Genomic DNA, 67,638 nt, shown 5'->3' on the forward strand with positions numbered 1-67,638 from the left:
GCTGTTTTTCAGAGGGGGCCCAGAAGCAAGGACAGTTTGGGCACTGGGGGAGCAGAGTTAGTGGCATAGGCCTATAGCTCGTCCCTTTGGGAAGAAGGCTCACAGACTGCAGCTCTTCGAAGAGAGGGCTCGGGGTACTGCCTAGCCCGGCTGCATTCCCGCTCCGCAGCTCTCTCTGCAGTTCTTGGCTGCCAAGCGGCCTGGGGCCGTACCCTGAACTCCTGCCAGACTAAACCTTACATAAGCATTTGGGAAGTTTGGGTTGGCCAGAACCAGAGGGGGGCTGCTGGGAACCAGGGCTGGGAATGCTACCCACAACCTGAAACTGGAGCTCTCGCCTTCAGCAGACTCACACACTGAGTCTGCGGCAGGCGCTGTGCTCTGGCAGGAGGGGGACTGGGGGCTCTGTGCTGGGGGCTAAGCCAGAATCTGGGGGCTGCACATTCAGCTCGGACACAGCTTGGAATCATGGACCGGCACACAAAGCTCAGTGGAAAACATGTGGCGGCATCCACACCCTGCCAGCGCAGGCTCTGCGTTCTGCTGGAGGCTGCGGGGACAGTGCTGGCCGGGTGGAGGAAGGGTGCCCCTTGCACTGGGCAGGGCAGCAGGGGTATCCTCCCTGAGAGCTGCGGAGCTCCAGGAAACACAACAGGGGCTTTACTGGCACCATCTAGTCTCAAATTGGAAGCTAAAGTGCAATGGACTCCAGCAGCACCTACCCTGGCACCAGGGAGCCGCCCAGAGCCCTCTGAAACTGCTGAACTTACAGGCTTCCCAAGAGGTGGAGCAGCACAACCACCAGCCCCCGTCCATGCAGCAGCTTTGGCTACCAGGCCGTCCCCTATGCTCCCCCAGGAGCCAGAGCATGAACCACATGAGGAGTGAGCAAAGGCCTGTCCCACCGCTGCACTCATGCATGGTGTGTGTGGGGGGGTGTGGGTGTCGGCTCCAAAACCAGGGGCTGCAAGCAGAGGGGGGCAGCCTTTGGCAGGGCCCAGCGCCACTTTGTGGCATGTGACTGGCACGGCTGTTCCCGTGTTGCCCTGGCCCAGGAGCGCAATGCTGGATGTCTCAGAGAGCCTGGGGGGCTGGAGGGTGCAGGCACCAGCAGCTTGAGAAACACCAGGCAACTGGAGGGCTCAATAAACCACAAAAGCCGTTGGACTAAACACCCTGCAAAGCACAAGGCTCGAGACAGACGGTCTGTGCAGAAGAGACACGTGGCACCGCTGCTCCAGCCACACCGCAGGACAAGGGGCGACACTGGCACTGCCCCAGGGTCACAGCTCTCCATGCACTGTCCTGGGGACTGCTGAGAGGGTGCAGACAAACATTCGCAGGGGGCCAGCCTGCTTCAGGCAGTGCTCTGGCAGACAGTGCCTCCTCCTCCTCACCCCACCCCTCCCCAAGAAACCACCCAGCCGAGCTGGGGGAGGTTCGTGGGGACACATGGTGGCAGCAGAAATTCCCTTGTATTTCTCCAGTTGCTTTTAAAACAACCCTGCTGCATGATGCCAGGCTCTGCAGACAGCTGGAGGGAGCCAGGCACAGCCTCCTCCGGAAAGGTGCTGTTGCTGCAGCCCCCACGTCCTGCAATGATCCGCTGGAACTTTCCAACGTGTTGGCCGCAGATCCATGTCCTGGTGAGCCCAGGCCTGTTGGTGCAGCGTGGGTCCTGCGCCAACCGCTGGCAGCCAGACAGCAGCAGGAAGCAAACTCTGCTCCACGTTCCTTACTTCACATGGGCCCACATGGAAGATGGCTCGCTTCTGCAAAAAGGTGATCTGCCAGGCACAACTCATCCTGCACAGGTTACCCTGCAGCAGGCCGATGCCTCCTCCCATGCAGCTCTGCCTGTCCTGCAGGGACAGGCTCTGATTTGGAGGCTGGCGGCACATGGCAGGTGGTTAAAGCCAGGCCACGTTCACTTCCGGCACACGGGAGAGATGCCTTGCTTTCGGGCATGTGCCAGGCCCATCCACATCCAGAGGTACTTACATGGCTGAGGTACTTACGTGGCCCCCATCGCCGCAGTATCCAGGCAGCCTGCTCTCCGGAATGCCGGGCTGTTTTTGTGGTTAGCGACGAAAGGGGAAATGGAATCTTTGAAGTCACATATTTCAGGCATTCCGCACATGGTGGCTTCGTTGGTCACTAATCTCCTAGAAGGTCCTGGGCCTTTCAAGAATCTCGCGGCACCTCCCCGACTTCCTGAGAGTGGCATTTTCCTCCAACGACCCAGAATCGTCTTCTAAAGCATGCATGCCAGTCATGCAATGAAGTCTTGAAATGGGCTACCAACATCGTCAAATAGAAAGTAGCCAAAGGTTTCACAAGTGCAGGGGAACCAAAGATTCTCCCCACCTGGGGCACCGTTTGCTCTAGGGCCAGCCCTGGGCAGCGCTCTCAGCCCCATGGCACAGATGGGAGCTGACAACAGGGAAGCCACCCGCAGCAGGCTCACAGGAGGGGATGGGAAGCAGGGAGCAGACTGACCCACTGCAGAGGGGGAGCAGGGAGCATTTTGACCCATTGAAAAGGGGGAGCAGGGACTGGCCTGACCTATGGCTCACTGGGGGAGGGGAAGCAGGAAGTGGACTGACTGACCCATTGCACCTATGGCTCACAGGAGGGGTGGGGGAGCAGACAGCTGACTGACCCATTGCAGAGGGGGAGCAGGAAGCAGATTGACCCATTGCAAAGGGGGCACAGGGAGTGGACTGACCCAAAGCTCACTGGGGGCGGGGGAGCAGGGAGTAGACGGATCCATTGAAGAGAGGTAGCAGACTGACCCATTGCAGAGCAGATTGACTTATTGCAAAGAGGGAGATGGGAGTGGCCTGACCTATGGCTCACTGTGGGAGGGAGAGCAGAGAGTGGACTGATCCATTGTGGAGTGGTTGACCCGTGGCTCACAAGGCGGGAGGGGGAAACAAGGAGCAGACTGACCCATTAGGGAGAGGGAGCAGGGAGCGGACTGATCCATTGCAGAGAGGGAGCAGACTGACCCATGGCTCACAGGAGGGGAGGGGGGATCAGGGAGCAGACTGACCCATTAAGGAGGGGGAGTAGGGAGTGGTTCAGGGAGTGTACTGGCCTATTGTTCATGGAGGGGCAGGGGTGCTAGAACAATTTTTATAAGGGGGGAGGGGTTGTGACGATACTGCCCATGGGAGCCAGCTGAGGTCACTTAATTAGGGTAAACTGCACACAGAATGGGGGCAGACAAACCCCAAAAGCTGGTGGATATTCCACTATTTAGATTTACCAAGCCTGCACAAAACAGCCTCTATAGTACCCCACTAGTAACTCAGAAGTCTAAACAACGCAGTTCCCTAAAGCACCCAGCCTGAAGCCTGTATCCAGACACACTTGTCAAACATATGATGATGAATTCTGAAAATCCTATTTCATCATATAAAAGAACAGGTTCTCCCAACCCCAAAGGATCAGGCCCCAGACAGGTCCAATTATAACTTAGATCTGACCCAAAATCCATGCTTACAGCCAATTCTTATTAACTAAACTAAAATTTATTTAAAAAGAAAAGAAAGTGAATGTTGGTTAAAAGATCAATATACATACGGACTTGAATTCAATTCTTGAGGTTCAGATGCATAGCAGAGATGAGCTCGTAGTTGCCAAAAGTCCTTTAGAAATAGTCCATAGTGTTGCCGACACAAAGTGCCCGAGGGGGGCAACAGCGGGGTTTGTTGCCCGGTGTAGTTTGCGTCAATAAACACACCAGAGTGGAGAAGCAAACAAAGTTTATTTGAGATCTCAAAGCGGTGCAAGGAGACTGATATGCCTCAAATCAAGCACACCTACACAAGCGGCTTTTCCCTTTTTATAAGTTTTTTTCTCTTTCTTCTTTCTTCCCCCCCACCCCTTCTCCTTCCTCCCCCTGTAGCAGTTACGTAAGCGCAGGTGCATTAAATAATCTTGGCCGCGGCAGCTCATTAGTAAGTTTTCCTTCTGCAAGTTATCTTGTCCTTCTGCTAAAGGTGCACAGGCCTTATCACTACTGCTTTAGACCGGTTTGAGCTGTGCTGCAACTGATAACTTACTGTTACACATTTAATTTCACAGCTGCTAGCTTTCTAGATCAAGTAGAGTTCAACATGGAGGAGCTTTGGTTCACTGAGGCCTGGATTTATGCCTAGTGACATCAACAATAGGTTATAGTCCAATGTCCATATTCAGGGTGACTCCAGCAGTGACTGGGGATCTCAATCCTCATGGCTTAAGGTTTCCCCCTCTTGAAACCCAAAGCAGATCTGAGATCAAACAGGATGGTGTCCAAGGGTCTTTATACACTTTCCAGCGGCCTCTTGGCCTGAGAGAATAAGCTTAATCTTCTATCTCCCAACCATCCTGGCAATTAGCATAGTGCAATGTATCCATTAAATAGTTCATATACAGTTTATTACAACCTTCAAAGAGACATATAGACAATGATACTATTTCACTCAAGTGTCATCATAAAGGTTAATATGTGGAGGGGTGAAGGAAGGAGGGGCGCCACCACCCTGAATGGCTGGGCTCTTTCTGCTCCCCCCTCCCCTCCTGTGACAGTGATGTTGGCTAGGGGGGCTCAGCCTGCTTTCTGCATGGGCTCTGATTGGCTGCTTGCCCCTCAAGGAGGCAGGGCAGAGGGGGGCATTCCCCAAGCAGGGCAGCCATGTGTTCTGCTCAGCAGCTGGCTCCAGCTGTGACCATGTGATCTGTGTGATCTGCGCCCCCTGGAGCCCAGCTCTGTGAGCCCCGGCTGCACGGTCAGAAAGGGTTCTCTCCCCAATGACCCAGGCTGTTGAGCAGCTGATGGGGCATTACCCACCTCCCCTTGGGCAGGGAGGGAGCCTGGGAACCAGCGACTGGCCAGCAGGCACTAGAAAGCACACCTGGGCTGGGTGGGGCCTGCCCGCAATTGCCTTTGGGAACTGCCCCCCCCCCCCCCCCGGCTCCCTACCACAGCACCCAATGCCCTAGACCGGCTACACACCACAGCGGGGGCACTGCCCCGGCTCAGCCATTCAGCTCCCGGTGGCCCAGTTCCAGGAGAGCAGGTGGCAGGGCAAAGCACACCTGGCTCCCCCTGCCAACACCTGAGAGCGCCCTTCCCCACAGAGCCAAGGAACCACAACCCTGGCCCACCCAGCACTCACCTCGCACAGCGAGGGCCTCCTGGGCACACACACAGGGGGCCACTCAGGGAGATGTCCAGACATGGTGGGTCTCCCTGGGGGAGAAGGGGCTGGTTGGGGCTGGAATAGTCAGGAACTCCACCCCCAGCCAGCTCTCTCTGCTCGATCCTTCGCCCCAAGGGCACCGCTCTCCTCCTTCCCTACTGCCCTCCAGCCGCGGTCGGAAGCTACTGCCCTTGAATGGGTTGCTGCAAAGTGTCTCCCGGAGGAGGGCTGGCAGCTCTAGGCCGCCGATGGGGGGGTCGCAGCCCGGTTCATGCATCTCTCTAAGCCGCCTGTCAGACTCTTCCTCACCTGCCTCTGTGGAGAACAATGCGCAGCGTTCGGCCTCCCAGGCCTGCAGCATGATGGGACAAATCAGACACTTCTCCCCTGATGCTGGAGGAGCAGACCATGGAGAACCCCCACACACACTGTGGAGCCTGGGGAACCCCCCGTCCGCTGGCCCTGCCCCTCCATCCTGGTGCTCCCAGATCCCTCCAGGTGAAACCCATCTAGCAACCAGTATTGCTGCTCTCTCCCTCCTTTCCTTCTCCATTTGATTCGCTGCCTCCAACAGGCCCTGCCGGCCACCCCAGCCTGCGCGGGTGTTGAGCGGGGAGTGGGCTGGGGGCAGCTGTTAGATTTCCTGGCAGGGGCCAGGGAGCAGAGGCAGGGTCCTCCATGCCTGTGGAGAGAATGACTGATTCAGTAGCAGGGCTTCAACTTCTGGGGGTGTTGCAATATGCCCAGCACCCCCATAGGGGGCAGGGTGCCCGGCCACTCCCAGCATAGGGGCCAGAGTTCAGAGTGCCTCGTGCCCCCACAGGAGTCACGGTGCTGTCCCTCCTCTAGAACAATGGGGAATACCCTCCCCTCCATAGAGAGGGATCTGGAATCCCTCTCCCATTGACCACACTGGGGAGGGAATGGGGCCGAATGCTGCTAGGTGCCAGTCAGCGAGAGCAGTGCTGTGGGGTTAGCACCACTGCATGGGGCAGACCCCAGTTCCCTCCTCCTGCAGCACGTCTCAGGGGCTGACATGGGAGGCTGCCTGCGAGAGGCAGAGGTGCTTGTGGGGGCGCTGCCCCCCTGCTGGGACTACCCTGGCGCAACAATGGTGTTGCTGAGACCCCCCAAGTGGGGCACAGCTGCACGGGAGCTGGCCAGCACCCTGGAGAGCAGGAGAGCGCCAAACAGTCTACACCAGCTGGGGTGGCTCTGGGGAGCAGCTGTGCTGTCTGATGAATGTCGGCCCCATGCTCTCTGAGCACCTGGCTGGGCAGAACAGGCCGCTGGCTCTGCAGGGAAGAGAAATGACACATTTCCCAGGGCTCCACGTACTGGCCAGAGAATCCCTCCGTGGGTCCCTGCCAGGGAGCAGGCTGGGCCTGGCTGATATCAGCAGGATATCGAAAAAACGGTCCTTTCCCACCCCATGGGGGACCCCAGTGCCAAGTGCAAGCGGCAGCTAAAGTAATCAACAGCGTCGCCAGGAGTCAGGGCCTCCTCTGTGCAGTACGAGTGGCTCGAGGCAGAGTCCAGAAGGCTCTCTGGGTGCGGCTGGCAGCCCGTTCCCCGGCCTGCCTGGAGCCAAAAGGGGAAGGGGAGGGACGGGAGAGGACGTCCTGGCTCTCTCTGTTTGAATCCTTAAGAAGAAGCCCACGGAGGACCAGGGCCTGGTGCAAGGTCTGGTTGGAGTCACTCCATGCTCTCTGGGGACCATCCTGTCTCCTCCTGGCACAAAGGATGCTCTGAGCTGAAACAAGGGGGCTGGACGATCCAGACGCTGCAGGGGGAAAGGAGGCCACATACTTTCAATAGGTGGCCCTCCGCACACGTTTATCGCCTGGCCAGCTGGAACCAAAAGAACCAGGTGAGTCTGGGGTTATGGCCAACTGCTGTGGGCACTGGGCCTGATCTCGCAAGGGGCCTTGACCTTGGCCCTGTGACTGCCGAGCATGTTGGTGCTGCTCAGCCCTCACTGCACATGTGCATTTGAACAGCCGCGTGGAAGGATTTGCACGGTTCCAGAGAAGCGAGCTCAGTCTGTCTTGTTCCTATGGCTGAGACCCGCTGGTGAACTCGCTGCATAAAGAGGACTTGGCATGTTTCCTTTGGAAGAGCATGCTTACAGCAGCCAGCCCTGAGACTCCCTGGCTGACACACACAGCGCTTCGTTGGGCTGATTTGCAATGTAAGAAGAAAGGGAAATGCAATTGTGACGGAGTGGGAATTTTCCATAATGAGTTGTATGGCAACTGCCTCAGTTCCCCCTATGGGCTGCATTGCCACATAGGGGAAACTGAGGCACAGACAGCATTCATACAAGATATTACAGCAAATCCCCACTCCGTCACAGTGACCTCCCACTGTGGGCGTTCACAGGACATTTGGCCCTGACTGAGACCATGGTGCTAGTGTTATTTTATTTTTTTTCTGAATGTCAAAAATTGTGGATGAAATTTCACTCCAAATATCGGTCAGCGTTGGGAGAGATCAGCCATGCACATTTGTGAATGCTGCTTCCCCACCCCCAATCTAAGAAGCAGGGGGATCTACTCTTGCTTGTCTGGGTAACCATCAAGCCAGAATCAAACCAGCACCCTATGGATTGTCATGGGAACTGAGCTGCCAGCAGAACTATTGAAGACAATAGGTATAGCATTTTGTTCCCCAACCCTGCGGGGATTGGAACTCGTGGCCTCAGAAGCAAGAGCCAGACCTGCCTGCTACCTCAGCTGTGAAACAAGGACAGTGATTTTTCCTGGCTTCAGGGTCATTGTACAGAGCAGTGTGATTGTAAATTGCTGGTCAGGCCCATCAGTGGAAGAGAATTCAGCATCTTTAGAATCCTACCTCTGAGCTTTATCCGTCAAGCAGCAGGTCTGGAAGCGTCCTCCCAATCAGCGCTGTCCCAGAAAGATACTTTTCCAATTTTTGTTGGTAGTCCTCGCTGTGTCAACCTTTCCATCATCCTGGAATTTCGGGGAAAGTCCAAATCCTGGGGAGTGAGAAACTTTGCAAAACCAGCCAGTAAATAAATACATCATCTCATCTTCACTGTCACATGGATTTTCATTCACAAAAGTTCTGTGAAAAAACAACGAGGATCCTTGTGGCACTTTAGAGACTAACAAATTTATTTGGGCATAAGCTTTTGTGGGCTAAAACCCACTTCATCAGATGCATGGAGTGAAAAATACAGTAAGGAGGTATAAATACACAGCACATGAAAAGATGGGAGTTGCCTTACCAAGTGGGGAGGGTCACTGCTAAGGAGACAACCCAATTAAGGTGGAAGTGGCCTATTCTCAACAGTTGACAAGAAATGGTGAATACCAAGGGTGGGAATATCACTTTTGTAATGCTAATGAGGCCAATGCAATCAAAGTGGCCCATTTCAAACAGTTGACAAGAAGGTGTGAGTATCAGCAGAGGGAAACTAGTTCTTGTAGTGACACATCCACTCTCAGTCTTTATTCAGGTCTAATTTGATAGTGTCCAGTTAGCAAATTTATTCCATGTTCTGCAGTTTCTAGCTGGAGTCTGTTTTTGAAGTTTTTTTGTTGAAGAATTGCCACGTTTAAGTCTGTTATTGAGTGTCCAGGGAGATTGAAGTGTTCTCCCACTGGTTTTTGAATGTTATAATTCTTGATATCTGATTTGGGTCCATCTATTCTTTTGGGTAGAGACTGTCCAGTCTGGCCAATGTACATGGCAGAGGGGCATTACTGGCACATAGTAGCATATATCACATTGGTAGATGTGCAGGTGAACAAGCCCGATGGTGTGGCTAATGTGGTTAGGTCCTATGATGGTGTCCGTTGAATAGATATGCAGACAGAGTAGGCAACGGAGTATTCACCCTCCCTTGGTATTCACCCCTTCTTGTCAACTGTTCAGAATAGGCCACTTCCACCTTCATTGAATTGGCTCGTTAGCACTGACCCCCCATTTGGTAAGGCAACTCCCATCTATTCATGTGCTGTGTATTTATACCTGCCTACTCTATTTTCCATTCCATGCATCTTATGAGGTCAGTTTTAGCCCACAAAAGCTTGTGCCCAAATAAACGAGTTAGTCTCTAAGGTGCTACAAGGACTCCTTGTTGTCTTTGCTGATACCGACTAACAGGACTGCCACTCTGAAATGTTCCATGGTTTCACACAGAGCTGAACCGGGAGGCAAGCCCATGAATGATCCTGGGAAAGACACGGGAACAACAGGCCAGCGGCTTTCCACCTGACATGGGTGTATTCAGGTTTAAAAGCTAGCCGCAAGTGGAGATAGGAAACCCCCAACCTCTGCCTCTGAGCAGGTCTGTGGCCATGAAACTGGTCTAAGGCCCAGGAAACCTGCATCCAGTTCCTTCTCTGAATTTAGAGTCTTGGCTCCCATGGTTTTTGGGGAGGAGGGATAGCTCAGTGGTTTAAGCATTGCCCTACTAAACCAAGGGTTGTAAGCTCAATCCTTGAGAGGATTGCTTAGAGATCTGGGGCAAAAATCAGTACTTGGTCCTGCTAGTGAAGGCAGGGGGCTGGACTCATATGACCTTTCAAGGTTCCTTCCAGTTCTGGGAGATTGGTATATCTCTTATTATTTATATGGGGGCTGTTAGGAGTTGCATGGCCTAGTGGATAGAGCACCAGATTGCGCTCTATTCCTGACTCCACTGCTGGGTGACCTTGGGCAGGCCATTTCACCTCCCTGTGCCTCAATTTCCCCATCTGTACAATGGGGATAACAATAGTGTCCTCCTTTGTAAAGCACTTTGAGATCTCCTGACAAGAGGAGCAAGGTGGTGTTATAGCCATTGACAGGTTGGGAAACTGAGGCACAGAGCAGGGACTTGACCTGGCCAGAATCATCCAGCAGGCTGGTGGCAGAGCCAGAAAACCCAGTCAGCCTGTGCTTTGCTCACAGCTGCTCCTGACGGAGATCTGAGTAAACAAGGGGCTCTGATTAAAACCACATTGTTGCAGACAGTAATGTAACTTTTGGCCCCACAATCACTTGAAATATCAGCTTCCACATTTCCTTGGTCATCACTGGTTTGAGCTGGAGGGGGAGCAGGAAGGGGGAGAGTTCAAGCAACAGCCTTCACCTAGGGGTCAGCTGTCATGGGGACTTGGCCCTGAACTTGGCTTCAGACTCAGGTGCATTCTGAGGAACACCAAGGATATGTCTATACTACTATCAAAGATGGTGATGGCAGCTTATGTAGACACACCTGAGCTAGCTTTAATCTAAACCTGAGCACCTCCTGCTGCTGGGTTTGAGGATTGGCAGGTTCCTAGCCCGAGAATGACCATAAGGACGGTCCCGCGAGGCAGGGGAGAAGTGGGAGTTAAGCCAGGTTCAAGAGGTGACAGGTGGGCATCTGATCTGGAGTGTATGTCGAACCAAGGACAATGGAGAGGAGCCAGGTACCCTGGAGGAGTGGCCATGTACCCCAGGGGAGGGGCTATCCTCGGAGATGTGAGAAAGAGGAATGGTTTTTGGAGGGAAGGAAAGTGTTAATAACCAGGTACCAGTTTCTCCGGCTGCTCCATGGGGACGCTGGCCCCGAGGGCACAAGCAGCAATTAGCGAACTGGCTTCCCTCCACACCTGCTTTGCAGTCCCTGTGGGAGCCGTGCCAGGGCCACGCTCCATGCGAGCTCATTGCTCCAGGGACCCTGCTGGCCCCGGTGGGGAGCTGGGGTCAAGTGCAAACATGGTTCTCATCAGGGAATGGAAAATGTTAGGAGTGGAATCAGATCCCTGCAGGGGCGGCGGCAGCCTGGACTCCAGGCCAAGCATACAGCTGGCTCCAGGAGGGTCGCAGGGCAGAGCTAACACAGCTCAGAAAGCAGAGTGGAAGCACTGGTCCTGCGGGGGCCAGGGGCACAGTGCACGGGGTTGCCTCTGCATCCAGTGTGGGGAGCCTGCTGGGTAGGCAGCGCGATTCACCCCTCAGCTCCTCGGGCTGCTGCTGCAGGAGGAAACCCGGCTGACTTGTCCCTTGGGCCCCAACAGGAGAGAGTGCTGGGTGCCAGGCACCGCCTAGCCCCAATGGAACAGAAACTCTACCCAGCACTGGGCCCTGGAGCATGGCAGCAGGCACTTGGCTCTTCAGTCTCCACCACTAGACTCTCCAGTGGACCTCAGACAACCCCTGGGCCTCTGCTCTTAGGGAAGATGAGGCACAGTTTTGGGTGCCCACCTTGAAACTCCTAGGGCCGGAGGATTGCGATGCCGGTGGAGGGCAGGGGGAGCTGCAGCAGCTCAGTGATGTTGGAGAATCTGGCCTGAGGGGCCTTAAGAGGAGGGCACCCAAAACCAGAGGCACGTTTGAGCCCTATCTGCCGGTGCCATGCCCTGGGGTAGCCCAGGGAGTTGCTGGCAGAGCTGAGACCATCCCCAGGGTCCTGTGGGCCTCGCTGATGAGCCCATTGTTCCTCTCCCGGCCTTTGGCCCAGGAGACCGTCGGGCACAGGCAGTGAATGGGCAGGAGGGAGACCCTCACCTGAATGCTCCACTGTGCTGGGCAGCTGAGGGTCTGGGCTGCTGCCTGTGACCCCTGGAGACCTTTGGCTCCTAGCGAGACCCAAGCATCATCAAGGAGGGGCTGGGTTAACAGTCCTGGGGCTCCCCTCACACCAGATACCAAGGGAGACCCAGACTGATCTGGCCCAGACGCTGGGGAATCCTGGTTCTTTTGCTCCAGAATGGCCCCTGGTGCTCCTGAGGGGGGAGCCCAGAGGAGCTGGAGTCTGGCCCTGCAGGGAGACAGCCAGGGACTCAGTGAGGTGTCCCGTTTCCCTGAGCCCCCGGAGCCAGCCACTCCCCCACAACCTGCATGGGAACAGGGGCCGTTCCCTTTCCCCATCCAGCGCCAGACTGAAGCCGATCCCTTCCAGATGGGCAGCTCCCCAGCCCTGCGCCATGGTAGGAGCAGACGGCTCTGAGCACAGGACGGTGGCTCCCATGCCACTGGCAGCTCTTCGCCCCTGCCGCTGAGCACTGCCTCCGCTGCATCTCTCACTCAGGACTCAGGGCTGCTTCTGATCAAGGCTGCTGGCCGTTGTGCCCAGACCACACAAAAGCCGGGGGTGCAGCTGCAGATGAGCCAGGCCTGCCTGATGCATTCCCAGCCTGCCAGAGAAGTGGGTCTCCCCATGGGACTTGCCCTCAGCCCAAAGCTGGGACTCCAGGGGCCATGTGCTGCCCCTGTGGTAGACTGGAAGATCTGGGCTTTTCCTGCATCCCTTGTCTCTCACATCCTGCCTGAGGCTGGGCTCGGGCACTGAGAACAGGGGCCCTCCTTGCCCTCCATCTGCTCAAGGATGATACCATTCCAAGGGCTCATGCCAGAGCCTCGGGGGGCGGGGGTAGGGATGGGCATTTCTCTGGGTCTCAGCCAATGAGGTTGTCCCTGCCCACCTGCAGCTTGCTCCTGCCCACCAGTGCCCATAAGGCTGGCTAGGGGCAGGGAGCCACCCCTACCTCAGGTCAGAGTCCAGTGACTGGGTGTGACTAATGGGACCAGGTCTCAGCTTGGCTTTCACAGGAGAGGATGCCCTTCTGCACCCCGGATCCCTGCATGGCTGACTCTGTACCCTGGATCCCCCACACTGAGCCCTTCCACACCCTGGATCCCCCAGGGGCTGCTCTGCACCCCAAATCTCCATGGGCTGATCCACACCTCAAATCCCCACAAGGGTCACGGCACCCTGGATCGCTCTGCACTTCAGACCCCCTCTCCCAGGCTGCTCCACTCTCTGGATCCACCATGGGTTGCTCTGTGCCCCAGATCCTCCCCCACCCTCCTCACGGGCCACTCCGTAACTCAGATTCCCCCACACGCTGTGCCCCTGACTAGCCTTCCCACAGCTGCTTTGCGCCCCTATGCACCTCTGCCCCTTGGCCAGTCACTCGGTCCCTCCAGCCCCGGTCACCGGCCTCTCCCTGGGGCCTCTCCAACCAGGCCAGTGCAGTGGGCTCTGCAGCTGGTACTTCTCCAGCCAGCCCTCTGAGGCAGCAGCTGGAAGTGCTTGGATCTCAGAAAGCTGCCAGGGCCCAGGCCCAACTTCTCCTGTGACTAAGAGCCGAGGCATGTGCCGCAGCCGCCCAGAGCCTGGGGCTGCATCTGGGTTTGGCAGGCAAGGCCTGGCTGGCAGAGGTGCCTCCTTTCTATGGGTTGGAGGACACTAGGGCCAGGAGCAGCCAGTCACCCCACACCCCTCCCTGGGTCTGGGGGAGTAAATAACCCCTCAAACGTACTGGGCCTGAGGCATAGGGGTGAATCCTCCCTAACCCCGTGCAGTAGGGTGAGGCGTGGGTTGGTGCAATCAGTTCAGTTCACTCGCCCTGCCCCAGGCATGGACCCCGCTGTCACTGAGCCGGATTGCTGTGATGGGAGCAGGACGCCGCCTGCCCCGCATGTGGCCTACCTGGCGCGTCTCCTGGACACCGTCTCCCAGCCTGTTACCCCTGCCCAGCAATGGGACCCTGCAGCCCACTTGCCTTAGGTCCCCAGGGCCAGCACTGGACCCCACCCCCCAAGCTGCCCCAGGGCATAAGCACAGCCTCTCCTGGCATGCCACCCAAAGGTGCAAATGTTTGGGGTTCTCTCGTCAAGGGGCCGCATGGTGCATCACAGAGACACCTTGCACCGGTTTCAGTCACTCACTTTACTTACTCGCACGAGGAATACACAGATCTGTACAAGAACAACAACCCCTACTTGCATGTCCCTGCCTCAGTTTCCTTCCCACTCCAGGGCACACTCTGGGCTGGAGGTCAGGGTCCTCTGGGGCCATCCAGGAGCCTTCTGTGCAGCCCGTAGCTCAGGTCCTGGAAAATGGAGCTTTCTCCCCGAGCTCTCCTTCCACGACGTTAGCCCACCACTCCCATTCCCCCAGACCCACCCAGCCAATGGGCTTTTCAAGCCCACTGTCAACACCTCATGGTGTCTGCTTGGCCTGGCCCACACTTAAAATTGGTTTAATTCAGCTCTGTCGGTCAATGAGAACAGCCCCGTAGCTACACCCTCGGCGTAGCAACAGCTGCATCAGCAGAAGAATGCTTCCATGGACGGAGCTACCATGGTTCCAGGTAGTGGTGTTCCTACAGCGGTGAAAACCTCCTTCCATCACTGCAGGCCGCCTCCACGCTACAGGGTTACATTGGCACAGCCAGGGCGGCAGCGTGGTGCAGATGTACCCTTTGTGCTGCTGCTCGGGGCATTTCCACTCACTCTACCTCCCCAGTCCTTTCCACAGCAGGAGGAAACAGTGTCTCCCCTTGCTCGAAGGTGCTTTATCCTGAGTTCCAAACTCCCTGGTCTCACAGGGCCCTGCCACCCATGACAGATACATGGTGACTTTGGGACCTCCTGCTACAGCAATTTTCACAGCCACCACTTCACAGCATCCACCAGGAGTCATGAGCTGCACAGACACATTCCCCAATCATCAGAGTTGCTGTAGCAGGGTCATCCCCTCCAGAGCCCTGCCTCAGTTTCCCCTCACCTGAGTTTTCCCATCTCTCTCAAAGATTTGCATGGCTGATGGCTCAACCCTTGGTCCCGGTCATTCTCAGAGTTCATACCCCTTCCAGCCGTTGGGCTCTACAAGCAGCTCTCCCCGCCAGCTGGGAGCCCAGGTACAACAGAAACCAAGGAGTCCTCACCCTAGTCCGCAGCTGGGTCCAGAAACCACCTTGGGCATCTTCCCTCTTCCTGCCCTTCTCCAGCAGCAACCCCCTGGGCTTTTCCTGGGGTCTGGCCTCCTGTCTCAGCCCACCACACTAGAGTCCTCTCCTCCCCTGCTAGCTCAGGGTCCCTGCTTAATCCCTGCTGCTTCTGCAGCCATCTGCCACCACCCCTCTGCTTTCTCCCCTGGCCTCTGGGCTAGATAAGGGAGTGGGCTGGGTCACATGATCCACCAGTCACATGACCTGGGGATGTGAGCTAACAGTGCTGCAGGTGGGGCTGGGGCACTGGTGGCAGCGGCGGGAGATACTGCACCCCGTGGACGGCGCTTCCTGCAGTAAGTGACTAGGGAGTAGTAAAACGAAGGGGTGATTAACCCCTGGGAGTGTGTGCCCAGTGAGAAGGACTTTGCAGTAACAGGTTCCCCCGGGGGATTGCAGCGAGCGGTCCCAGGGGCGAAGGAGTCGGCAGCTCGACCCTGGCAGAGAGGTGGTGACCTCACGAAGGGCGGGTGCACTAGGGGTCCCCCTGGAAACCGTGGGGAGTGGAGAGCACCCCGGCCTGTGAGTGGCCAGCAGGAAGATGTATGCCAAGCGGCGCAAATGTGACCTGGTGGAGCTGTGCAAGCAGAGGGGGCTGCACCCAGGGAGGCTCAGCAAGGACCAGCTGATTGCCCAGCTGGAGCAGGGAGACCGCACGAATGAACGGAGCCCTGTCTCTGAGGGAAGCAGCCGAGCAGATGCAGCGCAGGCACCAGTGTCTGTCCCCGCTGGGAGTGGTCAGCTGGCGGACGAGGGCTTCCCGAGACCCCCCCTTCCTAGGCGTAGGGGAAGGGCGGGGAGGAGCCCAGTGTATACCGAGGGCACCGTGACACCCCCGGCCAGCAGGGGAGCCTCACGGCGAAGCTCACCCCCCAGCAGGGGATCCTCCCGGCAACGCTCGGCATCCGTGGAGCAGATGCGGCTGGAATATGAAAGGGAGCTGAGACGGGAGGAGCTCGAGTTAAAGAGGCGAGAGCTGGAGGAGAAGGAGAAACAGTGTAAACATGAGCGGGAGGAGAAGGAGAAACAGCGTAAACATGAGCTGGACCTGGCCCGGCTGAGGAGCAGTGAGGCCCCGGCTGTGGTGAGTGAGGGGGGGCCCAAGCCTACAAAGAGCTTTGATAAGCACTTGCTGCCCCGGCGTAAGGAGGGGGAGGACATAGATACCTTCCTGACGGCCTTTGAGAATGCCTGCGAGCTGCACAGGGTTGATCCTGCAGACAGGATCGCAGTTCTCACCCCCTTACTGGACTCCACAGCCGTGGAGGTGTACAGCCGACTGAAAGGGGCGGAGGCAGGGGACTACGAACTGTTCAAACAGGCCCTGCTCCGCGAGTTTGGGCTGACTCCTGAGATGTACCGGAAAAAGTTCCGGAGCCAGCGTAAAACCCGTGAGGTCACATACCTACAACTGGTCAACCGGGCACATCACCGTCGGGTGTACCATGTGAGCATGATGAAACCATACTATGACAGGGGGAATGTGGTGTTGGCCGTGTGTGGACATTGGGAGGGGCAGGGAGATGACCCCTTAGTAGATCTATTCCCTGGGACAAAAGCTGGTTCCCCCCTGGAGGCGATTCCCCTCTCTGATCAACTGACCCCGGGCCAGCATGCTGAGATCAGAGGGGTGCTGCATCTATACCGACAGCTGTTTTCCAACCAGCCTGGACGCACTAATTTGACTGTCCACCGGGTGGAGACCGGGTCACATGCCCCTATAAGATGCTCCCCTTTTCGGGTCACTGGGAAAACTGCCCAGGATCTTGAAAGAGAGGTCAGGGACATGCTGGCTTTGGGGGTGATCCAGCCGTCTTCCAGCCCTTGGGCCTCGCCAGTGGTGCTAGTCCCCAAGAAGGATGGGTCAATCCGGTTCTGTGTGGACTATCGAAAGCTCAATGCCATCACCGTATCTGATGCCTACCCTATGCCCAGGCCTGACGAGCTCCTAGACAAGCTGGGAGGTGCTCGGTACCTCACCACTATGGATCTTACCAAAGGCTACTGACAAGTGCCGCTGGACGCAGATGCCAGGCTAAAATCGGCCATTATCACCCCTCTGGGGTTCTATGAGTTTCTGACCCTGCCCTTCGGCCTCAAGGGAGCGCCGGCCACCTTCCAGCGCCTGGTGGATCAGCTACTGAGGGGGATGGAGAGTTTTGCCGTGGCGTATATTGACGACATCTGCGTCTTCAGCCAGACCTGGGAGGACCACATGTCCCAGGTTAAACAAGTCCTAGACCGACTCCGAAAGGCTGGGTTAACAGTAAAGGCTGAGAAGTGCAAGGTGGGGATGGCTGAAGTATCTTACCTGGGCCATCGGGTGGGGAGCGGCTGCCTGAAGCCGGAACCAGCCAAGGTGGAGGTGATCAGAGACTGGCCTGCTCCCCAAACCAAAAAGCAGGTCCAGGCCTTTATTGGGATGGCGGGGTACTATCGAAGGTTCGTGCCCCACTTTAGTGCCATAGCTGGCCCCATCACTGAACTGTGCAAAAAGGGGAAGCCAGACAAGGTGATCTGGACTGAGCAGTGCCAGGAGGCTTTCCGGGCGCTGAAGGAGGCTCTGGTTAGTGGCCCAGTTCTGGCAAACCCAGATTTTAACAAACCTTTTATGGTGTTCACTGATGCCTCAGACACGGGACTGGGGGCAGTGTTAATGCAGGAGGATGAAAAGGGGGAAAGACACCCCATCGTGTACCTGAGTAAGAAGCTGCTACCCCGGGAACAAAGCTACGCGGCCATCGAGAAGGAATGCCTGGCCATGGTGTGGGCCCTTAAGAAGCTAGAGCCATATCTCTTTGGGCGACACTTCACCGTGTACACCAACCACTCTCCCCTGACCTGGCTGCACCAGATGAAAGGAGCCAACGCCAAGCTCCTGAGGTGGAGCCTGCTCCTGCAGGACTATGACATGGACGTGGTCCATGTGAAGGGAAGTGCCAACCTGACAGCGGACGCGTTGTCCCAGAGAGGGGGCCCTGAACTTCCCCAGGTCACTGGGCAGAGTGACCCCGCTCAGTTCAGTCTCGAAGGGGGGAGAGATGTGATGCAGTAGGGACTGTCTGTGTGGGGAGTGGGAGAGCAGGGGAGGACTTTAGGGGATGGACGATGCCGGGGCCTGTAACCTGAGCTAGGTAAGGGAGGGGAAAGGTCAACACCTTTGCCCGGGAAGGGGAACAAAGGAAGGGAGTGGCAGGAGGGAAGCAGTTTGAGTTTGGGCTTGGGCCTGTGTGGGCGGAATTCAGGGTATCCTAGCTAGGATCCAAGCACCCTGAAAGCCCAGAGGGACTCGGTGGAGGGGTCCTGACTGTGCCTGCAAGCTCTGCTGTGACCGGTGTTCCTGTTGTCCAATAAACCTTCTGTTTTACTGGCTGGCTAAGAGTCACTGTGGGTCCCAGGAAGAGGGGTGCAGGGCCGGACTCCCCACACTCCGCGACAGGGGCCATCTCCCAGAAAGGGGCCAGACACCCTGTGACCGTCACTCTCAAGCAATAAAATGGAGGGACAGCGTGAGCCCCAAAGATAATCCCTGAGTCTAGGGGATTCTACCCAACACCCATCCTTTACCCCAGGCGCCTAGGAAGAGGGCGATGCATTGAACCTGGGTGTCAGTGCCGATGTCCTGTGCCAGATGCCCAGCTGGGATGTGCCACACCCACCACCCATGTCACAGCCAACATGGCAAAGGCTGACCCGTCCTCCCCATCTGTCCTTCCCCCATCACATTTTGGCACCAGCTTTGCGGTACCAGAGCTGAGCACTGATCAGGGCTGAGTTTCGGGGCCTGAATGCCACACTCCTGAGGTCACACGCAGGGCTCCCTGCAGCCCCGTGCTCAGGGAGCTAGTGCACCCGGGCCCGCTTGGCACAGAAATGAGGGCAGAGGAGGAGACGAATCATCCTCAGCGTCTGGGAATGCCAGGCACACGCGAAGTATCTTTTCCAGCCCTGAAGAAGAGCTCTTTGTGGCTCAAAAGCTTGTTTCTCTCACCAGCAGACGTCGGTCCAATAAAAGCTATTATCTCCCCCACCTTCTCTCAGGAACACCTAGAGACAACAGATAAATCCCTCTGCAAATTGCCAGTCACGGGCTTGCATCTAATGCAACAAGCTCTGCGCTCTCTTGCCTAAACCCTCCCGTCTCTGGCAGCGGGGCTCTGCACCTGGAGAGCCATCCATCGTGCATCACACTTTGCAGGCGTTGGAGAGAAGAGAACTCATCTGAGAACTCACCGCGTCTAACCCATGGGCTTGTGGTTCTCTGTGACGCAGCAGAGGGAATCGGTGCATGAGTGCTACAGAAGTTGTCCTGCCCTGGAAAGAAAATGAAACAAAGGACCACTGTAAATTCTTGTGCTGCACAAATATATGCCAGGTAATTGCACAACTATAGCGTGTCTTTCTTTCATACCAGAGATGAAAACACCAGCAGAAATAATACCTTTGTTTTAAATAACTGAAACTCAGAAAGTTGAAACCAAATAGAAAGAGGAAGGGAAGACAAATTATTTTTTAATATCACGTATTTTTAAATTCCAAGATTAAACTAAAGGAACGCCAGCTCCTTCCATTTAGCGTCTGAAAGAGAACGACTTTGGTGGGACAGGACAAGATTACGCAGCAAGCTGCTATGCTCTGTGTAAGCTGCGATGGTTCTTGCATTTGTGTGTCTCAAAGCTGGCTTGTCAAATGACGAGATGATTAGCTGTCAAAGACCAAAACAAATCAATGTCCACTTTCCCTGGCAGCCGAATCGCAAATCCATTTCCCTGGATCGCGTCGGGTGCCACCTCGTCAGTGCAGAAAGCAAACTCGTCGGGAATGTGACCGAAGCAAGGAACTGAAGCGTAATCCCCTGTGATGTGTCATCACAAGAACTCCTCTGGGATTGACAAATTGTACCCACTGAAGGGATTTGATAGCAGATTGCCCACTCCTCTGAGTAAAACTGTCACGGAGTGTGGGGAGTTCAGTCCTGCACCCCTCTTCCTGGGACCCACAGTGACTCTCAGCCAGCCAGTAAAACAGAAAGTTTATTGGACAACAGGAACACAGGTTACAGCTGAGCTTGCAGGCACAGTCAGGACCCCTCCATCGAGTCCTTCTGGGCTTTCAGGGTGCTTGGATCCTAGCTAGGATACCCTGATTTCTGCCCACACAGCCCCAAGCCCAAACTCAAACTGCTTCCCCCTTGCCCCTCCCTTCCTTTGTCCCCCTTCCCGGGCAAAGGTGTTGACCTTTCCCCTCCCTTACCTATCTCAGGTTACAGGCTCTGGCATCGTCCATCCCCTAAAGTCCTCCCCTGCTCTCCCACTCCCCACACAGACAGCCCCTACTCCATCACAATCACCGCTGCATTTTATTAGCTTTGCAGATGAATTGTCAATAGCAGTTCGACATAGATGCACCAAATTCATGCCAGGATCAGTGGTTACAATATTATTGACATCTTCAGCCTTGAGAAGCTTTTGACCGGCATCCTCTGAAAACTGAGCATAAGTCTCAAGAAACAGAAAACGCTCTTCAATTTCTCAAAAGCAAAGAGAATGCATCGTATCTGGCTTGCAAACGTACCCATTCGTTCAAGGTTTGGCTTGCAGATCTCAGCGATAAAATGTACCACAATCTTCCACATTAAACACTGGGCCTCACCTGACAACATTCTTTTAAGCACCTGCAACCTATGGGCAGGGCCGGCTCTACAGTTTTCGCCGCCCCAAGCAGCGCATCGAATTGCCGCCGCAAATGGCGGAGGCAGTCTGTGTGCCCTTAGGACGGCAGGCACATTTCCACGGCGGCAGCAATTCAGCGGCAGCTTCTATGTTTAGCTGAAGCCGCCCCAGACAGCTAAACATAGAAGCTGCCACCGAATTGCCACCACCGCGGAAACGCGCGAGCCGCCCTAAGGGCACATGGACTGTCCCCGCTGTCCGGGGCGGCAATTCGGCATGCTGCTTGGGGGCAAAACAACAGGGACTGCCGCCCCCTGCAGAATGCCACCCCTAGCACCAGCTTGGAATGCTGGTGCCTGGAGCCGGCCCTGCCTATGGGGTGCTGAGATGCCATAAACAAATATTTCTTCTTCAACTATGCTGTGATAATATTCAGAGTAGTTTTGTACCGTACTGAGCAGAAAAAAGAGAGCCATGCCATTTAGCTGCTACTGGCTCTGGTGCCATTGCTGTCCTGGGAACTGTTTTCTTGAGATAATTTAAGTACCTCATTTTCTTGCCCTCTGAAGTACAGAACATGTGTGAAAATTCACTTACATTCTCAAAGCCCTTATGAAAACTTTCTCCCATCATATTGATTATGTGGGCAAGGCATGTAACATGGATGCTACAGGGAAACAGTCCAGACAGTCCAGATATGAAAGCTTTTTTTCATGTATGTTGTACGTTACCACATTGTTGTAAGCAATTTTGCAACTGTGCGCCATTTAAACGACAGCTTGAGATGTAGAGCTGTGATTTGTTTTCTGGATGTTAGCAAGATAAAAGCACACCTTTCCAGGGCTGTCTTTCACCAATGGTGCAAACCGTGCAAAGCAGTTGTGAAGTGTGTAGCAGCCTTCATCATCAGTCATTTCATCAAAATGAAGACCGCCTCCATTTTGTCCTTAAGTTTATTTTGCTCACTGTTGCAGACATCTGTGGCTGGTAACTTCCTGGAATTGCACCACCATTCTTGACTTGAGGGTTAAGAAACTGTCAGAACAGAGGACTGTCTATTTTAGATGGTAGTATATTTTTACTGACCCACGTTCAGATCCAATTATAGATAACATCCAACCACTCTTGTTGTGCAATAGTTGTTGTGTTGAAACAGGGTAAAATTGTGGTGTGTTTTATGAGATTCTCCTTGCAAATCTTACTTTCTCGTTAAAGGCTTCTGTGATTTGTTCAGATGATTTGCAACAGCTGATTTCTGCTCATGGTCAAGAACAATGTTACACATTTTGCAAAAGTATTTTCCTCTGTCTTCAAATACTTCTCCAGGAAAATCTTTTGCTCTGTCCTTTGCTGATATATTTGCAAAGTGAGACATTTCTTGTGGTATTTTTGGTCAAAACTGTTTAATGCTACCTCTATCCTCCACATGATCTGTCATTTTACTATATGCTTTTGGTTAACAGTCATATTATGCAATATTACATGCCTACGTATAGTGAAACATATTATGCAGGCGCATAATTGCATCATTCTCAGGGGTTTAATGGAGATGTGCTAAACAACATTTTCTTTTCAATCTGCGTCTATGGCTTGTACCACAGATTTATATGTTCCTTGGCCAGAAGGGACCACTGTGATCATCTATCTGACCTCCTGAACAACACAGGCCAGAGAACGTCTTGAACAAAATTCCTAGAGCACCCAATTTTGATTTTAAATTAGTTAGAGATGGAGAATCCACCACGACCCTTGCTAAATTGTTTCAAATGGTTAATTACATTCACTGTTAAAAATGTATGCCTTATTTCCGTTCAGAATTTGTCTAGCTTCAATTTCCAGCCATTGGATCATGTTTGACGTTCCTCTACTAGATTGAAGAGCCCGTTATTAAATATTTATTCCCTATGTAGGTACTGACAGACTGTGATCAAGTCACTCCTTAGCCATCTACCACTGTACCCAGGAAATTTACATGGCAGGTTTATTCTGCCACAGGTGCCGTCCTCCAGAAAAACAGCTCCCGAAGGGCGACTGTGCTGCCCTGTTGTTGATACAGAGATAGACAAACCTCAGTCCAGACTGAGAGCAATGGCTCTGCTGGATGCAGGTGGGATGTTCTCCCATCACTCCTCTTTCCCATGGAGTGGTCTGAGCTAGAAGCTGAAGTCTGATCCTGGGGTGATCTGATCCTGGAGTGATCGCTGGAGTGCCCACCTGGATACTCCGTGGGTAAGGGGTTGGGTCACTCATGACTAGGGCATTAAAGCTAAGAGACCCCAGACACTCCAAGATAGATAGATAGATAGATGCATATGAGGAAAGAGCTCTGAATTGTATTTATTTTCAGCAGCTGTACTTTTCATCAGTCTCACAAAACAGGTTTCTGTCTCCTGTTTGCATCCTCCAGGCTCCAGCAGATCAAGTTTCTTTTCCATTGCAGTTACTTGTATTTATTTGGCAAAATTACAGAATTGAATCCAATGAAGCAGTTCACTCATCTTTTTCCATAATACGATGTTTGGGTCAAAAATCAGGTTTCTTTTCTGCAGCCAGGCCACTGGGCCCAGCACACTTTTGTGTGAAGAATTTTCACAGTGAGGCTAATTAACTGTTAGAACAACTTGCCCAGGGACATGGAGGATTTCTCCATTGCGAGGAGTCAGGTTGAATGTCTCTTTTGAAGAGTTTGTCTTTAGCTCAGCCACTGGCTGCAGGAATTACTGAGCAAGGTTCTCCAGCCCGTGCTATGCAGGAGGTCAGACTAGATGATCGCAATGGTCCTTTCTGGGCTTGGAAGCTGTGAAACTGTGACAGCTCCATCCGCTGGACACAAGCCTTGGCAGAGTGCTATGAATGTAGGCCCCGACCCTCCGAACGTCCATTGAACTCAATGGAGAACTCTTACTGTCTCTGACCTTTCTGCAGTAGGGTTATCCCGCGTTGTGTGGCCTCTGCATCCCGCTGCATACACGACACCCAAGGGTCAGGCCGTCCTACCATCCAACTGGCTCTGAATTTGCGGTGGAAGTGAGGAAGGGCCAGAGAGAACGTTCCCACACTGAGCCTGAGCGTGGGCCAGGGACTGCAGGCCTTGCTGCACTCCCTGGTCTTACTGAGGAATCGTTCCTCTGGCCGTGATTTCTCAGAGCTCCTCAAACCCCAGATGTGCACAGAGGGGGCTGGATGTGAGCAGCCACCCAGCACTCCGCCCTAGGCTCTGGGACAAGGAATGGAACAAGCATGGGGGACCTGCCTGTTGCAGCACTACAGACGGAAACTCCCTCTGCAAATGCAGACAGAGTAAAGAGGAAACCAATCGACCATGACTGCCAAGCCACAACGGGGAATCCAGCAATGCCTCCCCCTGAGCCCCCCACCCAGCCCTTCCTCCCGAGAGCCTCCCCATTCCCCCATCCTCCCAGAGACTCCCTGATCCCCCCAACTCTCCCCCAGAACTTTCCCCATCCCATCCCCAGAGCCTCCCCATCCCCCTCCTATCCCACCCCAGAGACTCCCTGGTCCCCAGAACCCTCTCCCCAAAGCCTCCCACATCTTCCCAGAGCCTCCCCATTCCCCCATCCCTCCCCATATCCTCCCAGACACTCCCCGATCCCCCACCCTCCCCCAGAGCCTCCCCATCCCCTCCTATCCCACCCCAGAGACTCCCTGATTTCCCCCCCCCCCCACGCTCCCCCATTCACCCCCAGCCCACTTACAGTCCCTCCCCTGATCCCAGGACAGCTCCCCGGCTCTGCCCCACTGCTCTCCGTGAGGGAAGGGTGACACCCTGTGGTCCTGAAGGGAAAGCGTCGGCATCATTGCTTTGGGCTTCCTTTTCCAGGGGAGTTCATGGGCCGATGCCTCACTCCAGCTGGGGGGCCTGCCAGGAGCAAGAGAGAGGTTCCGGTCTGGGGCACGGGGTGCTAACGTGTGAGGCTTGAGAATGGGGGTCTGCCCAGAGGAGATGAGATAGACAAGGGGGTGAGAGGTAATCTCCTTTGTTGGACTGACCTCTGCAGATGAGAGAGACAAGCATTGGCACTGCCCAGAGCTCCTCCTTGGGCCTGGAAAAGGTGCTCCGAGTGCCAGTTACACACAAGGTGGAACAGATAGTTTAGCATAGGGGTAGGCAACCTATGGTACATGTGCCAAAGGCAGCACACGAGCTGATTTCCAGTGACGCTCACGCTGCCCAGGTCCTGGCCTCCGGTCTAGGGGGCTCTGCATTTTAATTTAATTTTAAATGAAGCTTCTTAAACATTTTTAAAGCCTTATTTACTTTACATACAACAATAGTTTAGTTCTATATTATAGACTTATAGAAAGAGACCTTCTAAAAACGTTAAAATGGATTACTGGCACGTGAAATTTTAAATTAGAGTGAATAAAGGAAGACTCGGCACAGCACTTCTGAAAGGTTGCCGACCCCTGATTCAGCATAAGGAATTAATACATATTTCAAGGGACCATTCAAGGTGAGGTGGTCCATTAGCACCCGGCCAGTCATAGGGGGGAAAGAAAAAGGGGGAAGACAGCTGGGGTGGGTCGTTAGTGGGTTATAGATTGTTGTAATCCGGTGTCTCTGCTCAGGCCATGGGTTTGTCTAGCAACATTATGAATGCAGCTCCCAGGTTTGCCTTTCGAAAGCATTGGGCAGGTTTCCCTTGAGGCTGGGGGCCAAGAGGCCAGATGTAGGGCGATGGCTTTGTGAAAAGTCTGACATGATGTTCTGCTCACTTGCTTTAGCACCCTTCCCTCTCCCTTTTGCTATAGAGTCCCCTCCCTCCAAGCTCCTATAGAGTCCCCTCTCTCCAAGCTGATTCAACCCTTCGCGTATTTACAGACAGTTTCCGTTTTCCCCCCAACTATGTACTCAGCTCTCCTTCCAGCCAGTGTTTGCCAAAGCCAGGGCACTGCCCCGGGGCAAGAACTCAGGAAGCGCTAGCTGGGGCCGGGAGGCAGACATTCCCTTTCATTGTTCTCCAGAATCTCAGCTTCCATTTCAAAATCCTCCGTCTTGAGCTGGTTTGGCTGTGATGCCGAAGCACCTGCCAGAGTCTGCAAAAAGCCTGAGACAAGAGCCCTGAAGGGGGCGGGGCTTGCCTTCCTCTGCGGCATGGGGCATGGTTTTGTTTGCCTGCTGGGATTGTCTGGGCCCGTCTCCCCTGAGCAGTTCCTCCAGCACTAGGGGCAGCTGGGACTCTCTTGGTCTCTGTCTCCAGCATGCAACTCCAGTGGACTGAAAAGCTTTCGTCTAATGAGAGACTTTAGGCTCAGTACAGGTATAGCTGAAGGACCTGTGCTGAGATGCTTTAATGGGCCCTCGTGAGCTTAAACTCTGTGAGACTGTCCCATTCATTGCAGCAGGGGCTGAGTGAGATGACCAGATGGAGGAGGTATTTCTGAAAGGCAGCTGTGAGGAAGGGAGGGAGGTAGAGGGCAGCCTATGCACCCTGGGAGGGAGACAGTTCAAAAACTGAGGACCCTCGATTATGTAAGAACGGGTTGTGGCCAGAGTAGTTCTTGTCCAGCTGGCCGGGGTTATGCTTGGATCGACGTCCCCTCATCACTCATTAATGGACCAGTTTTCTCTGCAATGTACCGTTCACCCCTCGCCCACCAGCAGGGAGGCAGCGCCGTTAATGCAAATGAGCATGGCTTTATGGAGAATAGGGATTGTTAAATAAACTTGTGGTCATTCTTTGATGAGATCACAAGTCGAGTTGATAACGGTAACTGTGTTGACATAAATACTTAGATATGTTAGTTTTACTTAGATTAGTTTCTTTGGGGGCGAGAACCATCTTGTTGGTCTGTGTTTGTACAGCGCCTGGCACAATGGGGTCCTGGTCTGTGACTGGGGGATCCAAGATGCTACCATACTGTAAACAGTAAATAATAATGTACTTGGATTTCTGTAGGGCATCAGTGCTGCACAATGTTCTGATGAAAAGGTAGCACAATGCTGAATCGTTATGGGACCTAATCCATGGGATAAAAACTGGCTAACTGATAGAGCTCAACATGGAACGGTTAGTGGGAAATCGTCATCCCAGAAGGTGTTTCTAGGCAGGGTTCCTCAGAGATCTGTTCTTGGGCCAATGCAGTTCCATATCTTTATCAGTGATCTGCAAGGAAATATGCAGTCATTGCTGGTAAAGTTTGCAGATGACGCAGACTAGTGGGGAGATAAACCCCGCTGGGGTTCACTTCGACTAGCTCCATCGAGGTGGGCTCCGCTCTGGATCCTTTTCTCCAGGATTTTGCATCGAGTTCATTAGGCCGGTGTAAAAAACACCTTTTCTGAAGTGAAGCCATAGTCACAGCCTCTCAGTTTAGATCCAGCAGGGCATCTACTCTGTATAGGGCCTTTATCGTTGGGATTACAAAGCTACTGTGCACAGCACTCAAGGAGCTCTAGCGTGACGCATGTCTGGCAGCACCGATTACCCAGCAGATAGCTTATCTGGGGAGTTAACCTCCCCCACCAGCACAGCCTCTGGTTTCAGAACTGCGTCATTTCCATCCTTTCTACCCAATGGGGGCTGGGTGACCAGCACCCATGGCACTCTCCTTGGATCTTCCTTCCCTGAGAGAAGGGAGCCTCTCGCTCTTTGGGATTCAGTTCCAGTTCCCTGGCACAATCAACACCATGTCCCACTCCTCCCCTCTCCAGCCCTTTTTAACTCCTTTATCTTCTCTGCTCAGCTGTGCAAACCATCCCACCAGATCGTGGCCCTGTGCCCAAGGCCACAGTCTTCTTCATTTATTAAACATCCTTCCTCCTGTGGATTGTTTCCCTGCTCTTTGCATGTCTGCCCAGCACATGGACACCCCCTCCAGCTCCATCTGCTCCATCAGGACTTGATCTTCTGCACTAGTTTATATACAGCACCAGGTGCTGCCGCAGAGATAAGGGTGGTGACAGGGCTGGGCTAGCAGGGGGCTGCGGGTCGGGAGTGAGGGGCACTGGCAGTGTTGGGGGTGGGGCTCAGGACTGGACTAGCCGGATGCAAAGACAGTATGAGCCCATTGAGGGCCCAGAGCAGGAATATTCTCCCTCCCCAACACACAACTATGACGAAGTGAGACCGTTCTTAATGTTTCTTCTGAATACTGTGTGGGTGCCTCAGTTTCCCCTATGCATTTCTTAAGTCTCCAGTGTGCATTAATGGCTGACAAATGGCTGGGGCCCTTCACCCTGCAAGGGAATAGCTAAAAGTGAACAAAGAGATCAGGTGACCTCCTGGCCCGGGAAAGAGACAAAGGCCAGAAAGGAGGGGCTTGGTGGGGGGGGTTCAGTCTGGAGCTGGCTGGGGATGAGGAGTGAGGGCAGACGTGGGTTGTCTGCCTCACTGGGCCCCAGAATGGACCCAGCAGAGGGGTCCCATTCGCTGGACCTACAAACTCTGTTTTAGACTGTGTTCCTGTCATCGAATAAACCTCTGTTTTACTGGCTGGCTGAGAGGCACATCCGACTGCAAAGTGGGGGTTCAGGACCGTGTGGCTTCCCCAGGACCCTGCCTGGATGGACTCGCTGTGGGAAGCGCACGGAGGGGCATATGCTGAATGCTCCAAGGAGAGACCCAGGAGGTGAAGCCATGTGAGCTTCTTGCCCTGAAGACAGTCTGCTCCGAGGGAGAGGAGGCTCCCCAAAGTCCTGACTGGCTTTGTGGGGCGCAGTTCCAGTGCATCGCCTGGGGACTCCATGACAACATCACACACTAATAAACTTGTTATCCAGTCCACATTCAATGAAATGAACAGTATTGGAAAGAAATACTGGCCTTCATTAAAAGCGACGTCGCCAGCCCTTTTTCGATGCAAAGTCGCCAATCACGTCATTGCACAATGGTTGTCTTTTGAAAGTGTTTCTCAGCTTGGGGGTCGCGACCCTCAGGGAGGTCGTGGGACGGGTTTAGGCAGGGCCGCAAGTGGAGGGCCTGCATTAGGAGGTGGAAAGCAGGGCCATTGCCCTGGGCCCTCTGGCTGGGGCTGAAGCATGTAACTTAGCTTCGCTGGGCTGTATTTTCAGATCTTTTTGAAAACCGTTTTTAAAATGAGTAAAATACTAACCCAGGCAAGTGCTTATAACAATAACACTAATGAAAAGCGAATGAGCTGCCAATTGCTGGGTCTCCTTATGCCCAGCACGGGCACTGGCAGGCTGGGGGGCAGGTCAGGAATCAGATGAGTCACTGGCCAGGCAGCGCCTGATTCTTTCTCCCCTGCAGCCACAGAGAAGCGAGTTGCTGGAGAGGAACAGGGTGTGGGCGAGGGATGGCCCCTCCCAGGAAATCTGATTTTAAACTCCTGCAGTTTAAGGTTTTGCAGTAGAGGCTGACGACTCCCCCGGTGAGTAACTTTGTTCCTTCCGTTTGTCGCAGGCCTCGTTAGGCAAGGGGAAACCTTCCAGTTGTGGTGCAGTAATTGAGCGTGAGGGGGTGAGCCCTTCTTGTGCGCGGCTGGGACCCAAGCAGGGGATCAGGGCTGGCTTATCCGAGCAGTCCCTGTCTGGAGGGACTTGAGCTGCCAGTTCGGGCTGGCTGTATTCCTGGAGGTTTCGTCCCATGACGTAATCCGGGGGCGCTGGCAGCACTAGGCGGGATGGGACATCAGTCCCCAGACAGTTCTACCCTGTGCTGAGGCTGCCGGCAAGGGGGCCAGCTGCAGGGACGCACCCGGGTTTGGGGGCAGTTGGCCTGGCTTGCAATGAGGGCAGGATCCATCACTGCCAGGGGGGCACTGTCAGGCAGGAGGCTCGGCCAGCCCCAAGCAGGGCTTGGCCAGGGCTCTGGGGCTTGGCCCCCCCATTGTCAGCAATGCAGCACTTTGCACTGCAGGCCAGGCTGCCCCACCTCATCAGATGAGCGGGGATTTAGTGATGAGCCTGGCATCTGCACCCTTCGGGTGGCTGCAGGCAGCCACTAGCTCCCAGGCTGTGCAGTGTGGGGCTGGGCATAAAGCCAAGGGCCCCAGGTTCAAATCCAGATCAGGAGGGACCCAATGGGTTGGCAGGGATCAGCTGGGCCATGCAGAGGGCACCAGGTGGCAGGGGTGCTGGTGGGACGGGGTGTGGGGAGCTGATTCTCGGGCTGTCAGATGGCCCTTCTCAACAGGATGTGTGCTGAGGAGGCAGATGGCTGGGAGATAAACAAGCCTTCAGAGTGGAGCTGGGTAGTGGCCCCCCAAGGGCGGCTGGGGCTGGCAGGGAGGTGGGTGAGAAATGCAATGCATGATTGACCACAGTGGGCTGTGAAGTAACAGGGAGTGTGAAAGGATGTCAGACCTCCCAGGGAATAACACACAGCACACCCAGCCCTGCCTCACCATGGCCAGCGGTGGGGGGAGGGGCAGGGCTGTTTTCTCTGGGCCAGCGCCCACCCTGACACGGGGATCCTTGCACCCACATGCCTGGCCCCATCTCATCCTTCCTCTGCCTGGCTGGGGATGACTCAGCAGCAGCCAAACCAGTTCTGTTACCTTCTCAGTGTGCAGGCCAGGAGGGGCCTGTGGTCCCCAGCCTAGCCACAGGGCAGGAGCCCTCGCCTGCCAGCATGGTGGGCACCTCCTGGCCAGGGAGCCAGGCTGTGCCGGGCCCTAATGCTAACCAGCTCCTCTTTCTCCCCAGGGCCCTGACACCATGTACACAGCGATCCCCAAAAGGTACCAAGCCAGTCTCCCCAACCTCATTCCCTGGATTTACCTTTAACTCCTGCCCCACATCCCTCCTCACCTGGATTTTCCACAACCCCTCCCTGTCCCCTGGAGTTACCCCCAGTCCAATCTGGATTTACCCCCATCCTGCCCCTACCACCCTCAGCCCCTCCACCCCTCTCCGGATTCACCCCAGCCTCTTTTCACTCCTGCAGTGGCTCCCCCTTTGATGCCTCGGTGAACCAGCCGGGCCTGCACATCTGGCGGGTGGAGAAGATGAAGCCAGTCCCAGTGCCGGCAGAGTCCAAGGGCATCTTCTACTCGGGAGACTCCTACCTGGTCCTGCACAATGGGCCGGAGGAGCAAGCCAACCTGCATATCTGGATCGGTAAGGGCCAGCTCTCCACCGCATAGCAGTGCGGGCTCCCGGCCAGCCCTGTGGGGTGAGGCAGCCTGGAGGGGGGAAGCAGGGTGCTAGCGCCATGACAGAGCTGAGGCTGCTGGCACCTTGGGCCATGCCCGCCCCACTGAGGAAGGGAGATTTGCCCCCTCATGAGCTGGGGCAAGGTTCCCCTGACAGCGCCGGTGAGCTGGCATCCCTAGCTGAGACCTGGGGCTGCCCCGCCCCTTCCTCACACACCGTAGGGGACAGCACCCTGGCCGGCAGAGACCAGGGTCTGAGCTCTGAGACAGGGCCTGGAGCTGCCCTTCTGGGCCAGCAGGGATGTGAGAGCCCAGCCAGGGCCAAGCGAGGGGCCCTATGCTCGGGCTCTGCTCCCTGCCCTAACAGCACTCCCTGGCATGGCACTGCCAGCCCCCTTTCCCCCGGGGGCTCCCATTATGGGGTGAGGAGACTTCAGGCTCCTTGGGCTCTCTGCTGAGCACATCAGCCCGGGCCCCCTGGCCACCCTGTAGGGCTCCCCAGCCCACAGCGCAGCCCGTCCTGGTGCCACGGGGCACCGTCAGGGTAGCCAATGTTCTAATGGCAGAAAACCAAACACCCCTGCCCTGCCCTCAGGCCCCGCCCCTTCTCTGAGGCCCCGCCCCTGCTCCCGCTCACTCCGTCGCTCACTCTAGCCCACCTTCACTCACTCTCTTGTTTTCACCAGGCTGGGGCAGGGGTTTGGGGTGGCGGGAGGAGGTTCGGGGTGTGGGCTCCAGGTGGTGCTGACCTCAGGTGGCTCCCGGGAAGCAGCGACATGTCCCTCCAGCTCCTAGACAGAGTGGCGGCAAGGGAGCTCTGCATGCTGCCCCCAGCCCTGCAACTCCCATTGGCTGTAGTTCCTGGCCAATGGGAACTGCGGAGCTGGTGCTTGGGGCGGGAGCAGCACACGGAGCCTCCCTGGTCGTCCCACTAGGTAGGGAGCCTGCCAGCCCCACACCAACCAGACTTTTAACAGCCTGGTCAGCAGTGCTGACCACAGCCATCAAGGTCCCTTTTCAACTGGGTGTTCTGGTCAAAAACTGGACACCTGGCAAACCTTAGCACTGGGGCCGAGACCGGGCCCCCTGCTAGCCGGGTGGCAGCTCAGCCATTGCTCTTCCTCCCCCACCGCGCCCAGGCCAGAGCTCTTCGCGGGACGAGCAGGGGGCCTGCGCCGTGCTCTCCACCCACCTTAACACCCTGCTGGGTGAGCGGCCCATCCAGCACCGTGAGGTGCAGGGCAACGAGTCTGATGTCTTCATGGAGTACTTCCCCCGCGGCATCAAGTACCAGGTACTGGGGAGGGGCCCGCCTCAGATCCCCAACTGTTCTGACCTGTCTGACTCCCCCCAACCCCAGCCTGCCCTGTCTCACCCCCCACCCCAGCTCCAGCCTGACCCGTCTGACCCCTCCCCAACCCCCAACCCTGGCTTGACCTGTCTGACCCCTCACTATCACCCCAGGCCTGCCCTGCTTCCCTCCCTTGACCCCTCAACCTGTTCCCTTTGCCATGGGTCAGCCCCTGCCTCCCCTCCTCCCCGCCCCAATCCTGACCTGCTCCATCTGCCACCCCCCCAGCTAGTCCCCGTGCTCCCTGCCCAGCTGGCGCTCAGGGCCCCTCTCTGTCTCTGCCCCTCAGGAGGGCGGTGTGGAGTCCGCCTTTCACAAAACCCAGTCCAGCCAGGGCTCCGGGCCCATCCGCAAACTCTACCAAGTGAAGGGCAAGAAAAACATCCGGGCCACCGAGCGGGAGCTGAGCTGGGCCAGCTACAACACCGGGGACTGCTTCATCCTGGACCTGGGCGATGTAAGACCGCACCGGGGGCAGGGGCATGGGCGGACACAGGCCTGGCTGTGCATGGTGGCATATGTCTGTATTCACAGCCAGGTGTATTGGCCAGGGCGTGTGGTGGGTGCATTGGCACCCAGGGGTGGAGGGGGATCAGCCAGGGTGAGTGGAGGCTGCATTAGCACCCAGGACTGGAGGGGGGGTCAGCCAGAGTGAGTGGAGGGTGCATAAGCACCCAGGGGTGGAGGGGGGTCAGCCAAGGTGAGTGGGGGGTGCATTAGCACCCAGGGGCGGACGGGGGTCAGCGAGGGTGAGTGGAGGGTGCATTAGCACCCAGGGCTGGGGATGGACTGGCCAGTGTGCAGGGGTTGGGTGTGCATGAGGCAGATGGGCAGAGGCGCTGGCAGATGGTGTTGTTGGCATTGCTAGGTGGGTAGCAGGGAGGTTGGCAGGTGGGGGGTGAGGTAGGGAGGCCGGGCACTGCCGGGTGGCAGTGTTGGCATTGCTAGGTGGGTAGCAGGGAGGTTGGCAGGCAGGGGGTGAGGTAGGGAGGCCGGGCGCTGGCAGGCAGTTGGATTTCCATGCATGCCCCTCTCTCCTCTCAGACCATCTACACATGGTGCGGGGAGACATCCAACATCCTGGAGCGCAACAAGGCCCGAGACCTGGCACTGGCCATCCGGGACAGCGAGCGGCAGGGCAAGGCCCGGGTGGAGATCGTGTCCGATGGGGAGGAGCCGCCTGAGATGATCCAGGTCTGGCCAGGCAGGGTTGGCGGGGCCCTTGTTGCTCTGGTGGATCCGGGAGGGCTCAGGGCATGGGGGTGGGGCTGGGATTGGGGAGGGGGCAGGGGGTGAAGCCCTGCTTGGGGGCAGAGGGGACAGGCTGGAGATGGGGGGTGGTGGCACTGGGCTCTGACAGATTTCCCCTTTCTCTAGGTGCTGGGTCCCAAGCCCACTCTGAGGCAGGGCAGCCCCGAGGAGGACGTCACGGCGGATCAGAAGAACGCAGGGGCAGCTGCTCTCTATAAGGCAAAATCTTCCCCCACTCCATCTTCAGAGCTCTCGTGCCATCATGGGCACGGCACCCCACCATGGCCTGGGCACAGCGGGGCACCAAGGCTGGGGCTGAAGTGGGGAGGGTCTGGGGCTGCAGGCTGTGGGGATGGGGGCTAAGAGCTGTAGGCTGGGGGCTAGGGAGCAGGGCTGAGGCTGTGGGGGTGGAGGCTATGATGCAGGCTGGGGGCTGCGGAACAGGGCTGAGTGCTGGGTGGGGGCTGTGGAGCAGGGCTAGGGCTGTAGGCTGAGGAGCAAGGCTGGAGGCTTCAGGCTGGGGGGGCGTGGTGCAGGCTGAGGGCTGGGGAGGAGCTGGGGCTGCAGGCTGGGGGGTGAGGACTAGGAGCTGCAGGCGGGTGGGCCGTGGAGCTGGGTGAGGTGCTGTGGAGCAGGGGGCTGGGCTCCCTGTGATGGGATCACCAGCGTAGGGGGGTGGGCACTGAAGGGATCCACCTCTCCTTGTCCCTGGCAGGTGTCGGACGCAACAGGGAAGATGAACCTAACCAAGGTGTCCGGGAGCAGCCCCTTCAGCCAGGGCCTGCTCTGCACCGACGACTGCTTCGTCCTGGACAACGGCCAGGGTGGCAAGATCTACGTGTGGAAAGGTAACGGCGCCCAAGCACGGGCCCTCCTGCAGGGGCCAGTTGGCCCTGCAGGGGGGCAGAGACGCAGAGCCTGAGTGGTACCAGTGAACCTCATCTGGGGGCTGCCCCAGCTCCACCTCTCCTCCCATTCACCCCACCCCCCTTCCCACCTGCCATGCCCCCAGCCCCACCTCGCCTTCCCCTTTGCAGAACACCCCTGTGGCAAGCAGCAGCAACAGCTTTCAGTGTACACACAGCTGGCTTTAATGCACTGCAGCAGGGGGCACCAGGCAGGGGAGCACCCAGCAGCCTGCAGGGCAGAGCATGGGTGCAGCTGCGGGAGCTTACCCAGCCATCCCGTCCCCCTCACAGGGATCCAGGTGGCCGAACCCCTTGCAAGTCAGTCTCTTGCGGGTTCCGCTGTCTCTAGGAAGGGTTGGGCCGGGATTTCTCCTGCCATCCTGCCCATGAGCTCCCCACTGAGCCCTCGTCTAGAGCCGGCGTAGCCCCTCTGCCATCTTCCCCTCCAAGGTGTAGCCCGCGCCCACCACCAACAGCCAAGGCTTTCAAAAGCCACCTTGGGGTCCTATCTGGAGCTATCTTTCAAGGGGTTTGGGTTTTCAGTGGCTCCTGAAAATGTGGAGCGGGGTACAGAGCCAAGTGAAGCTCCCTCCCCCCCCAGCTAGATCCACAAAGGGATTTAGGCACCTAATTCACTGCAGTCAATGGAAGTTAGGTGCTGGAATTCCATTCAGGATCAGGGCCTCGTTGCTCTGGAAAATGGCGGCCGTTCTCACAAGTCAGCGATGGCACCTGGCCCACTGGGAGGGTCACTGTCTTGAGCATCACCATGTAGCTTTTGGCTCTTGGCCAGCGCTCCCTGCATAGGGCCATGCATCAACCCGGTGCACTACAGTCAGCACTGAGGGAACATCACACCCAGTCCCCAGACAGGCCTCTGGCAGTCCCTCATGTGCGCTGCCTGCGCGGTAACCCCCCTGCCTGACTGGGCATGCAGGACTGCCCTGCTGGCTGGTGAAAGCTCCCAGTCTGCACCTGCGTGGCTGAGCAGAAACTGTTTCACTCAGGGTCCCCTCACAGCTGCCCCCATACCAGGGCCACCCAGGGAGCCTGGAGTCTTCCCGCCGCCGAAGATCCGGAGCGGAAGAAGCAGTTTTCCGAGGCCCCCAGAGCGAGCGCCCGCTCCAGGGGCCCCAAAAATCTCATGGGGGCCCCTGCAAGGCCTGGGGCAAATTGCCCCACTTGCCCCCCCCCGGGCAGCCCTGCCCCACACCAGGCCCTGCCATGCCATGCCCTGCCTGTCTCTGCCGTCAGGGCAGCTGGCAGGCTTCTCCGTTCCATGTGTGGCGCTCAAGGGAACTCGGGGACCACCCTCCTCCCCCATTGACCCATCTTCCCTCCCCAGGCCCCGGAGGTCTGAAAGCCCCTCTCCATGTCTCAGGGGCTCCGATGGGTAGGAATTCCCCAGAACAGGGCAGGAGACTACCTGCTTTCTTCCCCTCCCCAGGCCTAGTGCCCTGCTTATTCCCCACCACCCCCCTCGGGGAGCAGACTTCACACCAGACGGGCCACACAAGGGCATTTCCCGCTCTCTCTGTGCCCCAAGCTCTGCCCCTGTGGCTGGCGGGGCTGATCCTCCTACTGACCAGAGCTCATGGCCCAGTGGTGAGGGACGAATGGAGGCACCACAGCTGTGTTCTCACTGCCCAGCCATGCTGCCATCTTCCCCTGCCCTCTGCCTGCATGGGCGTTCCCCACTAGCAGCCCTCCACCCTCTTGGGCTTCCTGCTTCGGCTGAGCAACCCTGCTGCGGTTTGAGCCCCTGGGCTGAGTCCCCAGCAAGGGAGCCAGGGTGATCTGCACACAGGGATCCTGCCACCTGGCCTGGCCCTGCTCCCTCCCCCAGGAGCACCTTCCCAGCTGGCCTGTTCTACTCCATCCCAGGCCCTTCCAGCTCCCTGCATCTGCCCCACAGTCACTCTGCCCAGGGTTAGCACCCGATCCTGGGCACCTCCCCCAGTGCCAGAGGTGCTCAGCAGAGCACTCAGCCCTGTCCCTCCAGACTTGTGTGTCTGTGCGGGGGATCGGCTGCCCTGACGCTTACCTCCCTCTCGCCCAGGTCGCAAAGCCAACCAGCAGGAACGAGAGGCAGCCCTGAAAGTGGCTGAGGATTTCATCTCCCGTATGAAGTACTCCCCAAAGACCCAGGTGAGTGAACGCTGGGCCCTGACGGGCTCCTGGGGGATGGGGAAGGGAAATGGGGAGGTGATGGGGGGCTCCCTGCCAGTAGAGTGACCAGATACCAAGTGTGAAAAATTGGGACAGAGTGGGGGAGGGGCGGGCGGGCGGGCAATAGGTGCTTATATTAGAAAAAGCCCTGAATATGGGGACTATCCCTATAAAATCAGGACATCTCTGGGCCTTTGCCTGGCTCTCCACCCCGGCCTGGCTCCCCCAACAGAGAGCACAGAGATGGTTCCCAGGGCCCTTCATCCCAAGGCAGATCTCTCCTCCCATGCAAGGGGGGGTGTCTTTGGGACCCCACCATGCCCCCCACCTCATGATAGGAGCACAGGATTATCCCCACCTCACCAGTCTCTGTCCCACTGTCGGCTGCAGGTGGAGATCCTGCCCCAGGGCCGTGAGAGTCCCCTCTTCAAGCAGTTCTTCGCAAGCTGGAAGTGAACCCGGGGCCTGCCCCGAGGCTGCCCAGCACAGCTTTGTCTCCAGGCCTGCTCTCCGCTCTGTAGCCACCAGGCATCTCATTAAATGACCTGCGCAGGGACCCGTCTGCCTCCTCCCTTTGACCAGGCAGCCATGGCCTTTGCTCTGCCCTCATGTGGAGGTGGAGAGAGATTTGGAAGGGCAGGGTCCAGAACCAGGCATGGTGCCATTTTCCCCCTCAGCTTCGGCACCAAGCAGCAATGGCAGCTCCTGGCCTCCGGCAGCACGTGCGCCAGTCCAGACCTGAGACGCGACAGCCATCCACGGGGAGGGACGTGGGGAACGAGGGTCACCAAGCGAGGGATCAGATGGCCGGGGGCGTCTCCCAGGCATCAACGCTGAAGGAGCTAACGTAGCATCTCCTGGCTGGGCAGAGGTTGAGCAGGCTTTGGCCGCCGCATGCCAGAGAGATCCTGCAAGGTGGGGACTGCAGGAGGCTTCGGCCGCTCAGCAGATCCAGCCTAAGGCAGGGGATGGAGAGAGGGACCAGGCCCTCGGGAGCTCATGTGGGAGTTGGGGCAGGGTTTAGCGGAGTCCAGCTACATTCTGTTGCTGTGGGAGGCTGTCCGGGGCTGGAGCCAGCAACCGGAGGCCATAGAGCTCCCTGCTCTAGAGCTGCCCCTTGCAGCCTGGGGGCCTGTCTCTGAACAGGGCCAGTGCCAGATGCTTCAAAGCAGGGAGCCTTGCTATGGGGCCAGGGACTCATAGCCTGGGGCACAAGCCTGGTTCTAACAGAAGTGCTTGCTCGAGGCTGCTCCCTCTCTGGGCCTCACATGGCTGTGGCCAGCCTCACCTCTGCCCCCAGGCCAGAGGGCAGCCCTGGGGATGTGGACAAGAGTGTGAATGCACTGGCCCAGCAGGGCTCGGGCCGGGCAAGAGAAGCACTGAGCCGATACAGTCCACGGGGCCCCTTCGACCTGCACCCCACAGGAGGGCCAGGGGCAGGAAATCCTCTCTGGGCAGGAGGGTGAAGGGCTGGGTCTCATCCCAAGGGTGGGTGGCAGTGACTGCTCAGGGCTCCTGGGTCATTTGGGCACAGTAGGGCTGTTTGCCCAGCGCTGCAGTGGGGCCAGCGGCTTTATGGGACTCAGAGAAGGCCCCAGAGGAAGCAGGAGGGAAGGGAAGAGGGCGCTAGCAGTGCTTGCAGGGCAGGGACTTTCTCTCGCTGTTGGGGGGACATAGCCCCTGGGTACTGACCGCCACCACCAGAGCACAGGGCTGGCTGGGAGCTGGCAGGGCGTAGGACAGGAACAGGCCACAGGCCCCAGGACATCTGGCATATAATTTAGCTTCCTGGTCTGCATGCTAAGATGGAGTGGAGCATCCGCCCCTCCCTTCCACTCCTGGCCCTCCCCCCCGTGTCAGCACTGGGGGGACCTGAGGCAAGATGGGGTGTAGAGGGGAGGAGCTGGGGTGATCATCAGAGAGTGGGGGGGGGGTCAGGAAGATGGGGACACAGAAGTTGAGGGGACAGCGCTGGGGTAATGGAGGGGGAAGTCAGGGTGACAAAGAGCTGGTGCCCCGCGACAGGAGCTGGCATCATAGCAAGTGGATCACAGAGGGCCCATCACCCAGCCCCCTGCACTGGGTGCGGCTGACATCCGCAGGACACAGGGCCGTTACACTGAGCCCAGACCCCGGCTAGCACCGGCCCAGCCGAGCGCCCACCCACCCAGCCATGGGGGGGTTGGAGGCCGTTAATGCTTGTCCCTTTCCCCGAGCGAGTGGAGGTGGCCTATGCTCCTGCCCCAACAGGCGGGTAGCGAGCACAGGACAGGCTGGCCAAGCCCATCCCGGCCACTCACCCGGGGACCCATCCCATGCCACTGCCCACATACAGAGCACCGTGGGTTGTCCCTGGGAAAGCCCTGACTCGCAGGTATTCAGGTTGCCCAGGCCTCAAACCTCTTCAGATTCCCTGCACGGGTACCCAGCCTGCAGGGCCAACCCTTCTGGGATGAGGGGTCCCCCATCAGCATCCTGGCCTGGCCTGCTACCTCCAGGGTTAGTCTGCAGGGCATGGGCAGCCCCGGCTGGCAGCCTAGCCAAGACCCCGCAGAAGCAGCAGCGCTGCCAGTGTCCAGCCAACCGTGGAACGGGGGGCCGAGCTGGGGCACACGCAACGCTCCACCTCCAGCGGGGGGCCCCGCCAGTCCGGCTGCAACTTGGCTCTCGTGGGGGGGCTGGTGGGGGCACTCAGCGGTGGGTAGAGCTCCCCAGTGCAGTCTAGCCAGTCCCTGGCAATGGAGCGAGGGTAACCAATCTCCAGCTTGAGGCTGTGCCGCTCCAACTTCCAGTACTGCCTGCCCTTGAAGACGTAGACCTCTCCTGTGGGCAGATAGGCATCACAAGCACATCAGGGCTTTGCGAGCGGCTAAAGGCTAGCGGAGAGGGCACAAGGGGTCCCCTTTAACACGCAGGAAGTGGGGGGGGGGGGTGGAGACAGAGCAGGGAGTCTCTATAGGACACAGAGGTGTACCTTTACGGGGGGGGGGTGGGGGAGGCAGAGCGACAGGTTGGGGAGTCTCCATGGGACACAGGAGGGTCCCTTTTCACATGCAGGAACTGAGGGGCTGAATCACCACGAGGCAAGGGGCCGGAGTGAGGTGGGCGACTCACCATCACTCCCACTCAGCATGTCATCCACGGGGGTGGGGAGCTGACCCCTGAGCGCGGTGTGGGTGGGAGACCCCTCGTCCATGCGCCCTGTGGCCTCATCATAGGACCACTGCAGCCCACCCTTGAAGAAGTAAGTTTTCCGATCGTGAGGCCACGAGAAGGCAGCGTCCACTCCCCCCTGGGGCAGGCCGAAGTCTGTGACGGGGCGTGGATACCCCTCCTCTACACCGTTGTCCTTAAACACCCAGTAGAGGGGCCCTGGGGGAAAGAAGGGGGCAGTGAGCGGGTGCCAGACAGCCTGGCACTGAAGGGAGCAGCCAGAGCAGAAGAGACAGCTGGGGGACCCGCCCCATTCCCCTGCAGAGGCCTCTCTGCTCATCTCCGAACCCCAGGAGAAGATGAGATGCAGGAGGATCATTTGTGGTGGTCTTGCAGCCCCACTCAAGGGTACCCAGCGTGGACTGCCAGGGGGTGGCAGGGCCTGCAAGGGCGGCATGAAGGTGCGTTCCACCCCCAGGGTGCAGGACGGCTCCTTGCCATGCCCCGTCTGGCCCTGCTGCTCTTGCTGCCCCGTGCCCCCGGCTCTCACCGCTGAAGAAGAGGATCCGATGGTCCGTGTGCCTCTCGTAAACAGTGTCCACTTTGCCCAGGCTGCGGGGCAGGCCTCGCCAGAAAGCCGCGCTTAGGGCAGGGCGCAGGGAGGTGAGGTGCCGGCCGTGGGTCAGACGCCAGAAGTACTGACCTGGTTTGGGGTGTGGGGGGGACAGACAGGAGGTTAGTGGCTGCCCCGTGCCCAGCGGCATCAGTCCGGGAGAGCAGATGCCACAGCTGGGCCCCCCATTCAAGGAAAGTCCCTAGCAATGCAGCGCTGAGGGACCCAGGTGAGAGCTGGGCCCCGGGCTGGGCATGGTTTGGCCAGGCATGGCCAGCGCCCAGAGCGGAATCTGGAGCAGCCCCTCGAGCGTGGATGTTGCATGGGGGCAGCTGCAGGGCTGCTAGAGTGGCTGAGCAGAGCCTCTCAGCCCGGGACAGACTCAGCCCCCTGCCCCCCTCCCAGTCGGTTGCCCCTCGGGAAAAGCCTCTCCCAAGCCAGGGGCATGAGGAGGAGGGGCCACCCCCTGGAGCTGAGACACATCTGCCTACATCTGGGAGCTGGGGAAGGTCTGGAGCATGGAGATGGCACAGGACTGCCGGGCGTATAGGGCTATTGGCACAGCAAACAGGCCAGGGGCCCCCAAGAGAACAGGGAGGGAAGGGGCGGGTCTGGCAGCACGGGCAGGGACACGAGAAACTCCACCCTGTCTCTCCACACTTGCCGGGATGCCCTCCCCACAGCACTCCATCCACATCCCACCCAGGCAGCACCACCCCCCAGCCTTAGAGTGTGCCCCCTGCTAGAGGTTGTGCCGCTACAGGCCCAGCCCTCAGCTTTCACATGAGGAGCTGCCCCCTGCCACAGGGCGAAGAGGCAGCTGGTCCTACAGGTGTTGGGGTCCCCTTCCCCCCGTGGGACAGAGGGAGCCAGCCGGCCCTACATGGAGTGAAATGGGCCAACCCCCCACATGCAGGGACAGACCTTTGAAAAAGAAGGTTTCCCCGCGGATCTGGGCGACCGCATCGATGCTGGAGGAGCAGCGATCCGGGAACTCCTCCGACCTGCCACGGAAGCGGGGAGCGCATCAGCAGCACACAGTTGGCTCCCCTCCTGACCTCCCATGGTGCCCGGGGGCTGGCAGAAACCTCTGCCCGCAGGCAGAGCCATGGAAATACTTCCAGCCTGGCAGAGAGCCTGGGGCTGAGACTGTACCTGCGTCCGACGGGACCCCGCACGTGCTCTGCACCTTGCTAGCCCTACTCCCACCTGACAGCATGACTACAAAACCCACTGGTGACTAGGTTTGCCAGACAGAGTCAGATCCAAGGTCCATCTAGCCCAGTGTCCTGAGGTGCAGGAATCCCGCAGTTGCAGGTGGGGGACAATCTGTCCCCCACTTTAGGTCTCCAGTAGTTAGAGATGGGCATGTATATGAGGCTTTCCAAAAATGTTATAATCCTTAACTGTGATAACTCTTGAGAGTCCACAGAAACACTCAGTCCCTGCTGGATTCCAGCTGAGTTCTTGGCCTCACTGACTTCTTGTGGCAATGAGTTTCACAGGCTCATCACACTGTGAAAGCGTTTTTCCCCGCAGCAGTGCTGAATTCCCCACCTTTCAATTCCGCTGAACGTCCCCCTGCTCTAGGATGGGTGGCCAACCTGAGCCTGACAAGGAGCCAGAATTTACCAGTGTACATTGCCAAAGAGCCACAGTAATATGTCAGCAGCCCTCCATAAGCCCCCCAGCCCCGCTCCCAGCGCCTCCCATCCACAGGCAGCCCTGCCTCCCGCTGTTTCGAGATGTGCAAGAGGCTGGGGGAGGGGGAGGGAGAGGAGCAAGGGGAGGGAAGGGGGAAGTAGGAGCTGGGCCCATGGCAGAGCCAGGGGTTGAGCAGTGAGCACCCTCCCAGCACATTGGAAAGTTGGCGCCTGTAGCTCCAGCCCCGGAGTCGGTGCATATACAAGGAGCCACATGTTAACTTCTGAAGAGCCACATGTGGCTCCTGAGCCCCAGGTTGGGCCCCCTGCTCCATGAGAACAGACGCCCTTGCTCCTCCTCCTCTAAACCAGCTGTGATTTTAGGTGCATTTATCCTGCCCTCTCTTATTCATCCCTTTCTATGGAAGATCTCCCCCATCGTTTCAGTCCCACTTCAGAGGAGAACATCTCCAGCCCTGGATCCTTTTCCTGACGCTGCTCTGAACTCCTCTGAGATGGGTGCTCAGGTCCCTTTCCCAAGAGGGTGCTTTTAACCCAGGAACCTGCTAGGTGTCTGTGGCACATGCCGACACAGACTTTCATTTGCCAGAGTGCTGTCCATTCACCTGGCTCTGGATTTGGCCAGGGGCCGCTCAGCAGACAGGCCTGGAACCAGGGGTTTCCCAGTTCTGAATGAACTGGAGACACCATGGAACCCGCTAGCTGACCCCTGGGGATCCCAGCCAGGCCAGGGGGCATTGATGCTCCTTGGGTCTGAGTGCAGGATGGGGAGGGGAAAGGGATGGTCTTAGCTCACCTCAAGGCAGGGAAGTCGTGGGGCAGGGATGGCGGGTCCGGGAGCAGCGACGATGCCTCTGGCTTCTCTGTGGAATGCAGAACACGGCTCCCTGGATGCAGGTGAGAGCATGTGACCATCAGCCTCCCCACAATCCAGCCACCACATCCTGCAGCGAGCCAGCTCTCAGCCCCACACAACAAGCTGTGGGTCAACACAGCCTCTCTGGGCAGCAGCCACCCCGACAGCTGCTTTACACAATGGGGCCATGAGATGGCAGTGCACCCCAAAAACGAGCTCCGAGTTCAGCTCATCCAGTGCTAGCTGACTGACACTGAGCACTGGCTAGCTCAGTGCATGGGACACAGCCTTGCCAGATTGGCCATCCCACCACTGCTAGTCCTCTTTCAGAGACCTGTTTGCAACAGCTGGGCACAGAATCCAGGCTCTGGCTTGGAGAACGTCCCGGAGACACAGCCTGGCATTAGAGCCAGGCAGAGGGCTCCCACCCCAGTCCCAGCCCGCCTGGCCATACCATAGAGCCTCTGGATGTCCACGCAGTCATCAGCCTGCAGCTGGTACTGCAGCGGGTCGCCCACCGGGCCCTGGTAATACGGGCGCATGATGGAGCGCTTGGAGGGCGAGTGCGCCAGGCCCAGGCTGTGACCAAACTCGTGCACAGCCACAGCAAAGAGATCTGTCCCGTAGTCATCTGCAAGAGGTGACGGGGGAGTGAGGAGCCTGGCATTAGTGAGGGGAGAGGCGGGCAGTCTCTGCCCGGACAGGGACCTCCCTCCATCCCAGGGCCCACCTGGAGAGCGAAAGGTCCAGTCCTCGTCACTGTCGAAGTGCACGTGGCCGGCGCGCTGGGGATCCCTGGGGAAGAAGGCGTGGGCCACCATGCCCCCTGGCCCGTCAAAGGGGTAGCCGTCCTGGTGGTCCAGGTGCAGGAACTCCACTGAGATGTCAGCTCTGGGCCCGCCCACCTCGTGAAAGGTGAGCGGGGCGGCCTCACTCCACACCTTCAGCGCGTAGTGCATGAGAACACGGATGGTCTCCCGGCTGAGCCACGCCTCCTGCGGGTACGTCTTCACCCTGCGAGGCGGAGCGCCAACAGAGGGGCCCGTGGGGACTGGGGACAGGTCCATGGTCAGGAAACAGGCAGAGCCACGAACCAACTGGGGGTGAGCAATCTGTGCCCCTCACTCTGACCCACAGCCCACGCTAGCCCAGCCCTGGGCTCCCCAACCCCCCAAAGCTCCACCAGTGCCCCTCATTCCCAACCTGCAGCCCCTGCTAGCCCAGTCCTGGGCTCCACACCCCCAGCTCTGCCAATTCCCCTCACTCCCAACCCACAGCCCCTGCTAGCTCAGTCCTGGGCTTCCCCCCCTTTCCCGCTCTGCCAGTGCCCTTCACTCCTGACCCACAGCCCCTGCTAGCCCAGTCCTGGGCTCCCCAACTCCCCCAGCTCTGGGATCAAGCTAACCCCCTAATATAAGCAATGGCTCATGTGTCACTGTCTCCATTTTCCTGGGTCCATTTGGGTCTTTGGTATTTAATAGGGAAACCCCAGGGCTACAGCAAGGGGCATGTGGGGAAACCAGCGTGGATTCTTGCGGATCAAAGCCTTTGGTTTTCCAATCAGAGCTTCTACGGGCTCTGCTGGGCAGGCCAGTCTGCACGTCTCCATGCGATACTGTATTGGTTGTCAGCTCCTGCCTGCGTGTCTAAACTCTCCGAGTCCCTTTGCATTGTCTCCCGGCTCCCCCAGTTCCCATTTCAGCATCATCTGCAACCTCCAGGTTCTGCTGTCACTGCTTGATCAGCCTCCTGCCTACAATCCCCATGGGATCGCTAGTGACCAACCCGGCAGTGGTGCGTCAGCACCCCCTAGTGTTACATTCTGACATTATTCCAGGGGAAGATCCTGCCCTACTACACTTGCCAGGGCCAAGGCTCCCCTCCGAGTGCTGACCTCAGCCTGGCCCTGCTTTGCTCACACAATCTGAGAGGGCTGTAACCAAGGGACCTGCGACCCCGGGTCCCCTCACAGTCTGCACAGCAAATCCAGTGAGCGCTGCCCCCGGGCAAGGCAGCACAGATATCTGACGCACCTATAGGGCCGGTTCTGCCACCTCCCATGCAGCCATGTCTTCAAAGGAGCTCACACCCCACAGCTCCCATTCAGGACAATGGAAAAGCCCCACCTTGACCCCAATAATGGGGGCTCCTGGGCACCAAGGAGTTTGGAAAATCTGATGCCAACTCCCTATGCTGCAGTTTGGCCATGGTACTTCTGTGGCCCCTGTGATGAAGTGGGGGATTTTCTTGTTTTTTTCAATGGTTTGTGTGCAGGGGGGGTGGGACTCAGTTTCCCTGGGTATTACTGGTTTAACGAGGGGATGGGAGAGGGAGTTTGTTGTTACAGAGGACCAGCAATGGTACATGGGACCCTGGCCAATGGCCTGGAGAATGGATACCCCAGCCACTGGTGACCTGGTGCCCAGGAGGCCCAGCTCGGACACCACAGCCAGTTCTGGCCAGTGGGAGGACAATGGGCTGGGGAGAGAGGACCCTGGTGACCTGACCAGCCAGTTTCAGCCGGAGGGCGGGGGGGGGGGGAGGGGTAGATGACGGCTGAGAGGAGAGGAGGCCCAGGTGACCCTGTTTACCTGAACAGAAGACAAAGGACAGGCAGGGTTTGGGGGCAGGGGATATCAGATGCCCAGCTGGGAAGCGGAGAGGCTCTGGGCTGGAGAGGGGGAGCAGGCAGAGCCCACCTGGATACAGGGAGACTTGGACGTGCTGTGCTGAGGGAGGCTAGGCCTGAGGCCCTGAGAGTTTTCTGTGCTGTGTTCAGATGCTCAATAAACCCTCCTGTGTTACACTGGCTAAGAGTCACTCCGGTCTAGAGAACAAGGTTGCATTATTCCCTCTGGGAGTGGAGGCCCCGGGGATCCAGAGCAAGGGGACTCCGTGAGTCACGTGCTAAGGCTCAGAGAGGTGCAGCTGCAAGAGGTGAAAGGGCTTAACCCCGGGAGAGAGTGGACACTCGAGAAGGGCTGTCTCACTGAAGGGGGATCCCCCCAGGGACCGTTTGGGGCCAAGAGTAGGCATGACCTGGGAGTCCGTGACAGCCTCCATCACCGCAGCCTGTGAGCAATTCACATGTCAACGGATTTAGCCTCACAAGACCCCTAGGGCTGTTACCCACACTGTGCAGGTGGGAAACTGAGGCACAGAGCAGCAAAGCGACCAGCCCGAGGTCTCACAGGGAGTCTGTGGCAGGGCAGGGAATTGAACCCAGGATGCCCAAGTCCCTGGCTCGTGCCCTCACCTCCCTCTCCACGTGTAGCCCTGCTCCAAACGGGGTTCTGCATAGGCCCAGGGTCCATCCCGGGCAGACTGTTGTTCTCCGGTATGTGCCCTCAGTGCTCAGACACTGATGCTTTGCTGCTTACCGGGCTCAGAGCTAGCGGGGTTTTCCTCTTGATGCATGGGTCAGTATTTTGCGCAGGGTAGCAATGTCATTATTTGTTGAGTGGCAGTGCCTGGGAGCCCCGGTCATGAACCAGACCCACCCTGTGCCAGGCCCTGCACAAACACAGAACTAAAAGCCAAGGCAACCCCTGCACCCAAGATCTGATGGTCTCTCTATCTGCCAGATGATGTTCCTACCTCTTTTAGAGGACTCAGCCCCCAGGTTTGCTTTGTTCCAGCTGGCTTGTACCCCCTCCCACCTCCCCTCCCCGTTCCCAACTTCCCCCACACTAATTGCTAGTGAATGCAGTGGATTGATTAGCCAATTTTCTTTAACTCCAAAAAACACAACTCGGCCTGGCTGCTTTATACACATTTTGTCCATGCTCCTTTCCCCATTCTCTAGCCACTGCTATTTGGGTATTTGTTACTTCCTAAATGTCCACTTTTCCTCTGGGTGTGGGGTATCCAGGTGTGTATCTTGTGATAGAGGCAGGTTTAAAACCCCCGTTCAGTAGCTCAGCCTTTTGGAGCCCTTGTTAATTTCATTACTGGCATGTGAGAGTTTGGACAGCACTGGATTAGGGCTAGGAGGGAGGGAGGGGTTTATTTAGCCAATCCCCAGTTAACACACTTTGCTCAGTGTGTCTCTGAGCAGTCTGGCCAGGTTACACCCCATGAGACGCAATGGCACTGGAATGCCCTGGGTGCCTAGCCATGAGCTTTGCTCCAAGGTGCCCTGACGGGACTGCATTGGCTTTTGGGGAGCAAGTATCTGATGACTGCTAGGGCGGGTTGATACCTACTTCCAGGAGATGTTCCTCTTGGTCCAAGCCAGGCCTGCGCTCCGCCTGCCCCGACTTTTCCTCCTCTTCCGCCACAGCCTCCCATTCTTCCTCTCGGGCAGCTTTTCCGGGAGCACGTCAGGCAGCGAGCAGCGTGGCATCCGGATCAGCCCCAGCGTGGCATCGTCTGGGCAATGCAGAGGGAAACACAGGCGCATCACCAGCCGGCAGGTCAGAGTGCCGCCTGGGACACAGCGGTGCAGCGAGCTGTCAGTTCTCAGCTGGGGGTGAAGCAAGCCCTGCAGGCAGACCGCCTCTTGCAGAACAGCCTTAGGGAAGAGCCAACTCTGCACCCACCTGGACCCTCAGAGCCCCCGAAGGGGCACCATGTAGCAATGGCAGAGCCTTGGGCTGGTGTGAAGGGGAGCACTGGCTGGCTCACAAGTTGGGGCACAGGGGTCCTGCTGAGCCTGCTTTCCCTCAACATCCAGGCAGGGGGCCATGGATGGCATCTGGGCCGACAGGGCAGCGTGGCAGGGGAGGGTTAAAGGAGCCGGAGTCTCCCCGCTGAGAAGTGGATCCCAAACCAGACAGATGGAATTCAGGGGTTTCCTTAGCAGAGCAGAGTGGGTAGCCGCTGGGGGCAGGGATGGACTGCTGCAGAGGGGTTGCCATGCAGATGGGAGCAGGTTGACAGACGCAGGAGGGGCTGGCGGAGACCAGCAGATGGACATGAGAGAACCAGGAGGGGAGCCTGTAGAGGGACAATGTGGGGTTCAGGTGCTGCCGGCAGGGGCCAAGGCAGGGTGTAGTGTGGGTGATGGTTGGGCTGGAGTACTGCAGGTTGTCACAGGTGATGGAGGGCTGCAGGCAGGGATGACAGAGGGGGTGGGGGCTGCAGGCAGGGACAATGGAGTGACTAGGGGCTGCAGGCAGGTGCTGGCTCTGCATACCTGGGATCCCAGTCTCAGGGATGCCCGCAAAGCGCTGCATCACGCGGATGGCGCTGGTCACCGCTTCCCAGGTCTGGAGCTGGCCGGTGATGGGATCAGCGGGGGGGAGGTAGCCATACTGCATCAGCCAGGCCTGGCAAGGGGCACAAACATGGGAGAGTGACACCGTTGCAAGCACCCAGCCTGCTCAGTTTCTTGGAGACACTGGCTCTGGTGTCCCACCTGAGACAGACTGGCTGAGCTGGGAACCCCAGAAACTTCTCCCCTCAGTGACCAACTCCTCTTCCCAGCTCAGATTTGAATCTTGGCTCAAGACAGCAATGCCCATTTGTCCACCCATCATGGCCACGCTGAAGTGATGTGCCCAGGGCTGGGACAACAGGGGGTTGCGAGTCAGGACTGAGGGGCACCAGCAGAGCTGTGGGGGCAGGATGGGAGAGATCCTGGCCTTCACACCCGTTTCCTCCCCCATCACTCGGGTAGTTGGAGGTTGGGGAAGCAGAGGGAAAGTGAACGTTATCAAGAGGACACATTAGGCCCCCCCAGCCCCATACACATGGCTATGGGGGACTCACCACAACCTCCCCGCTCTCATCCGCTGGGGTGGGCACAAAACAGGCACTGGTGGACAGTGCTAGCAGCAAGATCACCTGTGCCAAGACGGGGGATGCTGTCGTCTCTTGCCAGAACTCTGGGCGGCGCTGCTGCTCCATGGAGTGTTTGCCGGGCAGAAGCGCTTCTCCAGCCTCCATGCACCTCCCACACTGGGCCTGGTCTGCAGGGCAGAGAGCCCTGATCTGCAACGGGGACTCCTTGAAGCTCCCAATCTTGGAAGCTTTATCTGGGCTGAGAAGCTGGAATCCCTGCTGTCTGGAGCCTCGGCATGGGCATCGGGATCCAGGACACCGACATCTCTGCAACTACAGCCTGACCTGCACTCCTGCGTCGGAGATGACACAGATAGACACAGCTGAGAGCCCTGCTCAGCCGGGGAGTGTCCAGGGACCATGCTTGAGCTCCAGTGATATGAGATCGAGTGGACAGCAAAGCCAGCCCTGGGGAACGCAGAGGTCAGGACCGGCTCCACGTGGGATTTGCCCAGACCCAATGAGCCCGTGGAAGCAACAAGGTACTGGGACCCCAAACCGAGAGCGCAGCCAGGCACCATGACAGCAAGTGGCACCACAGCAGCCCAGCGGGGGGCTAGTGAGCTGGCACAGGTAGAATCGCCAGTCCGGGGCCATGCTGCACGTTGACAGCCAGGCCTGGGAGATGCCAAGTACGTGACACCAGCCCACAGGGGCAGCTGCCACTGCAGAGGGCACGGGAGACTCCACAGGCCGGCACACGGGACACCCCACCTCTAGCGTCCCCAGCGTGGTACTTGCCCATTTGGAGTAGGGCAAAATGGAGTGTAACTAGAACAGGTGCTGCATTCCACCAGGGCCCCTCCCTACCGCCACCCACCTCTGAAAACTCCAGGACACTTTCCCCGAGCTGGGGACACCCCCCTCCAAGGCTGAGACACCTCCACAACTGGCCTTGCTTTCTACCCCCTTTTGACAGGAAGAAACCCCAAGCTTGTAATTGGGCAGGAAGATGGCTTGTCATCCCGGGACAGCCCCAATTCCTGCATTCAGCCTCCAGCCCACCAGGCCTGCATGCCCGGCTCCTTGCATACCCCACCACCCCACCCTGCAGTGTGGAGCGAGTGATGTGCCGGGCATCCCAGATGCAACAGGGCTGGGTTGTGTTGGTCCAGGAATGGGAGCTGGTCCCTCATTCCCAGGGAGCAGAGTGGGTGACTCAGGAGTAGGCACTCTCCCCTCAGAGTTGGTGCTGACCCCACTGCAACAGTGCTGGGCTAGGGGCACGGGTGACTCATTAGGAATAATACATAGCGGTGGTGCTCTCCCCTCTTGAGTCAGCACTGGCCCTAGTGCCCCCACACAGTGATGAGGGGTGCTGCACCATGGACGGGGGGGCGGCCGTTCAGCCTGGGAGTAGGGGCAGGGGTGCTTAGAGCCATTGATCCAAACTGTAAACTCTGTATAGGATGGAAACCACTTCAAGGCAGGAGGTGTGGCAGTACCCCTAGTTCTGGCACCCCCACTTCCTGGTGCTGCAGAAGCCTGCTTCCAAAACTGAAGTTCTGACACCTCCCCCGCTGCTGTGCATGGGGAAACGGCTGTGAGGCTCCACCCCAGACACAGCTGCACCTAAGGAAGGAAAGACATGTGGGGGTGTGGTCATTAGCTAACATGGCGGTTCTCAGGTTGGGAGCTTGCGGCTAGTTTTGTACTCTCAGCTGCTACGTCTCATGACAGACTGTTCTGTTGTAGGCCGGGCTGAGAGCAGGGCTGTGCCAGGCGCTGTACGGACATTCGGCAAGAGATAGGGAGCAGGGTTACTCTGTCACTGCCATGGAGGGAGGGTCGTAGGCGGGACGCAGCGGGTATCGCTCTGCCGGGGTGGGGAAGGGGTTGGAGGGTCCCTCTGTGCCTGGGCATATGTCCTCGCCCCGCTGCCCTCCCCTTCTTCACTCACCTGGTCCTGAGGCTGCAGCCGGGCTCCCCCGGGGCGCCCCCGTGGGCAGGGTCCCGCTCCGCTCGCTGCCTGCTGCGGTTACCCTTCCCCTATCGGCCAAGCCCCCCAGGCGCCTTCCCCGGAGCCGCGCCCCCAGCGCCTCGCCAAAGCGCCCTGCACCCGCGGGCGGCGTTTGGAACCGGTCCGCGCCCCGCTGCCAGGGGCTCGGCTTCCCCCTCTCAGCTGCGCTCCGGCTGGGATTGCCCCGGGCCGAGCCCGGTCTCTGCCCCAGCGCTGCGTCCCTCCCCGGGGCTGAGGCTCATCCCAGGACAGCCACTCGCCAGGGCGGGGGCCGGCTGCGAGGAAGGGAGTGTCCGCGAACGGCTTAAAGGGACACTCCCCCCGTCTTCTCTCCGTGCGCCACCGCTCCCGGGCCTGGGGCTGCCCCCTAGCCCAAACCTGCTTCACACCCCAGGGGGCCAGCCAGGGCGGGTCACCTGCTTTCAGCAGACCCCGAGCGAGGAGCCATCGTGTGCGCAGGTGTGTGCAGGATGGTGAGCGTGCAGGTGTGGGTACATCTGGATACTAGCCAGCAGGGCGAGGATGTGAAGACACAGCTGTCTAAACTCCTAGAAACCCAGGGCAGTGAGCAGTGGAGACCTGGGTGGGGTCCTGGCATAGATACTGGAGCTAGGGATGCAGGGGGTGCAGGGCACCCCCTGGCTTGAAGTGCTTTCTGTCATGGGCAGGGTTTACAGTGGGGTTCAGTGGCTGTCTGCACCCTGACTCTAAAAATTGCTCCAGCAGCCCTGGGTGCTTGGGCCTCAGTTAGGCCTGGAGAAGGCTGTAGGGTGACAGTGGAGAGTCTCTGCTGGGGAGGAGTGGGGGCCCTGTCCTGGCAAGACACAGTGAGTCTCACCCGAGACACCAGCTTTTGCTAGAGTGAGCGGAGGAAATCTAGCTGCAGCTTTAAGAAATCTTAACAGCTCTGACTGCACCTTGGGTGAGGGGATAAGTTCCAGAGGGAGGAGGTGGAACTGGCCTCTCTGGGGAAACACAAGGCTCTGATTGGAGCTTGTCAATCAGGGATGGGTTACGAGACAACAGAGTCAATGCTGTGCTAGTGGGGAAGGGGGGGAGTGGCCCATGTCCCACTGGGGGTCCCTTCCCATTTGCAGGAGTCTAGGATTCTCTGGCTAGGATTCTGAGCTGTGAGGAGAGGTGCTGCCCCAGGAAAGTCTGACCTCCTTATTCAGAGAGCTCGCACACGCTGAGCTTGTATCAAGACTGGAGGTCTCTTTCTAAAAGAGCCGCTCTACCTCATCCAAGAGTTAGTGAGTCAGATGCAACAGCCACTGGGGAGGGGCTCTGGCCTGGGTTATGCAGGAACTCAAACTGCATGATCTCAGTGGTCCCTGCTGGCCTGGAAACCTGTGAAATGGGGAGAAACGCAGCTGTGAGGCTTGGAAAGCATTAGTCCACCTCTGCCCAGGCAGGTTGCCATTGGAGAATCCCAGTGAGGGCTGGGAAAACTCTACAATATCCCCTTGTCCCTCTAGGAGGCAGAGCTCCTGCCTTGCCTGATTTGATGGCCAGTTTCACTGTCTTCAAGCCCCAGCTCCTGGAGTCAGGTGGCCACATGGGAATCTCAGCTTTCCTTTTTAAAAAGAAGTTCCTAGCTCTCTGGATTGCAGAGGGAAGTTTGACCCCAACAGGTGCGTAACCCAACAGCCATTAGAAAGACACTGACACTTAGTGATTATTTTTTAAAAATTGCCTGTGTTTTGAGTCAATCCAATGATTGTTTTGCTGGCTGACCCACAATTTGGGGCTGGCTGGGACAGAGAGCAGTTGTGGTATCCATCAGATCCAAGTGTGAACCCATCCTAGCCGAGAGATCCTGATCTGAGGGGGAGATGGCTGGGGAGTGGGGATGATTCTGCCCTGCTCTGTGCTTGAGGGCACATTCCCGCTGTGAGTGATGGCAACTCCCTAGCCCCCAGCTACTTACACTAATGGGAACAGATTCCCCCTTGGGAGAGGATTGATCAATTCCTTGTGTCTGCACTTGGCACTGTCAGGCTGTCTGGTCCCTGCCCCCTCCTCCCCTTCCCTAGCCAGCTCCTAGATGAAATGAGGATAGTCCCTATAGCTTCTCCCACACGCCAGGGGAGCAGCTCTCCTGGCCCTGTTGAGTGGACCCCAGCGATTGTAACCTTTGGGGACCTTGTGAGAGGCTGCACGGAGGTCCTGTGATTCAGGAAGCCCAGGCTTCGGGGCTGCTATATTGGGCCCTGGGGGTCGAGCGGAGTCCCACCAGTTTCCACGCAGGAACAAAGGAAGCCAACAATGCAGCCATTAATCTGCTCCCAGGCGCCTTCTGCCCAGCTGGGCTGGAGGTCGTTTCCCTGGTTACATTGACTATGGGGGCCTTGTGTCTCGCTGGGGATTTCCATAAAAAACAACCCAACAAAAAATCAACCTCAACTGAGTGTCATGGAAACTGGGAAAGGCTCTTCCCTACCCTATCCAGGATAGGGGGTTTCTCTGGGGAGGAGGCCACCACCAGGGAGCAATGGGGGGGTCCCTCCAGGGCAAAGGGCTCATGGGGGAGCAGTGAGGGGTTTTCCCCAGGGCAGGTGGCACAGGGGGGAGCAGTGGGGGTTTTCCCTGGGACAGGGGGCACTGGGGGGAGCAATGAGGGGTTTTCCCTGGGGCAGGGGGCACGGGGGGAGCAGTGGGGGGTTTCCCTGGGACAGAGGACTCATGGGGGAGCAGTAGGGGGTGTTCTCTGGGGCAGAGTGGGTTTTGCTTGGGGCAGGGGGCACAGGGGCGAGCAGTGGGGCTTTTCCCTGGGACAGGGGGTTCATGGGGGAGCAGTGGGGGGGTTCTCTCCGGGGCAGGGGGGCTTTTCACTGGGACAGGAGGCACAGGGGGAGCAGTGGGGTTTTTCCCCAGGACAGGGGGCTCAGGAGGGAGCTAATGGAGGCCCAAAATGGAAGATCCCTACATGTGACCCATTTGAAAGCAGTAGGTCAGTGATCTGGCTCCGAGGCTGCTCCTGGCACCGGCACTGATCCGAAACGTCCAGGCCACCAGGAACAAAGAAGGAGGTGGGGTGGGGAGAGTTTGTGGGGGTGGCACCCTGGACCTGGGCCAGAACAGCTGCTGGGCTGTACCTCCCAGCAGGCATTTCTTTCACTTGCTTTCTTTTTCTTTCCCTGCTCTATGCTTCTCATTCTCCTCTTCTTCCCCTTCTCTAGAGTGCATCCCCCCAGGGCCCACTGCCCCTTGGTACAATCCCCCCGCCAGTTACTATACACGTCCTCCTATTGTGATACCCCCAGCCCACAGGTGCTAGGGCAATGCATATCATAGCACAGACACACCGCTCATAGATACCCTGCTTGCAGAGCTTTGCTCCTGCCAGAGGTTACCAACATGAGCCGGACAGAGTCGAGCCAGCTTCAAACCGTCCACACATGCAGCAGCGAGTGGTTTAGTTAGCGTGGTTGCAGGTGGCACCTAAGGGATGGAGCAGGCCCCATTGCCTCCTGGGAGAGGTGAGAGAAAGGGGCTGGGGGGCAAGTATGAGGGCATGGGGTGGAGGGAGGTAGAGCAAAGGCAGCAGGTATGGCAGGGAGACAAGGGAGGGGAAGGCAGAGGGGTGTCATGTCAAGGAGAGAGATGTACGGGGGCAGCAGGGATATGTGACATGGCAGGGAGAGCAGGGGGCACTGGAGCTATGTGAGGGGGCAGCAGGAAGAGGAGGGGATGGCAGGGATATGTGAAGGAACTGGATGTATGTGAGGGGCGATGGAGAGGAGGGGCCACAGGAAGTGGAGGGAGTGACAGGGATATTTGAGGGGATGACAGGAAGTGGAGGGGGTGCCAGGGAGAGGAGGTGTGGTGGGGATACGTGAGGGGGTGGCAGCGAGAGGAGGGGGCAGCAGGGATACGTGAAGGGGTGATGGGGAGAGGAGGGGGCAGCAGGGATACATGAGGGGGTGACGGGGAGAGGAGGGGGCAGCAGGGATACATGAGGGGGTGACGGGGAGAGGAGGGGGCAGCAGGGATACATGAGGGGGTGGCAGGGACAGGAGGGGGCAGCAGGGATACATGAGGGGTGGCAGGGAGAGGAGGGGGCAGCAGGGATACGTGAAGGGTGGCAGGGAGAGGAGGGAGCAGCAGGGATACGTGAGGGGGTGATGGGGAGAGGAGGGGGCAGCAGGGATACATGGGGGTGGCAGGGAGAGGAGGGGGCAGCAGGGATACATGAGGGGGTGATGGGGAGAGGAGGGGGCAGCAGGGATACATGAGGGGGTGACGGGGAGAGGAGGGGGCAGCAGGGATACATGAGGGATGACAGGGAGAGGAGGGGGCAGCAGGGATACGTGAAGGGTGGCAGGGAGAGGAGGGAGCAGCAGGGATAAGTGAGGGGGCGGCAGGGATACGTGAGGGGTGACAGGGAGAGGAGGGAGCAGCAGGGAAAAGTGAGGGGGTGGCAGGGACAGGAGGGGGCGGCAGGGATACGTGAGGGGTGACAGGGAGAGGAGGGAGCAGCAGGGAAAAGTGAGGGGGTGGCAGGGACAGGAGGGGGCAGCAGGGATACATGAGGGGGTGGCAGGGAGAGGAGGGGGCGGCAGGGATATGTGAGGGGTGACAGGGAGAGGAGGTAGCAGCAGGGATACGTGAGGGGGTGGCAGCGAGAGGAGGGGGCGGCAGGGATACGTGAGGGGTGGCAGGGAGAGGAGGGGGCAGTAGGGATACATGAGGGGGTGGCAGGGATACATGAGGAGCAGCAGAAAGAGGAGGGGGCACTGGATGTACGTGAGGGGCAACAGAGCTGGGGCCAGGCTGGGCGGAAGCGTGGGCAGACAGGGAGCTGAACAGTAACACTGATTAGGCAAAGTTATGACAGTTTGGGATGAGGAAAGCCAGATTGAAAATCCCGGCAAGGGTTACCGTGGGGGCGGGGGACACACAATAATAATACCGCTGGATAAAGCTGCTCCAAGCCCTGAGTTCATCCCAGGGCAGGAGATTTGGGGCCAGAAATCTCTGGTAGGTGGTTTGGGGATGCTGCAGAGGCAGGAGCGACTCCAGGCACCAGCACGCCAAGTGCGTGCCTGGGGTGGCAAGCAACGGGGGGCGCTCTGCCAGTCGCCGTGAGGGCGGCAGGCAGGCTGCCTTTGGCGGCTTGCCTGTGGAGGGTCCGCTGGTCCCTCGGATTGGTTGACCTCCCGCAGGCGTGCCACCCAAGGCAGCCTGCCTGCTGTGCTTGGGGCGGCAAAATATCTAGACCTGCCCCTGTGCAGAGGGATGTGCGGGGACCCAGGGGAGGCCGCAGTCTCCAGCAGCAGAGCCACCAGCTGTTGGTGAGAAAGACGCTGGGCTGGGGGGTGCCTGGCTGGGCAGGTTCTGCCTGCAAGGATGCAGTGGCCACGACTGCAACGAGCTGCGTCCGGCCTCAGCTTCTGCCGGTGTGGCTCGCTGGGAGGGGAAGCAGAGAGACGTAGGCAGGTGGAGCCAGGCTACCAGCTCTCTCCCCGCCTGGGAGAATCCCCCCAGGCTTTCCTATGGGAGGGCCGTGGCTTCCAGATGTTTGAACCCCTGCAAGGGGGAGGGGGACGCCCTGCCCCTGCCAGATTATGCCATTTCATCCCTATAAGAGGATTGGGGACGCGCAGGCGCCAGCCAGCCAGCCCTGCAGCAGCGCGAGCTGACACCTGCATTGGCTGGAAGCACATTAGGGGCTGCCTGGTTGAGGGGGGGCCCCTCCCTGTGGAGGAGGCCAAGCCAAGCAGCCTGGGCACCCCACACGCACCCTCAAAGCATAGGGGGAGGTCGAATGTCAGGGCCACGGGGTGCAGGGTCACCATCAGCCTGAGAAACACTAACGGGGGGTGCAGGCCGAGAGCCTGAGCCATCACAGCTGCTCTGGGGCCCCTTTGTGCCGGGGGTGGCAGGAGGCACAAACACCGTCCGCTGGGCGGGCAGAGCCCAGCCCACCAGCTCCACACTGCTGCTCCAGCAGTCCTGGGCACAGGGGGTGGAGCAGAGGGGGTCAGGAGGAAGGGCCTGGAGGGGACACGGCCAGGGCAGACTCTATGCCCTGCAAAACCCCACAGAGCCCATTGGGACAGAGCTGGACCGTCCTACCCAGCACTGGAGTCAGTACTGGGCCCCGCAGCTCAGCCTAAGAGGGGGGCACACTGCCACCCCTTTGTCTTAGCCCAGATCCTACCCCTGAGTTCCTGAGACCCACTCCCCCAGCATCCCAGCTAGCAGGGAAAGCCAGCCCTCGGGCTGTGTGGGGCCGTGCCGGTCCCCAGCCTTGGGGAGCTGTTTAACCTCAGTGCGCTGACTGCCCCATTCTCAGGGCGGCCAGGAGCCAGGCCCCTGGGGATAAATGGGGAGGCGTTCGCCTCTGGGGCTAAGGCCTGGACACTCCTAGCAGCATTGCACTCCCTGTAATGAAAGGGGGAGGAGGGGCTGGGCAGAGACAGCCGAGCGCCGGCTGGGGGTCCTCGGGGAAGGGCTCCCTGGGCTGGGGCAGAAGAAATTAAATGGAGGGTCAGGCCGCAATCCGATTAGCTTGCTCTCTCGCTTGCTTTCCCTGTTGCATCTGCCTGACCCCGTTAACTCAATCCCACGCCAGCTGCTGCCACCCCTGCATACCAGCTCACAGGGACTGACCCACTCCCACCTGGGCATCCTTGACTGAGTCTAGCTGAAAGGCTCTGGGGGCCAACGGCTTCCAATCTTGCCTACGGCCCCACGGCCATAGGCTGGAACATGGGGAGAGCAAGGCCGTGCTGGGGCCTAGCACAGGGCGAGGGGCAGCAGAGTGACTGTAATGGAGGGGGGAAGGGAGAGAAATGAATAAATGAGCAATTGCCCAGTCCCCTTTCCCCCCCTCCCCAGTTGGTGGATCTGAAACCCCCCATCACTCTGGCAATCTGCAGCCATAATGAGACTCTGGGCTGAGGGCAGGGGGTCCTGTCATGCCAGATGTGACGAACTAGGACTGTTCTTAATGTTCCCTCTGAATACTGGGGGGCGGGGGGGGGCTCAGTTCCTGGCCGACCCTCTGTCACCTAGCAACTAATGGCCAGGCCCTTCCGCCCTGCAAGGGGATGCTAAAGGTGTGGGAGAACAAAGAGGTCAGGTGACCTCCTGGCCTGGAAAAGGAAGTGAGGCCAGAGGGGTTTTGGGAGTCTGGAGCTGGCTGGGGATGAGGAATGAAGTGCAGACGTGGGGGGTCTGGCTCACTGTCCCCCAGAATGGACCCGGCCGAGGGGTCCCATTCGCTGTATCTACAAGATCTGTTTTAGAACGTGTTCCTGTCATCGAATAAACCTCTGTTTTACTGGCTGGCTGAGAGTCACGTCTGACTGCAAAGTTGGGGTGCAGGACCCCGCAGCTTCCCCAGGACCCCGCCTGGGTGGACTCGCTGTGGGAAGCGCACGGAGGGGCATATGCTGAATGCTCCAAGGAGAGACCCAGGAGGTGAAGCCGTGTGAGCTTCTTGCCCTGCAGACAGTCTGCTCCGAGGGAGAGGAGGTTCTCCAAAGTCCTGACTGGCTTGGTGGGGAGCAGTTCCAGAGCACCGCCCGGGGACTCCATGACAACTGGTGAGAGCGGTGGGATGTGCTACACCCCATGAATAGCACTTCTTGCAGTAAGTGACTGGGGAGCAGTAAAACAAAGAGGGGATAATGAGAGCCAGGCATGCTGAAGGCTCAAAGAGAGACCGTTTCAGGGAGCAGTTAACCTCTGGGAGTGTGTGACCAGCGAGAAGGACTGTTGGAGTAATGGGGTCCCCGTGAGGACTGCAGCGAGCAGTCTCAGGGGCAGAGGAGCTTGCCGCTTGACCCTGGGAGAGAGAAGGATTTTTGCAGTAGCAGGGCTCCCCTAGGAATTGCAGGAACAGTCCCAGAGGCGGAGGAGTCTGCAGCTCGACCCTGGCAAAGAGGTGGTGATCATGAGAAGGGCTGGCACACAGGGCCGGCTTTAGGCTGATTCGACCAATTCTGGGGAATCGGGCCCCGCGCCTAAGAGGGCCCCGTGCCTTAGGCACCTTTTTAACTTTTTTTTTAACTTTCCCCGGTTCCCGGCTGCAGTCTGCTCCGGGGTCTTCCATGGTCCCGCTCCTTTGAGTGAAGCGCCGGCGGGAGCACGGCGCAGCCCCGCTCTCCCAGCTAGAGTTCCAGCCGGGAGAGTGGGGCGGCGGGGCTTGCCGCGCTCTGGCCGGTGCTCCAGCCGGGAGAGCGGGGCGGCAGGGCTTGCTGCGCTCCGGCCGGGGCTCCAGCCGAGAGAGCGGGGCGGCAGGGCTTGCTGCGCTCCGGCCGGGGCTCCAGCCGAGAGAGCGGGGCGACCCCGGCTGGAGCTCCGGCCAGAGCATGGCAAGCCCCGCGACCCCGGCTGGAGCTCTGGGCCCTTTAAATAGCCCCCAGAGCCCTGAGACAGTGAGGGGCTCCGGGGGCTATTTAAAGGGCCCGGGGCTCCAGCTGCCTTTGCCACCCTGGTCCTTTAAATAGCTGCCGGAGCCCCACCTCCCCCATGCATTCCTCAGCGCTCCCGTGGCTATTTAAAAGGTCCGGGGCAGGGTAGAAGGGGGTTTGGGGGCTACTTAAAGGGCTGGGGTTCCAGCTGCCTCTGCTGCACCCCCTGACCTGCCCACACCAGTCCGGCCCCCCCTGCCTGCAGCCAGCTCTGCACCCCGTGCCCACAACCAGCCCCTGCTAAACCCCCTGTCCTGTCTCCAGCCAACCCCTGCCACACACCCCTGCAGCCCTGCCCAAAGCCAGCCAGTCCCACACACACTGCTGCCCGCACCAGCCCTGCACACCCTTGTCATAATAACATTTTTCCCAGATTTGGACCTTAGCGTCCAAAATATGGGTGTTAGCATGAAAACCTCTAAGCTTAGTTACCAGCTTGGACCTGGTAAAGCTGCCACCACCCAAAAAATTAGAGTGTTTTGGGGCACTCTGGTCCCTCAAAAACCTTCCCTGGGGACCACAAAGACCCAAATTCCTTGAGTCTTACAACAAAGGGGAATAAACCATTCCCCCCGCCCTTCTCCCTTCCAGGTGTTCCCTCCCTGGGTTCCTGGAGAGATACACAGAAGCAAGCTCCGTGAATCTAAACAGAGGGACTCCACCCTCCTGGAAACACAAGTACTTCCCTCTTCACCCAGACGGTATGCAAAGTCAGGCTTAGTAAATCTAACACAGAGAGATTTTCCCCCTGACTTCTTCCTCCCACCAATTCCCTGGTGAGCTGCAGACTCAATTCCCTGGAGTCCCCACTAAAGAAAAACTCCAACAGGTCTTAAAAAGAAAGCTTTATATAAAAAGAAAGAAAAAATACATAAAAATGGTCTCTCTGTATTAAGGTGACAAATACAGGGTCATTTGCTTAAAAGAAAAAAAAATGAATAACCAGCCTTATCCAAAAAGAATACAATTTAAACATTCCAGCAACTACACACATGTAAATACAAAAAAATATATATATAAACCTTATTGCCTTACTATTTTTGTACTTACAACTGGGAAACAGAAGATTAGAAAGCTGGAGATAGAAAAATCACTCTCATAGCTGAGAGGGTCAGACACAAGACAAAGAACTCACACACAAACTTCCCTCCACCCAGATTTGAAAAAGTCTTGTTTCCTGATTGGTCCTCTGGTCAGGTGTTTCAGGTTACTGGTGTTACCCCTTTACAGGTAAAAGAACATTAACCCTTAGCTATCTGTTTATGACACGCCCCCCAAATTGCAGACAGTGGGGAACCTCACTGGCAGCGATTTCCTCCTAGAACTTTAAAATAAACATTAATACAACACCTGCACCTTTACATATACCACTAAGTATATAATCAACAGACTTTTACATTTTAAGAACACTTTTTAACTACTGGATTCTGGGAAACTCTTACGAGAGAGTGCATCAGCTACTTTGTTAGAAGCTCCTGAGATGTGCTGAATTTTAAAATCAAAATCTTGGAGAGCTAAACTTCAACGAAGAAGTTTTTTGTTGTTCCCCTTGGCAGTATGAAGCCACTTTAGCGCAGCATGGTCAGTTTGTAGCTGGAACCACCGTCCCCAAACATATGGGCGTAGTTTTTCCAGGGCGTACACAATGGCGTAGCATTCCTTTTTACTGACTGACCAGTGACTTTCCCTCTCAGACAGTTTTTTGCTGAGAAACACGACAGGATGGAAGTTGTGATCCGTTGCTTCCTGCATGAGAACTGCTCCTATACCACGCTCAGATGCATCCGTGGTTACTGGGAATGGCTTGTCAAAGTCCGGGGCCCTGAGCACAGGGTCAGACATGAGCGTTGCCTTAAGTTGGGTAAAGGCCTTTTGACACTCATCAGTCCACTTAACTGCATTTGGCTGGGTCTTTTTGCTCAGGTCGGTCAGTGGGGCAGCGATTTGGCTGTAGTGTGGTACAAATCGCCTGTAGTACCCAGCCAAGCCTAAGAAGGATTGGACCTGTTTCTTTGACTTTGGGACAGGCCACTTTTGGATAGCATCCACCTTGGCCTGTAGGGGGTTTATGGTTCCTCGACCCACCTGATGTCCCAGGTAAGTTACTCTGTTTTGGCCTATTTGACACTTTTTGGCCTTAACAGTTAGTTTGGCCTGCCTGATGCGCTCAAAGACCTTTTTCAGGTGTAGTAGGTGTTCGCAGGGCCGTCCTTAGGCATAGGCAGAATAGGCAGCGGCGTATGGCCTCACTCTCCCTGAGGGCACCACTCTCCAGGCAGCCCAGACAGTGTAGAAGCAGGGCTGCTGGGTCCTAGAGAGAGCCGAATGCAGCACAGTCTGAGGAATGGGATTGGCTGCTGGGGTCTCTGGGAAGGGGAGGGGGTGGGGGTTGGGGAAGGAGCTCACCTGTGAGTGTGACTCTTTCCCCCCGGCTGAGGTGAGGTGAGGCAGGCTCTGTGGCTCTGGAACCAGTATCCTTTGTTGTCTCCCATAACATCCATTCTTCTCCCCCCTGCCCCACAGAGCACCCCCTCCTTTCTCCCTCCTCCCCAGGAGCACCCCTCTCTCTCTCCTCCGTCCCCTCCATCAGGGCTAGGTTGGGTGAAGTGCTGGGGGAGAGGGGAGGCTGGCTGCTTGCTGAGGAATTAAAGTGAAAGTAACTCACTTCCTGGGCAGGCAGCCAGAATTGGAATGTCACACAGGGTTTGGCTGGGGTTAGCCAGATGTGTGAAAAATTAGGATAGGGGATTGGGGTAGGGTGAGCAGATATCCCTATTTTATAGGGACAGTCCCAATTTTGGGGTCTTTTTCTTATATAGGCTCCTTTTACCCCCCCACCCCCATCCATCCCTGTCTCTGATTTTACACACTGTCTGTCTGGTCACTCTAGGTGGGGGTAATTGGTGCCTATATAAGACAAAGCCCCAAATATCGGGACTGGCCCTATAAAATCAGGACATCTGGATCTGGCCACCCCAGCTGGGGAGCGCCTCTCCCTCAGGCTGGCAGCTGCCAGCGATCCATCTCATCCGGGGGGAGCTGCACAGGGCAGGATGAGCTGCTGTGGCTCCATGGGTGCCCTGTCCCTGAGATCAGATGCTGTGCTAACTTCACTATGGTCCATAAGGCTGGTGGTGGTGCCCATTGGAGTGTGATTGGACCTGAGGGTTTCCTGCTGCTGTTGCCACTCTGCACCCCAAGAGGTGGATTTTGGGATCCTGCAGTTTTCCACCTATCTCCTTCTCTACTGCAGCTTTTGGGGGTGAGCCAAGCATGAAAGCAGTACTGTGTTGCCATTTAGATTGTCATTTAACAACTTTGTTTGCCAAAAATTCTTGCTAACAATCCTGAATCCAATTTCAATATTTAAAAAAAAAAAATCAATATCTTAGCCAAAAACAGAAAATTAAGTTGTTGACAATTATTAGTGACAGGTTTGGTTTGAGGCAGGGAGTGGGCCAGTTTTCATCAGAGAAACAAAAAATGTTGACTGACTTTCCTATAGCCTGTTACTCCTGATAAGATCCCTCCAACAACTGTAATATGCTCATCTCCTTACTAGTGTATAAAGCAGGGGTCGGCAACCTACGGCACACGTGTCAAAGGTGGCAGGTGAGCTGATTTTTGATGGTATGCAGCAGCAGGCTGAGTGGCTCAGCCCATCACTGCTCTGGGGTTCCGGCTGCTGCCCTATTGCTAGCTGGGATACCAGCCATCGGCCCCACTCAGCACCTGCTGCTGGCCTGGGGACCCCCAAGGAACCCCAGGCTAGCAGTGGGCTGAGCAGGCCAGCTGAACCACTCAACCTGCTGTCAGCCTGGGGTTCCATTCACTCAGCCGGCAGCGGGCTGAGTGGGCTGGTGGCAGGCTGAGCGGGCCGGTGGGGGGTTGAGTGGTTCAGTCTGCTGCCAGTCTGGGGTGCCAGCAGCACTCAGCCTACTGCTACTCCGGGGTTCCGGCTGCTGGTCCCTTGCCAGTCAGGAGCTCAGCCGCCAGCCCCACTCTGCCTCCTGCCAGCCTGGGTGAGCAGAATCCCAGGCTGGTAGCGGGCTGAGGGGGGGTTGGCGGCCGGGATCCTGGCTGGCAGGAGTTGGTGGTCAGAACCCCAGACCAGCAGCGGGCTGAGCAGGGCCTGGGATCCTTGTCTAGGGTTCCAGCCACCAGCCCACTGCCGGTTTGGGGTTTCATTTACTCAGCTGGCAGTGGCCTGAGCAGGACCGGTGGCCAAGACCTCAGATAATAACAATAGTTTATTTATATAATATAGACATAGAGAGAAACCTTCTACAAACATTAAAATGTATCACTGGCACGAGAAACCTTAAATTACAGTGAACTTGGCACACCACTTCTGAAAGGTTGCCGACCCCTGGTATAGAGTGACCATATGTTGTACTAAGATTCTCCTGCTTTTTTTTTTCCCTTGTGAGTCAGTATAACTTTTGCCAGCCCAGAAGTTGGGCAGCCAATGTTTTATGTTTTCACAATGTTTTCTCCAACTTTCATAAAGTAAATACATAGTTAATATGAGTTGAAAAGGCCAGGGACACTTCTTTGTGAAGAATCTGTACAGCAGATCATGCCCATAGATGATCCAGAAAAGAAATTTGAGGTTGAATTTTTTAATGTTGTGATGGATAAAGCAGTATCTGCTGTTGATGAAAGGTTTAATACCTTGCAAGTACACCATGAACAGTTTGGATTTTTGTATGATATAACTAAATTCAACGAAATAGGAAAACAAGAGCAACTAATGACAAAGTGCAAGAATCTAGAGAGCCTCCTGAAGCATGGTGATAGTTTTGATTTAAATGGACTTGAACTGTACGAAGAATTGAGTACACTGTCATCAATGTTGCCACATGCAAAATCGGTGATGGACATTGTACAGTTTATTCATACCCGCAAACCTGTTGACATATATCCTAATGTGTACATTGCCACTCGTATTCTACTGACAATTCCTGTAACAGTAGCATCAGGAGAACGGAGTTTCTCAAAACTAAAGCTCATTAAAAACTATCTCCGCTCTACAATGAGTCAGGAACGCTTGACTGGTCTTGCTGTTCTTGCGATAGAACAAGACACGACTTTGTCTTTGTCATATGATGACATTATTACTGATTTTGCAGCCAAAAAAGCCAGAAAGATTGCTTTTAATTAAAAACAAATCTTTGTTTCAATACCTCTTCATATAAATTTCCAATAAAATTTTGATAAATTAAAAAATATATATTATTTGCATCATTCTGTCATATCAGAATTTTTTCTATAGTGCTGCTTCTTTAGTGCTAGTCCATCAGCATTACAGTGTGCTTAATTAAGTTAAACTGGTTTTAATAATGTGAATGTGGCAAGTTTTCCAATACTATAAGCTTATGTTTGTGTTGCTAAGAGCAGATCAGGCACAGGGGCACCAGTTTAATAATCTCACCTATGGCACCATAAATCCTAAGGCCGGCCCTGGGTGTTCGGGCCAGGAGTCTGAAAAAATGGCCACATCATCGAGGTAGGCAACTGCATATTCTCCCAGTCCTGCTAGTAGACCATCTACCAGCCTCTGGAAGGTGGCGGGTGCATTTCGCAGCCCGAAAGGAAGGACATTGAATTCATACACCCCTGTATGGGTGACGATTGCTGACCTCTCCTTGGCAGGTTCATCTAGCGGTACTTGCCAGTACCCCTTGGTTAAGTCTATTGTAGAGATGAACTGGGCACGTCCCAACTTCTCCAATAGCTCATCGGTGCGTGGCACTGGATAGTTGTCCGGACGAGTTACCGCATTTAGCTTACGGTAGTCCAAGCAAAAGCATATTTCCCCATCTGGTTTGGGTACCAGAACCACTGGAGATGCCCATGCACTGGTAGATGAGCGGATTATACCCATCTGTAGCATGTTCTGGATCTCCCGTTCTATAGCAGCTTGGGCGTGAGGAGACACCCGGTAGGGTGGGGTTCTAATGGGATGAGTATTACCTGTGTCAATGGAGTGGTATGCCCGTTCAGTCTGTCCTGGGGTGGCTGAGAACAATGGGGCAAAGCTAGTGCACACCTCCTTGATTTGTCGCCGCTGCAGACGTTCCAGGGTGGTTGAGAGGTTCACCTCTTCCACACCACCGTCTTTTTTCCCGTCGTAGTAGATACCTTCAGGCCACTCAGCATCATCTCCCTGGACTGTAAACTGACAAACCTGTAAGTCTCTGGAATAGAAAGGCTTGAGAGAATTAACATGGTACACTCTGGGCTTTAGTGAGGAATTGGGAAATGCTATGAGGTAGTTCACAGTTCCCAGGCACTCTTGGACCGTGAATGGCCCTTCCCATGATGCTTTTATCTTATGGGCCTGTTGCTCCTTCAAGTCCATAACCTGGTCTCCTACCTTGAAGGAACATTCTCTGGTATGTTTGTCATACCAGGCCTTTTGCTCTTCCTGAGCATCCTTTAGGTTTTCTTTAGCAAGGGCGAAGGAGTGTCGGAGGGTGTTTTGTAGGTTGTTTACAAAGTCCAGAATGTTAGTTCCTGGAGAAGGGGTAAACCCCTCCCATTGCTGCTTCACCAACTGTAATGGCCCCTTAACCTCGTGGCCATACACAAGCTCAAATGGTGAAAACCCTAAACTGGGATGTGGTACAGCCCTGTAGGCAAACAGCAACTGCTGCAACACTAGGTCCCAATTATTGGAGTGTTCATTGACAAATTTACGTATCATGGCCCCCAAAGTTCCATTACACCTTTCCATCAGGCCATTGGTTTGATGGTGGTACGGGGTGGCAACCAAGTGGTTCACCCCATGAGTTTCCCACAGTTCTTTCATGGTCCCTGCCAGGAAATTAGATTCTGAATCTGTAAGGATGTCGGAGGGCCAACCTGCTCTGGCAAAAATGTCTGTTAGGGCCAGTAAAAGCAGCAAAGAATCCTGTGGCACCTTATAGACTAACAGACATTTTGGAGCATGAGCTTTCGTGGGTGAATACCCACTTCCTCAGATGCATGTAGTGGAAATTTCCAGGGGCAGGTATATATATGCTAGCAAGCAAGCTAGAGATAACAAGGTCAATTCAGTCAGGGAGGATGAGGCCCTGTTCTAGCAGTTGAGGTGTGAAAACCAAGAGAGGAGAAACTGGTTCTGTAGCTGGCAAGCCATTCACAGTCTTTGTTCAATCCTGAGCTGATGGTGTCAAATTTGCAGATGAACTGAAGCTCAGCAGTTTCTCTTTGAAGTCTGGTCCTGAAGTTTTTTTGCTGCAGGATGGCCACCTTAAGGTCTGCTATAGTGTGGCCAGGGAGGTTGAAGTGTTCTCCTACAGGTTTTTGTATATTGCCATTCCTAATGTCTGATTTGTGTCCATTTATCCTTTTCCGTAGAGACTGTCCAGTTTGGCCAATGTACATAGCAGAACTGCTGAGCTTCAGTTCATCTGCAAATTTGACACCATCAGCTCAGGATTGAACAAAGACTGTGAATGGCTTGCCAACTACAGAACCAGTTTCTCCTCTCTTGGTTTTCACACCTCAACTGCTAGAACAGGGCCTCATCCTCCCTGATTGAATTGACCTCGTTATCTCTAGCTTGCTTGCTAGCATATATATACTTGCCCCCGGAAATTTCCACTACATGCATCTGAGGAAGTGGGTATTCACCCACGAAAGCTCATGCTCCAAAACGTCTGTTAGTCTATAAGGTGCCACAGGATTCTTTGCTGCTTTTACAGATCCAGACTAACGGCTACCCCTCTGATGTTAGGGCCAGGCACACGGTGTTAGCCCTGGTGTTGCCTAGAGCTACTGCTTCCGGCCATCGGGTAGCAAAGTCCACGAAAGTCAGTACGTACTGCTTTCCTCTGGGCGTCTTTTTTGGGAAAGGACCCAGAATATCCACAGCTACTCGCTGAAATGGGACCTCAATTATGGGGAATGGCTGGAGAGGGGCCTTGACCTGGTCTTGGGGCTTTCCCACTCTTTGGCATACCTCACAAGACCGGACATACTTGGCAACGTCCTTGCCCATCCCCTCCCAGTGGAAGGACTTCCCCAACCGGTCCTTGGTTCTGTTCACCCCAGCATGGCCACTGGGATGATCATGGGCTAAGCTTAAGAGCTTCCCCCGGTACTTAGTTGGAACCACCAACTGTTTTTGCGGCTGCCATTCTTCCCGGTGTCCACCAGAAAGAATCTCTTTGTATAAAAGTCCTTGGTCTATAACAAACTGGGATCGATTAGAAGAGCTGAGAGGCGGTGGGGTGCTCCGTGCCGCCGCCCAAGCTTTCTGAAGGCTGTCATCTGCTTCCTGCTCAGTCTGGAACTGTTCCCTTGAGGCTGGGGTCACCAGTTCTTTCTCAGACTGTGGACTTGGGCTTGGTCCCTCTGGAAGCGATGTAGGTGATGGGTTTTTTTCCGTTGCTGGTGAACCGCTCTCCGCTGGTGCACCTGAGGGTATTTCAGGCTCTGGCTGAGCCTTTTGGGTATGGCTGTCTGTTGCTTCTGCCAGTTCTGGCTCGCTGGCGCCCTCTGGCGTTGAGTTTGAAGATGTGGTTGCACTTGCTGGTGCTGGTTGCTGTTCCAGTTCCGGGCCTGGGACTGGAGGTGCTGTGGCTGTTTCAGTGGTTGGCATGGAATCCGGGTCCACTACCTCTGTCTGGGTCTCTGGTAACACAGACGGGGCACCTGTGGACGGCTCAGGAACAGGAATGGGTCTGGAAGCTTGCCTGGTTTGGCTGCGTGTAACCATTCCCACTCTTGGCCCGCTTCACCTGGTTGGCCAAGTCTTCCCCCAGTAGCATGGGGATGGGATAGTTGTCATAAACTGCAAAAGACCACATTCCTGA

The 67,638-nt window shown here is 56.9% G+C and overlaps 2 protein-coding genes across 7 annotated transcripts; one reads left to right on the top strand and one right to left on the bottom strand.

The window, feature by feature from the left end:
• Positions 1-28,823: 28,823 nt before the first annotated feature.
• Positions 28,824-36,913, top strand: CAPG (capping actin protein, gelsolin like). 3 transcript variants are annotated; one of them, XM_030551878.1, is made up of 10 exons: positions 28,824-28,953; positions 30,230-30,264; positions 30,471-30,643; positions 31,818-31,972; positions 32,319-32,486; positions 33,074-33,223; positions 33,407-33,499; positions 33,996-34,128; positions 36,248-36,336; positions 36,748-36,913. In XM_030551878.1, the coding sequence occupies exons 2-10, from the start codon at positions 30,242-30,244 to the stop codon at positions 36,811-36,813; spliced, it is 1,050 nt and encodes a 349-aa protein (XP_030407738.1). In that variant the 5' UTR covers positions 28,824-28,953; positions 30,230-30,241; the 3' UTR covers positions 36,814-36,913. The 3 variants fall into 3 exon arrangements, with proteins under 3 accessions (XP_030407738.1, XP_030407740.1, XP_030407739.1); XM_030551879.1 differs by lacking the exon at positions 28,824-28,953 and adding an exon at positions 28,981-29,042; XM_030551880.1 differs by lacking the exon at positions 30,230-30,264 and having other exon boundaries at positions 28,825-28,953.
• A 102-nt stretch (positions 36,914-37,015) lies between these two features.
• Positions 37,016-50,384, bottom strand: LOC115646248 (matrix metalloproteinase-17-like). Of its 4 annotated transcripts, none has more exons than XM_030551874.1 (11): positions 50,328-50,384; positions 48,356-48,720; positions 47,781-47,913; positions 46,849-47,014; positions 43,374-43,657; positions 43,098-43,274; positions 42,584-42,674; positions 41,048-41,127; positions 40,061-40,213; positions 39,472-39,729; positions 37,016-39,180 (listed from the first exon to the last, which is right to left on the bottom strand). In XM_030551874.1, the coding sequence occupies exons 2-11, from the start codon at positions 48,530-48,532 to the stop codon at positions 38,894-38,896; spliced, it is 1,806 nt and encodes a 601-aa protein (XP_030407734.1). In that variant the 5' UTR covers positions 48,533-48,720; positions 50,328-50,384; the 3' UTR covers positions 37,016-38,893. The 4 variants fall into 4 exon arrangements, with proteins under 4 accessions (XP_030407734.1, XP_030407735.1, XP_030407736.1 ...); XM_030551875.1 differs by lacking the exon at positions 50,328-50,384 and adding an exon at positions 49,873-49,949; XM_030551876.1 differs by lacking the exons at positions 47,781-47,913; positions 50,328-50,384 and having other exon boundaries at positions 48,356-48,444.
• Between the last annotated feature and the right edge of the window lie 17,254 nt (positions 50,385-67,638).

This window comes from Gopherus evgoodei, chromosome 2 (assembly GCF_007399415.2).
Source record: "Gopherus evgoodei ecotype Sinaloan lineage chromosome 2, rGopEvg1_v1.p, whole genome shotgun sequence".
In the NCBI taxonomy this organism is placed as follows: domain Eukaryota; kingdom Metazoa; phylum Chordata; order Testudines; family Testudinidae; genus Gopherus; species Gopherus evgoodei.

Coding starts and splice junctions, on each gene's coding strand:
- CAPG (XM_030551878.1), top strand. CDS start 30,242: ATGTACACAGCGATCCCCAAAAG. Junction 32,487..33,073: donor TCATCCTGGACCTGGGCGAT/GTAAGACCGCAC, acceptor CTCTCCTCTCAG/ACCATCTACACATGGTGCGG. Junction 34,129..36,247: donor CAAGATCTACGTGTGGAAAG/GTAACGGCGCCC, acceptor CCTCTCGCCCAG/GTCGCAAAGCCAACCAGCAG.
- LOC115646248 (XM_030551874.1), bottom strand. CDS start 48,532: ATGGAGGCTGGAGAAGCGCTTCTGCCCGGCAAACACTCCATGGAGCAG. Junction 40,214..41,047: donor GGAAACCTTCTTTTTCAAAG/GTCTGTCCCTGC, acceptor ACCCCAAACCAG/GTCAGTACTTCTGGCGTCTG. Junction 39,730..40,060: donor TCGGATCCTCTTCTTCAGCG/GTGAGAGCCGGG, acceptor TCTTTCCCCCAG/GGCCCCTCTACTGGGTGTTT.